Raw genomic sequence first — 52,348 nt, 5'->3', positions numbered from 1 at the left:
CGTCTCTTCTGTAGACCTTGTTCCTTCCGTCGTTACCATACAGCATAATTTTACACTCATCAGAAAAGAGAACTTTGCTCCACTGTAGGTATGACCAATTTAGGTGCTCACGTGCAAAGTTAAGGCGCGCTCTTCGATGGTCTGCAGTTAATTTCGGCCCATTTGCTGGTTTATGCGGTACCAGTCCACGATCCTTCAACCTTCTTCTAATTGTAGAGTCACTTACAGCCACCCTTCGTACAACACGAAGCCGCTGCTGCAGTTGAAAAGCGTTAAGGCGTCGATTTCTTAAAGAAGTTGTTACAATAAATCGATCATCTCGCTCAGAAGTGACCCGATTCCTGCCAGATCCTGAACGGCGCGTGAACAAACCAGTCTCCCGATAACGTTTATAGACTCTATGAACAGATGACAGGCTTAGATGCAGTCTTGCAGCCACAACACGCTGACTAAGGCCAGAATCCAGCAATGCCACAACTTGGGCGGCTTCTGTGGGCGAAGTATCCATACGTTTTAGAAAAAAAACCTTTTTTCAGACGTCCCAAAGTCACAGTATTGAAATAAAAAACAAAAAGTTTAAGGATAGGCGCCAATTTTTAGTTTTTAAACGCTAAATGTACTCCAACCCTAAACACACATTTGTCTCAAAACAGTGATTCATTTCGTTTATAAGATAAACAAATGAAATTCTAATTTTGAATTTAGAATTTTCGCTTATTACTGTAATTGCCAAACTGCCAGCTATACATTTATGTATTTTTTTTCATCGTATGAATTCTTTTTTGTGTTAAATTCGGACAGAAACAATGAAAACGGAAGTGTTTCGATTTTTTTGATGAGAAGTGTATTAAATATTTTACACCATGCATCTCTTGACTCCTCTCAAACCCTTCTACTAGGATGTCCGCCTCCATTCCCGTAGATAAGTAAGTAAGTAAAGTAAGTAAGTAAGTAAAATCTTTATTTCCTCTACAAATTATAAAACACATGGATACATAATTACATACAAAAATACAATATTTGTAGAGGCTGGAGCCTAAACTAGGATACCCTGTGTTTTAGGACTCCAGGCCTCCACCCCCAAAAAGTCATGGTCAAGAAAAAATAACAAAATATAAAAAAAAAAATTAAGAAAAATTAAGTTAAGTTTTTTTTTTAAATTGTTAGACTAAATCATAAAATATTTCTTAAAAAGAAAATATCAAATTTATAAATGCTTGTATGTGTATGTGTGTGTGTGGTCCTTCGTAGTTCTTGAAACACATATGCTCCGAAACTTGTTCTTTTTTTTTTCATAAATGTGACAGTGGTAACAATATTTGTTTTTTATGCCTAAGAATAAGCATTTCTTGGTCTCTTTTCCAATAATGCAGGCCTAAAAAAATTAAATTTTATAAATAATGCTTACAAACAGAATTTACTGGATAAACAAAAGATATTAGTAACAAACTTTATAGCTGTTATACTTACAAAATATCTGTATTTTCAGAAACAAACTTACCATGCCTGATGGAGAGCTATAATCATGGCCATATGATCGTTTAGGCCAGCCTCCATCCACATACACTGTTATGTATGGAATACCATTTGCATCTACATTATTTTTTTGCATAGCAATAGCCTTTTCTCTTTCTCCATTTTTTTGGATCTCCTCAGTTAGTTCATCTTTCCAAACTTCACCTAATAATTTTTCTGTCTCTCGGAATTTGGAAGCTGATATTGTAGGTATATCCATCAAGTTGGTGATGTGTGCAGCCTGTGCATAATAGCTTCCAGCTGTTAATGTCCCCCAAACAAACGCTTTGTTAAGATTTTCATCTTTTTCATTGCAGTATCTAAATTGTTTCTCACACATACTGCATTGGAAAGTAAACATACTGTTGAAACCATTTCTAAACTCCTCAACAAAGACTATGCTGCTACCACCACATTGCGAACGGTGTCTCTCAAGTTTGAAAGCCCACATAAGGACATGTGGTAGATCAACAAACCTGTTACCAGACAGACTACCCAAACTATCTGGTGCATATTCCACAGTTAACTCGTGGCTTTTAACAGTGGGATCAATCAGTGGCCAATTTACCTCCAAAGGTTTTGATCGGGGGGGCTCTTTCTCAGTTCTTTGCTGAGTGTCAGTAAAATTTGCTTCCACAAGATTTTTTTTTTTACTTCCACTGTAGGTTTTGAGAGTATTATTTGCTCTAAAATTAATAGAGTGAAAGTTACAAAAGAGAAAATGTTAAAAATACTTATAAAATATAAAAATAAAGTTAAGTTTTTCCCTTACACAGATTTGTTTGAAGGCACGTCGTTTTCGTCATTTAGTTTTTTTTTCTTGCACCATACGTCGCTACGGCTGTAAAAGTAACGAAGAGATGTACAATTTTCAAAAATCTAAGGTCGTGCGTTACGTAAAGCACGGTCACGACGCGTGCTCCAAGCGCTCGTATCTTATTCAGCACAATACAAGCACAAGCACTTCATTGTACTGCACAAGTGATCACTGCATTGCACTTACCTTTTTATTTCTCCATGATAACGTTTCATTTGTGCTTGGCTTCGTTTTCGATTTTTCCGGGGGCCAGAATACTGGTGGTTTAAGTAGTCTTTGCGACTAGTTTGAGGTTCCATATTTTAATCCGCCCGGCCCCACAAGTTTCACAAAACTCGATGAATAAATTATTTAATAAAACAAATAACCAAACTATTACAATATAAATTGGAAGTGGAAAAGAAACGAATGACATGACATGACAGGAACAGGTTAGTTTTTTTTTTGTTTTGGTTTTCCCCGAAGGGTAAGGCAAAGGGAACTATGCCCATACAGCCATGTCTGACGTATTTTTTTCTTGATGATTAATGAAATGATGAAAGGTGATGATGATGAAACCTAAGCCCCCACCCTCGGAGTAGACTCCTACTCCGAACCCCAAACGAATTAACTCAAAAGTCCGCATAAACTTTTGAGTTATGAAGCGGCTTCCCGGCACGAAGCGAAAATAGGCAGATACACTTTGTTTATTGAATACTCCAATATAATAACACTCGCGAATGTCTTCCAACTAACCACAAAACACCACTTCGTATTAATTATTTAGATTACTCAATGAAGAAAGCAACTGTCCCGTTCCCGTTTCCCGCCGAAAAGCCGGAACAGGTTAGGTTATGGTCGCATTCAGAATCGAAAAAGATTCATTTCGACGTATAACCTTACCGATTCATAATGAGCGGGTTGTTCGATCATCTGGCAGCAGAAATACTGTTATTATAAAACGTTCGGGTGAACGTAATTTATGAACGCTTCTTTAACGAAGGGAGAGGGCAAGTGACACACCGTTTCACACACGAGCAAGAGCGGCAACGTCGCATTTTCAGCGAACTGACAACGTAGCTACGCACACTAATGGATATTCCGAAGCGTATGACACTGTAACCGTTCACTAATACATTAACAAATTTTAAACAAATATTGATCTCGTTTTTACGATGATTTAACAGTATTTTCTGTTGAAAAGCAATTTCACGCAAATATATACAAAAATAAATGCAAACGAAATAAGTTTCAATGTAAAATTAAGTGGCGTGTGCCCATATTTGAATAAATAAACTAGTATGGAAATCGAACCACCTTAATAGAGGGTGCTGATTTCAGATTACTATAATATTTTGGTCATAGGTCATACCCCTTTTCTGTTCACTGTCGTTTTACTCTTTGGTTTAGCGTACGTCAAAACATTGAAGTGACGTGACGTTTACAAATTTTATGTTGCTGTCGTAAATTTGCGAAAAAATCGCCACGCAGCATGGGAGATGCACCAACTTTGGACACTGAGTCCAATAAACCTAGCCCTGGAAGCGAGGAACAGCCGGAACTGGTATGTTGCTTTCTTGGTGACAGTTTTGACCATGAGATCATCGACGTTCATTTCGCATTTTCCGACAGGACCGGCGTCCCTTTGGTGGGCTGGAGTTCCAGGTTTCGGAGGTAGTAGGCAGACTAGAGGCTGGAGTGAACGCACAGGATGCTGGGGATGAGGAGAAGAGGCGGGAACCGCGCAAGATCAGCGCAGGGTTTTTCGAGCCGGAAGAAACTTCCATGGATGACATTCTAAAGATTTTGGAGGACCTGGTGTTGAAGACTGACCCTAGTTGCGAGAGCGTGGAGCCGCCGCTTTTGCCTACTGACTCTGTGACGCGGGCGGCGATCCTGTCTCATAGTATTGCGGCCCTATTCGGGCGGCTGGAGAGAAGTCATGCAGCGCGACTTGGAGCTCACATTGCCAGTGAAACCACCCGCTGGATGGCCCACATGTTCAGGTCAGTGCTAACAAATATACATCAGCAAAGCCTACAGTTTGGGGCATTGTGCTAATCTCTTTATGGCATTGTTATCAGTGTTACCTTGGGTTCTAATTAATTGTGGATAAGATTGCATGTTTTGTAATGGCTAACTATAGCTATAAGTTTTGAATATGCATACTCTCGTCATACCTATATTGAGATATTAATGTGGATTTCAAGTTCAAGTTTATTCAAGTTTATTTATTTCTGAACAATTTTTACATTGTGTCGAAAATTATACAAAAAAAAATAATAACAATATATCCGTACTTAATAAAATAATATGAACGAGAACAGTAAAAAATAATAATAATAAAAACAATCAAATAAAGTTAATAAAGTGATATCAACAGCACTGATTAAAAACTACAAGAAAATACGAAAAGTAAGCGACTAAAAGTGCCTATAATTTAAAAGTTATAACAAGAAGACGTAAATCGCATGCATCGTTTATTTATCATTCAAATATTCATCAATGGTATAATAGCGCTTATTAAGCAAAAGGCATCTCAACTTGGTCTTAAATTCATTGAACTTCGTAATCGTTTTTAGGCCCATTGGCAGTTTATTATACAGGGTGTTAGTGACATCGTAACGAAAACTTTGAGGGATAATTCAGGCCATGATTCTAAGTTGATATCAAGTGGAATTTTCCGTCGCAAAAGTATGGAACGGAAAATAATTTAAATAAGCTCTAAAATTTTCATGACTTCTCCGACAGGAAATTCCACTTGATATCGACTCAGAATCATGGTCTGAATCATCCCCTTCAGTATTCGTTACAGTATCACTAACACCCATACCTACTTGTATGGCTACTGTATGTACTTGTATGGGGTGTAAGTGACATCGTAACGAATACTGAGAGGGATGATTCGGCTGATTATTCTGAGTTAATATCAAGTGGAATTTTCCATCGCAAAAGTATAGAATTGAAAATAATTTAAAAAAACTAAAAAAATAACATGAATTTTGCGACGGAAAATTCCACTTGATATTAACTCAGAATCATGGTCTGAATCATCCCTCTGAGTATTCGTTACGATGTCACTAACACCCTGTATAGTTTAACTCCCTGGTAGTGAGCACTATGTCGGACAACATTCAATCGTGGATTATTTTTTTGTTGTAAGTCCTTCCTTCGCGTACTTAATCTTTGATTTCATTATATTGAACACCTTTAACTAATAAAGGGATGGGTAACCCAATGAACATGACACTATTATGATGCAATGTATGTTTTTCTGTCTAGCCCAATTGGAATAATTCTAGTTGCAAGCTTATGTTATTAACTGATAAGAGAACTCCAATACCCAATAGAATAGTGAATTTACCTATTGGTTTCTTTATATTCAGCAATCTAATATAACTTATAGTAATAGTTTAAAAGAGTTTATGTCTTTTCCACAATTATATAGACTGTCTAATAGGAAAATGGAGGGTTGGAAAGAGAAGGGGGAGGCCTTCGCCCAGCAGTGGGATATCAAATAGGCTACAGAAAAAAAAAAGAAAATGCTGGTAACCTGTAACCTTAGGGTTGAACAAGAAGACAAATCTCATTTAAATTATAGTACCCATTTCTATTATAAAAGTTATTAGGTACATGCATAATAGCAAGCAACATTTTCTCCTCTTTAAAAGAAAACAAAAACATTCACACAATCACAAAATGATTGCCCATAAAACACTTTTGAATTGTAAGAAAAACATTTGAATCGCTGTGGTACATTTTAATGTGCAATTTTACATGTTTTGTACCAATGAGTGACCGATTTACATCCTCTTGTTTGCCGATAAGAGAAATCTTATGGAATATTTACTAGTATTGCCTATCAGTGACCTATTTTTGGCGTTCAAAAATGTAATCTGCAGTTATATACCTATGCTTTTTGTGAGTGTTGCTCAATCTTTATGTTATGGTTATATTACATAACAACATAACATAGCATCCCACCTGCATCAGGCAGAGGCAGAGGTGTATGTACTCCTCGCCAGTTATGTTTAAGACCCACATACCATAATACATCAACATTGTTTTACAGGATGCTGGGACATCGTAATAAATACTGAGGTGGATGATTCAGACCATGATTCTGAGTTAATATCAAGTGGAGTTTTCCGTCGCGAAAGTGTGAAATAACCGAAAAAAGACTAAAACTTCCATGAATTTTCCGACAGGAAATTCCACTTGATATCAACTCAGAATTATGGTTTGAATCATCCCCCTCGGCATTTGTTACGATGTCACTAACACCCTGTATATGATGCTACATTATTCACAGGAATGTTTTGTAGGCAACTTTGCGATTATTATTTTTAATAAAAAAAAAAAAATTAATAAGAAGGTACTATGTAGTCGGGTAAAAGAAGCTGCAAGTAGACATTCTGTAAAAAAAAATCAAAATATTGTTATACAATTTAGTAATTTGGCTGTCTGATATATTAATACCATCATATCATATTTCCATAAGGTTCATCATATCCATCTTAGGACTTCGTATCAACAGTGGCTGCAAGTTGTCTTTGATTACTTGTGGCTCTGCCCACCCCATTTGGGAATACGGGCGTGAGTTTATGTATGTATGTGTATGTATATCATATTTCCCATCATATTTAAGGGGTGGTTGTCCCATACATGACTGAATGCAAGCAGCTGACTGCATTCTATTTTGTCTATGCTTTTTTTGACACCCATAAGCACAGTATAGAATATATGTATCATGTTTTTCTAAATAATTACAAGAAAAGAAGTTACATTAGATAGATAGATAAAATACTTTGTTGAGCACAATAGACATAAAATATAAGACAACATATACAGAATAGCACAACAGGCGGCCTTATTGCTTATTTTTAAGTCTGTAGATTTGTCTGAGGGTTTAAAACCTCCTTGGTACACTATTATGGGTACAAAATGTAATAGTATGTTTTCTTGCAGGTTGTCAGACTACAATGCATACTACCACCAGGAGCAGCTGGAGGGACTCGTCCGCGTCACTCGCATGCTGCTGCACCACAGATACCCTCGATACTTGGAGGATGGAGGTAAGAACTACTGATCCATCCTAAGACACGTCCATTTTTTTATTCTTATTTTTAATGAGGCTTTGAACACCTTGAGTAATCATGCCAGGCTCATAGGTGCTTTCGTGTACCTATCTTCTTGCAGCTTCTTTTCCCCAGCTATACAGGTTGTGAGAAGCTGCAGTAGTTTTAGGCGGATGAGACGTTTGTTATGTAAAAATTGACGATTCAAAGTGTAACTGTGTTACCTACTGAATAAAGATATTTTTGAATTTGAATTTATCCCTTAGGCAAAGGATTGGTTAACCAGATAGTATAAACTAAAAGCCTTACTTGTTAGTGGCTCTGCCAACCAGCAATTGACTTCTCCGTTGCCAAGGGAAATCACACCCTGAGAGCGAAAAACCCTTGTTCTCACGTCTAACCTTCTGCAAATAAATACCATACGCCAATAGGCTAGTTTCTAACTAGTCAAATCAGTTGCTTTTTACTAAACGTCAAAACACGAAATTACTCTTCTCCTTCTATCGTGTGGTTGTGAGGTGGATTACCAACCCCATCAACCCCGGTGTCAGGGTTACTATTGAGCCCCCAAAGGCCCCTGACATAGCTCTAAAATAAAGACAGATTTAAAACTGACGAAATACATTTTCTTTTTTCTGTTCAACTTATTTATGAATTTTAATCGTAATAATAAGTCCGACATTTTGTCACATTTTTCTATGACGTCACAGTGTGCTTTTACATACAAATTCTTTAGTAATTTCGTGTTTAGACGTTTAGTAAAAAGTAACTGATTTGACTAGTTAGTTGTCTACTGATAACTTTTTATTGTTTATTGTTGACATAAAGTTCGTCTAATGTGTAGAAGTATTGTCATGCGTGCAAAATTTATTCTTTACCCTCGGTTCAAAAGTACCTATGCTTAATTTAAAATAGACAAACGCGGTCAACGCCTGTCTCCTTTGTTATTTTCTTAAGGCCATTCACTCGCTTAAATTATCAATCAATCTATTTCATCTAAGACTATAAAAATCATTGTCAGTATGTTATGACAATGAGTCATATCAAAACAAATTAATGAAAAATCTTTGTTTCATTGTACATTGACTGATAACAGAAATGCATCCTTTAAATGATTCATAAACAATCAATCCCGATCAATATTATTATCGTGTACTTAAAACAATGTACCCTAATTGGAACTGGCATATTTCTTATCTTTTAATTATAATTCTCTAACGCTGGTTTTCCCGCCAATTCGACCGCGCGGATCTTAACAACTCAAAAGTATGTAAATAAAAACTTGTCAACACATAGGTATTCAATATAAATTATGAAATTCTGATTACTAAATAAAGACAGATCGAAAACTAACGAAAAACATTTTCTTTTTTCCTATTTATTTATTTATGAATTTTAATCAAGATAAACGTAATAATAAGTCCGACATTGGCCCCGATTCCTGCAGACACCGCCTAATTTTATTTTAAGTTATATCCGTCATTTTCATATCCGTCGAAAAGGAAAGGGACGGATGATTCACAGCTCTTAATTTTAGGAAGAATGAGTAAATGAATGAGTCGGGTTATTGACTGATGTAAAATTTTTAGACGGTTGGTTTAGATTCGTGCTTAAAATTGACGTGTGTTCCATAAATTTTATGCTTGTCGATTACCCGTCCCTTTTCTTTTCGGCGGATAAGAAAATGACAGATATAACTTAAAATAAAATTAGATGGTATTTACAGGAATTAGCACCATTTTATCAGCGTTTTATTAGTGCTTTTTGATACAAATTCCATAGTCATTTCGCGTTTTGACATATAGTAAAAAGTACCTGACTTGACTACTTGGAAACTAGCCTATTGACTCGACCATAATAATGGTGGTATTTACATTATGATAGGACGAAGAGTTACCGTTCTATACGTAGTATTAATTAAATTTATTTTTTAGAATGTGTAGTTTTTTGTGCCGAGGATTTCCTTCCACATTCTTTTCCCTGGATATACAGACTGAGTGAAGCTGCAGTAGTTTTAGGAGGATGAGACGTTCGTTTTTTTTTTAAAATACGATTTAATAATAACTATGTTACATAACATAAACTGCTTATATGTATACGTTCCACTGCTGGGCCTCCCTCCCTCCCCCTCGTCAACCGGAGGGGGTATGGAGCATACTCCACCACGCTGCTCCACTGCGGGTTGGTGGAGGTGTTTTTACGGCTAATAGCCGGGACCAACGGCTTAACGTGCCCTCCGAAGCATCTCATCTTACTTTTTCGGACAATCAGGTGATTCAAGCCTGAAAAGTCCTTACCAAACAAAGGACAGTCTCACAAAGTGATTTCGACAATGTCCCCATCGGGAATCGAACCCGGACCTCCAGATCGTGAGCCTAACGCTCTAACCACTAGACCACGGAGGCTGTTACTATAATAACTGTGTTACCTAATGGATAAAGATATTTTTGAATTTGAATTCTTTATTGTGTTCCTCAAACCTTACAAGGTCTTTATTGTTTCAGCTTTAGCGTTCACAAACCGTCTGCCGTGCGTGTACAGCTGCGTGGCCAGTCCGTTGGGCATCGTACAGCACCTGTGCCGGCAGCTCGGGCTGCCGCTCGCCTGCGTGCGGCCCGTCCCAGCACGAGCACCTGGTTAGTGTCCCCTTTAAGTCCCTAGTCATTAGTACACTATGACCGAGCCAACTCTAGTCAATTCTGTCACCTACATGATATTGCTATTCGTCTACATTAGAGTTTCCAACAAACTCTACTATTTTCTGTCACATATATGACTTTGATATCCGTTGACATTAGAGTTCCAACAAACTAGTTATAAACTCGTTTCAACAAATATGTTATAAATAATTATAGTTTCACAGATTTCGCATGCAAAAATGACTAATATCCATTGATATTAGATTTCCTATAAACTCTATTGCGTCACATACATATCATTACTATCTGTTGATATTAGAGGTAGATTTCCAACAAACTGTTCTATTCTGTCACATACGGTCCCGAGTACTAATATGTATCCACTTTGAAACCATGTCACATTAACTTTTTTGACAAATTAAACCATACGTCTCATTAAATGTCAAATATGATAGTGCGACAGGGTTCTAAAGTGCTCATGACTGTACATGATAAGGATATCCATTAACTTTAGGCCCTAGAAACTCTCAAGGGTGGATCCAGGTGTGTCATGACACCTCCCCTCCCTACCCCTCATGACACCCCCCGACTGTAATTTTACCAAATTCTCTACGGAGATAGGCTGTCTGCGACCGCCGCAGCATTTAAAGCTGAATGAGCTCTTGCAAACTCTGCTTTATTCTGTCTTTGGATGAGTCCCAATTTAGTATAATGGTGCGGCACCCTCTTGACCGAATTCAATACAAAGGTCAACAAGACAACCACGTAAGAACTAAATTCATCAACAGTAAACATGATTGTAAACCAAGATTGTTTCCAACGAGTTTCACAGTAAAAACGTATTGTGTTATTTCACGCTGCATACTGCGTGACTGATAAGTTCTGTAGTACTTTATTATGTACTCTGTGGCGGTGCAATGCTATTTATGATGTTGTTAGCGTGCGACCTAGTTAGGAGCGTTGTTTTTGTTTTGACTATAATTAATTAGCATTGTTTTGTTTAATACGTAGCTCGGATAATGAGAAACATAGTATTTAGGTTATAAACTTTAATGTTAATACATACATACATAAACAGCCTATATACGTCCCACTGCTGGGCACAGGCCTCCCCTCAATCAACCGGAGGTGGTATGGAGCATAGTCCACCACGCTGCTCCACGGCGGGCTGGTCGAGGTGTTCTTACGGCCAATAGCCGAGACCAACGGCTTAACGTACCCTCCGAAGCACGGAATCATCTTACTTTTTCGGACGATCAGGTGATTCAAGCCTGCAAAGTCCTTACCAAACAAAGGACAGTCTCACAAAGTGATTTCGACAATGTCCCCATCGGGAATCGAACCTGGGACCTCCGGATCGTGAGCCCAACGTTCAACCACTGGACCACGGAGGTCGTTAATAACGCTTTATTACCTTTATACTCCACCACGCTGCTCTGGTCTCCCTGATAGGCCGACGCGATGTAACTGGAAAAGTTTAAGAGTTGCCGGGTTCGAAACCCGACTCAGACCCTTAAACCACTCGATTCAACTTTATGATTTCTTGTTTGGATCATAGATAATTGATATCACGTGGTTTCCAGGATTGGTGCCCGGTTAATAGCAATAGGCTGGCCCTTTCAATCATGGAACTTAATCAGCTGGTGAGGAGTAGGTGTAAAGTACACCTCTGCCTACCCCTTCAGGGATACGGGCGTGATGTTGTGTTTATTTATTTATTTGTTTGTACACAATAAAACAGACACAAGAAACATACAAAGAAAACAGATAGTACAGGCAAGCTTATCTCTAAACAAAGAGATTTCTTCCAGCTGACCTACGTGACAAGAGAGACTTTCAACGTATAATATTATATAGATAGACATACATACGCGTACAAAATATTTAGAAATTACTTAATTACTTATACTAATATAAAACAAAATATTAACCTAAACCTACAAACCACATTTAAATAAATTATATATTATATAATATATATTTCATAAATATATTATATTAAATATATGTGTTATGCGTTCATAGCGAGAATTGACTTTACTATAAGTTTTTTTTTGTCCAGGCCGAGGCATGGACATAGAAGCTCTGGAGCGCCTGTGCGAGGAAGATGTAGCAGCTAACCGTATTCCGCTACTAGTGCTGGGCGAGGTGGGGGCCCCACCGTTGGGCTGCGGGTCCCCCCTCGCGGAACTAGGGGCCGTGTGCAACAAGCGAGGCCTGCATTTGCATGTGAGGGGCCACGCGTTGGCGCTCCCCGCTGCTTTGGGCAGGGATCAGGTATTTTGATATTTGTTGATATTGCACACATACACACACTTGACACTTGTGTGTCGTAGATTTTACCTAAATAAACTTTATTATTATTATTACTTATTCAGTAGGTAACATAGTTACACTTTCAGTCGTCATTTTTCACATAACGAACGTCTCATCCGCCTAAAACTACTGCAGCTTCTCACAACCTGTATAGCCCGGGAAAAGAAGCTGCAAGAAAAACTCGGCACGGGGCCCTAGACGTTCTTAAAAAAAATACAATACAATTATGTTGTTATACAATTTAGTAATTGGGCTGCCTAATAACAGTTCTCAGACAAATTCCATGCATTCATATCTTCTAGATAATCACTAATCTTATAATACTCTGTTTTTACAAAGTTTCTGTTTAATTACTGTCTTAAAACTGTTCAAAGGTAAATTCTGAATGTCAATAGGAACCTTAAATTATATTTACGGTCACTGTAACTGTAAGTGTCACTAAATGTCAAATATGTTAATGCGAAAGAGTCCTAAAGTGGGTACATTATATTGCTCATGACTGTACTCGTGACCGTACAAGAAATGGTTTAATAAAATGTATTTGTTTCAGACGTTCAGTATAGCGGACTCCGTAACCCTGACACCAGGGCCGTGGTTTGGTGTACCCGGACTGCCAACTGTCGTATCCTTTTAAAATTTAGCTTCACGCCTGTATCCCCGAAGGAGTAGGCATAGGTTTGCGGCACGCTGGGTGGTGAGGATATGGTATCCCGACGTGCCGGCAGAGTAGGGGAATGATTGGTGATGACGATGATAAAGTAGAAGCAAGCAGCAAGCAGGAATATATACAGTTTATTAAAAACACTTCACAAACAGGATAGGAATATACATAGTTCACAATATACACACTTCACAAAAGAATCAAGACTTAGGAATTAGAGGGCACGGCCCTAAACAGTATAATATACTTGTTGTTTTATTCATTAAAACGGATCGGGGATGCAATGAGTCAAAAGAGAGTAAAATGAAAGGAAATGCGAATGGAATGGAATGAGAATTTCGTAATTTAAAATGATGATGGTCAGAACAAAAGGCCAGTATGTGCAGAGTTTGTACTCTGCTACAGGTTTATAGTAATACACCCACTTCTCTCCAGCTATGTTTACGTCCCATGTGATAGGGGGCGAGCTTAATGCCATTAATCGGGCACTTATCCTGGAAACCACATGGTATCAATTACCTATGATCCAAAACATGAATTCAAAGTCATAAAGTCGACTTCATTGGTTTAGAGCCCGAGCCAAAATATTCATAAAGAAATAACAATATTCATGTATTCATAATATTCATTATTTAGTCATAAATTGATGTGATTTGATTTGATATTTTCACGAAACTTCAAAACGAAATTTTTTTATGGAATTCGTGTTTAAATGTTGCCCTGTGACGTCATCATTAAAATTATTATTATTATTAGCCTGTATGATCCCACTGCTGAGCAAAGGCCCCCGAAACGATGGCGTGATGATCTCGACGGTTATCGAAAAGACTGGATAGAGCTCGCACAGAACCGGGATACTTGGAAAGACATGGGGGAGGCCTTTGCTCATCATTAAAATAATAAAATAAAATGATTTTAACATAAAAATACTTTCCTTAGCAGTACTTCAGACATTTTACAAGATACCAGAACCTATCACAGTTAACGACCAAGCCAAAGGAGTAAACGCTGTAAGTATATACATATAAAAAAACCTGTTCTTTCGCCGTAGGTTCTCTTATTTTATTTATTTATTTATACAATACAAAACTCTTTATTGCACTTAAATCACATTAAAATACATTAGGTATTATAATTAGATTGGCAGTATAACAGGCTATTTTTTATTATTATTGCTAAGGTATAGGAAATGAATTAAATAAAAAGTGTAGCGGGATAGACAGTGCAAAATAAAAAAATAAAAAGCAAAACATTAAATAAAATAAAAGTTACATAAGGAATTAGACTGTATTGTATATCTTTTTAACTTGTAAAATTTCGTCATTGTGCATTAAATAAGTTTTTATGGTATTTATTATTAAAGAAACATTTGTTATAACTATGGTCCAGGCGGGCAGCCGCGAGGGCGCGCTGGCCGCGCTGGCGGGGCTGGCGGGCGGCGGCGCGCGGCTGCCGGCGCTGCCGCTGTGGACGTGCATCAAGGCGTGCGGCGCGCGCCGCCTGTGCTCGCGCCTGCACCACGCCTTCCGCTCCGCGCGCACCGCCTACGCCACCGTGGCCAACGCGCAGCTGAGGCTCTTGGTGAGTGAGGTCCCTTTGTTCTCCGGCACAGCACATAATGGCGGCAAATCCACAATAAGTCACATTAAAAATAAAAAATCCGCCATATAACTATTTCAACCAATATTTGTTTTTGTTCTTTTTATGTTTCCGTTATTTCATTATGTATAAGTTTATGCTTCGTTTCATTCTTTCTGAAGCATTATAAATATATATAGTCATAGTCACATAATTTGGCGCCCAAGATGTCATGGAGCTTCCTCTCATTTTTTTCCAATAAATTAATATTGTGCAGTGTCAAGTGTGTTTTATTCAAGTGTTAGTAGCGACAAGGGCCTTGGATTTAATCAAGCGGAAGACGATCAGGTGGAAGACATTTTTTTTTTGACGTGACTTATTGTAGATTTGCCGTAGATGGCATTAACTACTTGGCCGGACAAATGGGAAGCGCTGAAGGCTCTCACCCGGTACAACGTTTAAGACAACAGGCCTGAGGGTGCCCAGTTGGGCGCGAACCTCGGCTCAGGGCGTCATCTGAGGAAAAATATTTGATGGTGGAAGACAATAGGCTAGTTTCCAACTAGTCAAATCAGTAAATTTTTACTAAACGTCAAAGCACAAAATTACTATGGAATTTGTATGCACAATGTGACGTCATAGAAAAACGTGACAAAATGTCGCATTTATTATTACATTTTTCTTTATTAAGATTTATTAATAAGTTAAATAGAAAAAATAAAACGTTTTTCGTCACCTTATCTGTCTTTATTTAGTCATTTGAATTTCATAATTTATCATGACCTAGCATACTGCCCAATTGCAAAAAATGGTGACCTGACCACAATATATCGGCATGGGCTCTTCGATAATGTAATAAGTTGTCACGTTCTTATCACGCGAATCAAATAGGTTGTACTTACTAGGGTAAATAAAACGGTATATAGAAATAAAACCAAGTTTATTGACATTAAATCCCTAGCAAGTACATAGATCGGATCTCTGGGTCGCAGGTAATTTGATACTGGCTGAGCACCCTTGGTGCAGTAGGAAAACTACCACTTCCCTGTAACTCTTCCCACGACGACACGGGGTACACCGGCGCGCGCAGCAGGGCAGCAGAAACGGTGGGGTAAGTACAGGACCGAAAGTGGATCCAGCGGGTTGTAGAACCCGAAAGGTGAAGCGGTAGAGGTAAGTACAGGACCGGTAGTGGGTCCTGCGGTTGTAGAACTCGAAGGGTGAACCCTGGAACCCGGAATTAGTCATTTCAAGAATTGTCCGAATTCCCCGTCTGACTGCCACATGCCGATTCCTTAGCTTGATTGAAGATGGGAAGTGGATAGCAAGCAAGCTTAGCAATCTAAGATGTGGCTGTCAGCAAATTACACACAATAAAAGTGAATTTAGCAAAATAAATTTAGAAAAAGAACAAAGAACAAGATAAATTTATGGTAGGTAGTTGTTTTTAAAAAACTATCTAACAAAATAGTAAAATTGAATATTTTAAGCTGAATAATTTTAATAGTAACGATATTAAACGTATTTTGTACATTATTATTGTTCCATTTAAGAATTATTTAAACAAGGAAAGTACTTAGGTACAAAGATAACTTTACGTTGGTTAAGTAGAATTAATTTAGAAAAATTGACAATTTAAATGTTGTTTTGAACATAAAAGATTGCTAATTATGATATAAAATAAGCACTAAAGCGTGAAAATACATTTACCCGATGATTATGAAAAATGACAGTCATGCAATGAACAAAGAAAGCATGTACTAGTCTACGTTGATATTTAAACTAATAAAAATAGTAATTGCTACACTTACCCAATTAATGGGGATAACACAATACTATAAATTATTATATCGTAGACAAAATTAGTAAAAAAAAGTACCTATTTAAAAAATATACGAGTAATCGAGGTGTTCTCGCTACAAAGGCAGAAGGATTGTGTCGAACATCCGATCGGAAGAGTAGCGGCTCGGCTGTGGAATGTAGGTACGGCTACCTACGCAATGTGATAATTATTAAAGTCGTACAATATTAACGGAATTATTTTGTAAATAGCTATGTTTTGTTAAATTAATTAGTATAAGTTTATTTATGTAATAATATTTTAGTTTTAAGCAGTAGTTTTTAAGTGTTTTCAATGATAACTTTTTGATAGTTCCTAACAGAAAAACAAGAGCAATTACACTCAGTAGTAAAACGCGGCAGGCGTTACATACCCCCCTTTTTTGGGTAGGATTTTCGCTAAGAAAATCCGCTGACTAAAATGTAAGCTAGTCTGTCCTTCTTACTATTGACCATTCTAAAAATTACGTGGTACACATTCATTTCAACCCTTCCATTCACCCCCCTACTTTCTTTCATCCCTTTCACACACAAACAGTTATCTTATTTAGTTTTAAGTGACTGCGTCCTTTCCAAAAAGAGTACTAGACTTTTAACCGCAGCTTAGTACTCACACGTAATCAATAGGAGATTTAAGGTAACCGTTTTTTTTTTTCTTTTTATAGTATAATTTTCTTATCTTCGGGGTAGGGCCGAAGATAAAATAATTAGAATGTCCTAGGGGTAGGGCCTGGAGATTCAATATTTTTTTTTGTAAAAAGGAAAAATTAGAAATACTATATATAAGTAAATATATTTAAGACGGTAGGTAGTTTTAGTAAGTAAGACATTGTTTTAGGCTAGTTTTGGATTTTTTAGTATGAGTTTTGGTAGTTTTAGTAAGTGTAGTTTTTGTTTTTTGTTTTTTTTTTTTTATAAAGTAGTATTTAAGGTATTTTTAGAGAATATTAGAAGATATTAGAAGACGCATGCCATGCTCAAGATTTAAGTTTTTGGCAGGCCTAAGGCGTTAGATGGTATTACACATCAATCTCTTGACTGACTCTTACAGTCTGCTCGAGAATTAGTAAGCAGCTGGGGGATTCTATGTTTTTCTCTCACTTCCATCCCAGCAAGGAAGTTTTGTAAATATAGAAAGTTTTATTTTAGTTAGGTAAAAGTTTAGATATAATTATTTAGAATAGTTTGTAAGTTTAATATCCTTGACATGCCATGTACCTCTTCATAAAGGAGTTCATCTTTCTGAAGTGATAAATATTTGATTGGACGAGACATCTCTATTACTTTATGTTTTAATTGTAATTAGTTTAATTGAATAGTTATTTTTTGAGTAAGTGTTGCAAGTACCTGAAGTCTTAATAACTAAAACACAGGAAACGGCAGAAGGAAAATAACAAGAAAACAAATGCTACTATCAAAAGTACACAACAATTAAAACACAGGGATAGACAGAGGTTGGCAGTGCAAAATCAAATATTTCCTTCTGTGCGATGTGGTAGGTTCGATTTTGAGTTTTTAATTGTATGCAATCACCTTGAAAGAGAATTAGTTAGGTATTCCCACAAAGCAACCACAGCACACAAAAGTTGCAGTTACAATTCACTTAAAGCTAGACAAAATAATCAGACCAACACCAAAGATGACCAAAAATGCTAAAACCAGCAAAAAGGATACTCAGCTCAGTATTTCCTTAGTTGGGCGCCATTGTCACGTTCTTATCACGCGAATCAAATAGGTTGTACTTACTAGGGTAAATAAAACGGTATATAGAAATAAAACCAAGTTTATTGACATTAAATCCCTAGCAAGTACATAGATCGGATCTCTGGGTCGCAGGTAATTTGATACTGGCTGAGCACCCTTGGTGCAGTAGGAAAACTACCACTTCCCTGTAACTCTTCCCACGACGACACGGGGTACACCGGCGCGCGCAGCAGGGCAGCAGAAACGGTGGGGTAAGTACAGGACCGAAAGTGGATCCAGCGGGTTGTAGAACCCGAAAGGTGAAGCGGTAGAGGTAAGTACAGGACCGGTAGTGGGTCCTGCGGTTGTAGAACTCGAAGGGTGAACCCTGGAACCCGGAATTAGTCATTTCAAGAATTGTCCGAATTCCCCGTCTGACTGCCACATGCCGATTCCTTAGCTTGATTGAAGATGGGAAGTGGATAGCAAGCAAGCTTAGCAATCTAAGATGTGGCTGTCAGCAAATTACACACAATAAAAGTGAATTTAGCAAAATAAATTTAGAAAAAGAACAAAGAACAAGATAAATTTATGGTAGGTAGTTGTTTTTAAAAAACTATCTAACAAAATAGTAAAATTGAATATTTTAAGCTGAATAATTTTAATAGTAACGATATTAAACGTATTTTGTACATTATTATTGTTCCATTTAAGAATTATTTAAACAAGGAAAGTACTTAGGTACAAAGATAACTTTACGTTGGTTAAGTAGAATTAATTTAGAAAAATTGACAATTTAAATGTTGTTTTGAACATAAAAGATTGCTAATTATGATATAAAATAAGCACTAAAGCGTGAAAATACATTTACCCGATGATTATGAAAAATGACAGTCATGCAATGAACAAAGAAAGCATGTACTAGTCTACGTTGATATTTAAACTAATAAAAATAGTAATTGCTACACTTACCCAATTAATGGGGATAACACAATACTATAAATTATTATATCGTAGACAAAATTAGTAAAAAAAAGTACCTATTTAAAAAATATACGAGTAATCGAGGTGTTCTCGCTACAAAGGCAGAAGGATTGTGTCGAACATCCGATCGGAAGAGTAGCGGCTCGGCTGTGGAATGTAGGTACGGCTACCTACGCAATGTGATAATTATTAAAGTCGTACAATATTAACGGAATTATTTTGTAAATAGCTATGTTTTGTTAAATTAATTAGTATAAGTTTATTTATGTAATAATATTTTAGTTTTAAGCAGTAGTTTTTAAGTGTTTTCAATGATAACTTTTTGATAGTTCCTAACAGAAAAACAAGAGCAATTACACTCAGTAGTAAAACGCGGCAGGCGTTACAAAGTTTTATTTAATAATTTTATATTATGTATTCTTATCGTTTCAGAGCGAAAGACCTGGAGGCGACGAACCACCGACAGTAGACATAGTGGTAAGTATTCCTTGTCCACTGCCGTCTTTACAGTATCTTCATTTTCACGTACATAACATAAATAGCTTCCAAAAATCTCCATGTTGGGTCTCAATGTCAGGCCTCCCCACAGTCATCCGGAGGAGTATAGAGCATACTCCACCACGCTGCTCTCCTGCAGGTTGATGGAAGTGTTTTTTACGGTTAATAGTCGAAACCAACGGCTTAACGTGCCCTCCGAAACAAGGAATCATCTCACTTTTTTATACGATCAGGTGATTCATACCTGCAATATTCTTACCAAACAAAGCACCGTCTCACAAAGTTAACCCCATCGGGAATCAAACCCGGACCTCCAGTTCGTGAGCCCAACGTTCTAACCACTAGACCATGGCAGATGTTCACGTGTCTTACGAGAATGTTTTCTACAGGACGCGATAAGTCAAGCGTCGGCGTGTGTAGCGTTCCAATTCGCGCCCCCCGGTGTGGAGAAGCCGCCGCCTTACTACGACAAGCTCAACTCTTGGTTTGGACAAGTGTTGCAGAGAGAGGCTGATATGGTAAGCGCATCTATCTAAGCTTCATTTCGTCTTTTTTCCATATAGAAAATATAATTCCTCCGATATTTCGACACTGTTGCAAGTGCCATGATCACGGGATGACTGATGAGATTGAAGTGGAGTAGGTAGATCCATAATTTTCTACGGGACATTCCGATATCAAAAACAAACAAGCGGCAAAGAAAGAGGGTAGACAGATATATCTGCCCGTAGAAAATTATGGATCTACCTACTCCACTCCAATCTCATCAGTCATCCCGTGATCATGGCACTTGCAACAGTGTCGAAATATCGAGAGTCTCATATCCCCATTTAAACGCGGTAAGAACCCGTTATTATGTGCTTTAATTATGATAATAACCGTGTAAACTTAAAACAATGTATAATTCCTCCGAGCCTATTCAGGCGAGTAGACTACTGACAATTATGAAAAGTGTAAACTCGCCCGCAGGCCAGTTATTAAGTTGACAGAATGTTATACAGAATAATAATACAGCCACTGTGGTCCTGTGGTTCAAACCCCAATACCGGACTTACACCAATGAGTTACTAATTTAAGTGTATTTTTCACTAACACAGTTGGCTCGACCATTATAGACGGCCATCCAGCTCACCACCTATCACGTTGGCCTAACAGAAAGCTCAGTGAGGTGTGGGTACTTAATTCATCTTGCGATGGATAAACTCGCCCGCAGGCCTGTAATTAAGTTGACGATTTGTCATCTAAACCATCATTTCGGTCTCATCTCCTCTATCGTGTGGGTTGTGAGGTGAATTACCTCATCAACCCTGGTGTCAGGGTTATTATTGAGCCGCCAAAGGCTCCTAAAATGGCTCATGTAATGACTGCTTACTAAGTAAGTACTGGTGATGGTGGTATCACTTCGGTACTGGTAACGCTCTTGTCCATCACCGAATTTGTAGATCAAGCCTAGCACATCATCATACAATCTTACCCCACAGATCAGCATAGAAGTCTGCGAGACGGAATCCCACGGCGTGGTTCTGCGCTACTGCCCCCTAGAAGGTTCCCTTCTAGAAGAGCAGCAGGTTGGAGCGTTCGCCAGCATTATAGAAGCTCAGCTGCACGTCCTAGAAGCTACTGTGGAGCTCCGCGAGCCTTTCCAGAAGATGGTGCAGGAACATCCCACGTTGAGGCTCGTGCACGTGCCGGGGTGGGCGGGTGAGTTAACTACCAATCTGGCATCAGAAACATCATAATGACCACCGCGCGTTTTTCAACTGGGCAACCACGGCTTCTTCTTGACCTTCCAATCCTCAGGAAAATCCTGGAATATCTGGATTCCAGTGTGAAGTTATCCTGCTCCCTTTGATAGCTGTATTTCACCATCCAAGCCGTATCTGGCGACGATCACTCCTGTATGTCGCAGCCGCAGCCCAGACCAAAGAGGTAGAACGCCAATTAGCAAATGGGTCTTCTGTCATAGAATAAGAAATAGTACTATGTATAGAACGACAACTCTCCGCTCCCCACCTACCTAACCTGATGATGAGGGATGAGGTAAGCGAGGTGGGGTGAGGGATGAGGTAAGAGGCTGGCCAGCCTCTGAGTTAGGTTTACCTCATCCTCGCCTCCCCCCACCTCGAACATAGTTTAGTCTTCAACCGTATGGTGTCAGACGTGACACACAAATATGCGCGTGTACGATAACGTCAATGTGTGGAGTCTGTGTAGAACGAAGTTATTTGTATGAAGTATCCGATATGTGCTTCTGTTTTCTGCCTCACTTCTGCGACAAGTGAAATGGGTATAAAACGGTCGTCGTGATTAGCAGAGTAATGGCTTAATCATCATCGTCACCAGCCCATTAACGTCCCCACTGCTGGGGCACGGGCCTTCCCTATGGATGGATAGGGAGATCGGGCCTTAAACCATGCGTCACGCGGGCCCAGTGCGGATTGATGGTTATTAACGACTGCTAATGCAGCCGGGACCAACGGCTTAACGTGCCTTCCGAAGCACGGAGGAGCTCGAGATGAAAACTTTGATTTTTTTGTGGTCACCCATCCTATGACCGGCCTTTGCGATAGTTGCTTAACTTCAACAATCGCAGACCGAGCGCGTTTTTTACCGCTGCGCCACCGAGCTCCTCAATGGCTTAATATAACGTTACAATTGGTATGGTTCCAGGTCTAGGCGGCGTTCGATACGTACCAGTAGGTTGGGAAGACGCGTCAAATGACGAACTCAACTCACTGAACAGACAACTAGTCACGCAGCTGCGGGCCACAGACGGGGCGTTCTCGTGCGGCGACGGCGACGACGGACTTGCTTGTGTCAGGTTGGCTACTAGAACATTCTAGAAAATTTCATGTACTTAGATGAGGAGGTCAATTCACTGAACAGACAATTAGTGACGCAGCTTCAGGCCACAGACGGGGTGTTTTCGTGCGGTGACGGCGACGACGGACTTGCTTGTGTCAGGTTGGCTACTAGAACATTCTAGAACATTCGAGAACACTCTAGAAAATTTCATGTACTTAGATGAGGAGGTCAATTCACAGAATAGACAAAGTGACGAAGTTACGGGCCACAGACGGCATCGATGGCGATGACCGACTTGCTCGTGTAGGGTTGATTACTAGAACATTCTAGAACCTTCTAAAACATTGCATGTGTGCGAATGATGAGCTCAACACACTGATATTGTGTGAAGAAACAACAGAATGCCGCTTCTGCTGCTGTCGTCAATGGCTTAAAAGACGAAGACCAACGTATAATAGCTAGTCACATCGGTTGGTAAACTAATCCTGGGTTAATTTAATCGATGAATTATTCGATTCCAGTTCTTATGTTAAACAGAGATAGCAATAATTCCTTATTTGTTTTCTTCAATTTTTAAATTATCTTTGTATTTCTTTACCCAGGTTCGGCATGGTAACAGCAGACTCGGATGTGGACGAATTACTGGAGCTGGTGCTGTCAGCCGGCAAAGAGGTGGAGGAGAGCTCTCGGGCGCTCACCAACATGACTGAAGTACTCAAGAAAGGTGAGTTTTACTTTCATCTACTTTTAAACATCAGGAATGCAATAAATATTTTATCTTATCTCCGCTACTATGCCCGCTCCCAGCGCCGTCTTAAACTAGGCTGGGGCCCTTTTGGAAAGTAAAGAAGCTAATTGGAAAGTAAAAAACTAAAAAAAACACTTATATTTTTTACTAAGTACCTATGAACCCATAGGTAATCAAATACAGCATAGGTTTTTTGGTTTTTGGAAAATTTGCAGTCATCGATAATATAATGGCGTAGTATATGATATGCCTTGTAAATGTAACCTTCTGATAAGATACCTGATTTGTGAAAAAAGTGTAATGTGCCCGACAAAAATGTTTTGAGAAAAAATGTGTGAGACAAATTGTGGATCCTTCGGAGCCCCCCGAGAATGAGGGCTCTGGGAATGGGCCCCGTGTGCCCTTATGGTGAAGACGGTATTGTCCGCTCCGCTTCTACTGGCTACTGACCGCGTGGCTCGCCCACTCACTCTGTTTGGAAACGTCGCCGTGCTTACCTGCGTTCTCATTGTATTCGCTCGCTATAATATTAGTACCATCACGTTGCAGGCATAGAAGCGGCCCAAGCGGACATCGAGCGCGAGAACGCGGAGCGGCTGTGGCAGGAGGGGCTGCTGCGGCGCGTGCCCGTGGTGGGCCGCGTGGTGGACTGGTGGGCGCCCGCCGCCGTGCCGCCGCCGCCCGGCCGCCGCCTGCATCTGGCGCACGGCACGCTGCAGCCCACCACCGACCTCTACCGGTACGACCCAAGCTCTTCCCTCGTGTGCTGCATAACCCATTAACTGACTGACTCACTGACATAGTTGTTCTCCCATAAGATCGTGTGATCGAGACTTCCCAATGAGTATGGGAACACTTTCAGATCTTAGAAAACTGCTCCGCGTCAGAGAGACACCCTACGGCCTGGCAAAACTATAAAACCTGGATATTTTTATTTTAAAGTCATTGCCATCCTAAATGGCCATTTTTATCTTTATTTTCATACGTTTCCTAAAATCATTAAATTTGGTAAGAATGAAGGTTTTACAGCACAAGTAAAGGAAAAAGTCATTGTAAGTGTTATTCCATCACAAAAAGACAATACATTTTGCAATTACAAACTTATTTGCAGTTGGTAAAACAATTGAGCCCTGTGTCGCTTAATAGAGATTTTTTTTTTGTTTTTGTAATCAACAGATACGTGAAAAATAAGAAAGAGGAGGCTGCGCGAGCGCACTCTCCGTCGCGGCAAGCGCCCGCCGCCGAGCCCGCAACCCCCGCCGCGCCGCAGCCCGCGCCGCACTGACGGTAATGTATGCTGACCATCCACACTTATACATATTACATAACGTACATACGTCCACTGCTAAGCACAGACCTCCCCTCTTTCAACCGGAGGGGGCATACCCCCTAAATGCTCCATAGAGCATACTCATGTCATAAAATCGAAAGTAACTTTCTGTCTCTTTTACACCAATCGCCGCCGGGCCAAATCGCCAGGAAAACTGATACATTATACAGATTGAAACTCGGGAACAGGCATAAGATATTTTATACTTACACTTACGTGAAAAGCTTTTTTTCTATTTTTGAAAAGGTAGCAGAAAGTAGGATATTATGGTCGCATAATTAATAAGCGGGAAGAAAAATGTACGGAACATTTTCGCCCCGCATTCTAAATTTAAATATTCTAACGAGTCAATAAATAAATAGGTTCGCAGCAAAATGTTATTAGTTGTACGGGGGTGTGACGTGGCTGTACGTATTTAAAAAGTAAAATTTAGAACAATAATAATAAAAAAATCGCGCGCCATTCGCTATTATTCGAAATTTAAATATTATTAAAAAAGAAACAATTTCTGCAATTTGTAAGCGTGGTAAAAAGCACTATAATTATATCACTCGGGAGAAAGTACGATTCACTCGGCAACGAAATTACTAGCAGAAAATTTTAAAGTGTAATCTAATCTGGACTATTAATTAAGTCTAGTCTAATTTTCTATATTTTTTAAGATGTATCCCTAGGTGTACGTACAAAACCGTACCTTTCTGATTTTTATTTACGCCTTGTTTCTGCTTTGTCATCATCTTTAATTTAAGACTCCACGATTTGGCCAATTGTATGACTTGTAAGACACGATGTGTGCCTGCCATTTAATTTGTTCCGTGTAAGCTCTTCTTGGTCTTTCCCTTCCTCTGTTTCCTTCTGTCTGCCTTTATATGATCTTCTGTTGTTTTTGATGTGCTTTGTATAATGTACGTTTGCCGTTTGGAATTGTAATAATAATAAGTACTTACCTTTTTCTGTTACATATTTCAAATGCCAATGTTGATCGAAGATGCCAACACATATTGAATGATTATTATTTTCTTTTCAGATGCACACGACCTTCAATTACGCAGTATAAGTAGGTATGATAAACAATTCAAAAGCCATTTGATTTGACCTTAACTAAACAGCTATTGCAATATCATTTTATAGCATACCTAAAATATATATAAAAAAATAGAATATACTTTTAAGCTCGACTGGAAATGTGAAAAATATAGCAAAACATATTCAAAATCAATTTTGGTATTGTCAATTGCCATTGATCGCCTATCGGACGGTTCACGTTGTTAAAAAAATAAGTTGTTTTACATTTCTGGTTGTGCTAATATTCTTGCGATCCTTTCAAATATTATGTTATGTTCTATACCAGTGAAACCGTCACAAAATTACAATATTGTAATTTACACTGCTCTTTATTGCAGCTTTTATATCCTTACATGTGCAATTTAAAAATTAAATGTAATTCTTAGCGCACTAACCCTACACATTTAATATTTTATTGAATTACAAGTTATTGACGCCGATTCCTGTAGACACCACCTAATTTTAAGTTATACCTGTCATTTTCTTATCTGCCGAAAAAGACGGGTAATCGACTGGCATAAAATTAATGTAACACACGTCAAATTTAGGCAGAAATTAAAAAAACCCTTCCAAAATTTTATATTGACCAATAACCCGACAGAATTAAGTTGACAACACACGTCAAACGGGTTGCATATGAGAGAAACGTCTATTTTATTCGCCCGGGTTATTAATTCATTTTAAAATTAACAGTAGTCAATCATCCGTCCCTTTCCTTTTCGGTAGGATGTGTCTGCAGGAATCGGGGCCATTACAAACATATAACCTATCTACAGGTAAATCTTCATTATAAGGTGCTTAGATTTACATTAAGTATTTTTAATATTCCGAAGCAAATAGCAGCTGTTTAATTTTCTTATTAAAATGTAAGTTTTATGTTTCTATTGATCGTGTAAGGTGAACCTAAAATGTTGGCAAAAGTAGCGATAAAATGATGCAATAACTGGAGGAGAAATATTGGTTGTCTAAAATGACGATAAAAACGTTTTTATTTAGTATTGGCTAGGTACATGAACAGTGTTTTTATTACTTTAGTTATTGAAGTGGTTTCACACAGATTAGGAAAATGCGTTCTATGCATTTTCCTATGCTTTTATCCTTTTATGTCACTTAGAACCGTCATTTGCTACAGTGAGATAATGCGACCGCACGCGGCGGAGTCGACGAGGCGGTCGGAGAGCGATCGCAATCCCGCTCTTTATTTCGCTCTAGCAAATGACGGTTTTGAGTGACAGAAATTAATAAAAATTATATTCAAAAATATTTATTATTTATTTGTTCTTATTTAATTGCCTTACATAGTTAGCGCTTTTTATTTTATGTCCCGATTTTGTTTAAAGATTACCAGTGCTATATTATTTACTTAAGTAATAACTCCGAAAACTAAAGGAAATAAAATACTGTTCATAAAGCACAAGTGTTATTGTAAAGTGCCAAGGCCAGTGGTGTGATAAGATGATGGTCGAAATGATAGTTGAATACTGAAACCCTAATTTAAAATATTTACTGAATAGTGAATATTCGTGTCGAATCTGGCCGACGAAATTAATTTTATTTTGACAGTTCTTAAACCAGTTCTATCTCTTTCTTGCGGTAATTATAAGCGAAGGACAGCACCATTTTTAGAGAATAAAGTTTTGTTGTTCAGTTTTTTTTTATAATAATAATTGGCAACACTGAGTTTGATGACGTAGGGCGCACTTGAGGCCGGTATCGATCATATGTATGAAACGCGCGCGCCGCGACGCAGCCACTGTCGTCGTGAACGATTCCATACAAATGTATGCGTTTGATCACATCACACGTCTACAGTATATAAATTATCTTAACCTTAAAAGTAATAGGTACTTCATTTTCTTATATATTGTTTGGGGTTTCCGTATTCAGTAATTGTATCTATTATTTGTAATTTTAAAGCTCATTAATCTATAGAAATGTATTTTAACGTAAATTATCCCAAAAATGCCTTTAAAGTTAAAATAAGTTAGAGTAACATTGAGTAAAATTCGTACAATTAGATTATTGATTAGTGTTCGAGAGATGACGTTTGGGCATTGGACAGGGAAACGAGTATAAACCTTAAAAAGTATGAAAATAATGGTGCTAATTCCTGTAAATACCATCTAATTTTATTTTAAGTTATATCTGTCATTTTCTTATCCGCCGAAAAGGAAAGGGACGGGTAATCGACAAGCATAAAATTTATGGAACACACGTCAATTTTAAGCACAAATCTAAACCAACCGTCTAAAAATTTTACACCCGTCAATAACCCGACATAGTTAAGTAGACAGCACGTCAAACGGATTGCATACCCGCGACGTACCTTTTGATTCGCCCGGGTTATTCATTCATTTACTCATTCTTCCTAAAATTAAGAGTTGTGAATCATCCGTCCCTTTCCTTTTCGACGGATATGAAAATGACGGATATAACTTAAAATAAAATTAGGCGGTGTCTGCAGGAATCGGGGCCATTGTCTATGAAAGCAACAACCAAATACTTCCCTTTCCCAAATTCATTGCCCAAAAATCATTTTAAAAATATATTGGCAAATCCAATTCAATTTCCTAATCCTAATTTTCGTTTCAGTATTGTATATTTAAAGGAATACTAACAATGTATAAAACGTATATTTAGTTGAATTCCTGTAATGGATTTGTATAAAAATAAAATTATTCCACTTAGAAATTGTTAGTGTATTTTGTAATGTTATGGTGCAACATTTCTTTTATTTTAAACAAAATTGCGACGTCGTTTTGTGAAATTGACTAATTCTTTGTTTTGATTATATTGTGATTGATCAATTGCTTCTGTAAAAAACAGGACCTGTCAAATTCTCAGGTTCGGGAAGCGGCCGCTGTGAAAAACGGGATAATGGCAACTAGGTAGTTGCCGTTACCTACCTACGAATCTTATCAGCGAGATCTCTAACCGCTCGCCGTATCTTTAGCTCTTTAAGCTTTAGTTTCCATTTCAATCAACATCTCTTCAATAAGCAAGTTTCCAACTAGTCAAATCAGTTACTTTTTATTAAACGTCAAAACACGAAATTACTATGGAATCTGTATGAAAATGCAACCCGTGACGTCATAGAAAAACGTGACAAAATGTCGCACTTTTCCTGTATTAAAATTACATTTTTGTGTATTAAAATTCATTAATAAGTGAAATATAAAGAAGAAAAAGTTTTTTGTCATCTTTATTTGGTCTTTCTTTCTTTATCTGATGATCTATATTTAGTAATCAGAATTTCATAATTTATCTTTGAACTAGGAAACTACCTAATTTTTTGAAAATTCAGCCAATCACATAATAGGATTTATATCCTGAAACGGACTGAGTCTCCATATCCATCAACCATACTGTTTTATGATTGTTAGCAATTGATCATCTAGAAAGTACTTTTTTGTCAAAAAAATGAGAAGTTTTTATTTCGTCATTATTTTATTATAAGTCATTTATTTTATTACTGTCATTGTGTATGTTGTGTACCTATGTGAAACCGTGATATTGTATTTTGGTACAAAGATTTATGTATATGTGTATAGTTTAATATTATTACTTTTTTAATTACGTCAAATCTAAAATGTTTTGTAATAATTTGAAGAGTAACAGTAGTTTTGTGTTTTATTATTTTTCTCTTGGAAGATTTTTTGTTTGTAAAAGTTATTTAATATGGAATTAAAATCTAATATGTTCCAAAGATACATTGTCAACTTTGCCACAAAATAAATAATTACTTTGTTACATAGGTATGTGTAGGTAATTCATGAATATCATTTATTCCTTTATTAACCAACAGTTTATGTATAAATAAATACATTCACTCAATAGAAATGAATCATACTAAATTAATTTATTGCAAATTTTATTACAACTAATAATGCAGTTGGTAATGTAATTTATTTAAAATAAGCTATTGAATGATTGATTACAAAGTAAAGTTATACAATGTTACTGATTATCATGTTTTATTTATCCCTGGGCCATAGAATAAGGAATAATACTACGTATAGAATGGTGTGACGGTTCAGTGTCAGAAAAGCACTTACCACTTTTAATGGTCTTAAGAGAGGATGTTGTGGCTCACCTTTGTCCCAATGCCACACTAGTTGGACACTAAATGGTGTATGGTACTAACTTTGTACTATACTTACTGTTGAGAATAGTGTGGATATTGATCAGATTAGAACTAATATACCTATATATGTATGTATTTGTGTCAGCCAGGACTAAGTGTTTTTTGTTACCATGTAAGTCTGACCTTAAGCAATGGACCTACCATTATTCTAAACAGTGTTTTCTTACATTGAAAGTTGTAAGAAACAATGCTCTTCTATTCGGCTCTGAACTGAAATAATGGCATCTAATGTATCTTGTGCATTTTTATAATAACTAATAAGTAAGAAAACTTTCTATAAAACTTATATTCTACGCATACACAACATGCACAAACTGCCTCTCATCGGAAAAACAATGTAGAAAACAGATATTACTGTATTAAATCTTCTTAACTGAAATGTAAATGCTTAATCAATGTTCTGAGAATGAGCAAAATGGTCTAGAAATATAACTTTCTTGGATAATTGCAAAACAGCATGACAGTCATACTACTGATAAGAACATAAGGAACAGAAATACAAAACAACAAAATAGGTTTTTTGAGTTTTTATTTACTTACAGTCCTAACCGTCACATCACTTCTTGGAGGCCGCGCCTACTTTGGATTTCTTGGTACCACGCACCTTCTTCATCCTGTTCTTGCGTTCCTTGCGCTGCTTGCGGGTTGGTCGCTTCTTCTCGTACAGACCGTGTCTCGCCAGCCTGTGCTTGGGCTCGAACTTCTTGGCAAGGTCCAAGGTGTCGTAGATCAAAGCGAATCCGGTCGATTTGCCACCGCCGAAGTTTGTCTTGAATCCGAATACGAACACGACATCGGGTGTCACTTTGTACATCTTAGCCAGCTTCTCCCGGATCTCCGTCTTGCTGACGGTGGGTTTGCCTGGATGCAGAACATCGCAGACCATCTGCTTTCGCGCCAACAACCTGGAAACCACACAACGTTGTTAGACATAACCTTCTCACCCACGGCAAGCCACCAACATCTCATGTACATTTTAACGAGATTACACATAAAAACCAATGTTTTGCACATTCACCTGTTGGTCATGAATTTGCGAGTGCGAATTGTCGCGGTTCCTTCACTCATTTTGGCCTATTTTAGAGATTTCGGCGTAAATCACGCACGTGTCCCCAACAAAATTATGGAGAAAAAGAACGTGTCAGTGTTGCCAAACCTAAAATCCAATTTCCCAACTCAACTGTCAAAAATTTCATTTCACGCAAAACTTCAAAATATTTTTCAGATATTTTCATAAAATGCATTATGCACTATTTAAATAATAAATAAATTATAATAGAAAAATGCGTATTTGTAATTAATTACAACAAAGTAAATAATTATAAAAAAGTATTAAATGTCTGTGTTTATTGGCTTTCAAATATTCCAGATTATTTGTAATAAATATGTTTTGCACTAACATGAAATGTAAATAAAGTAAATTATAAATACAAATTCATACACTTTGATATACTTAACATAAACTTTTTGAAACTTACATTATATGTGCTCTTCATTGGTAGATTTGAAAGAGTATGAGGTAAAACAAAACGGGTAAAACTTTTACAATAGCAACACTTTTTTTTTTCTTTCTAATAGCTGCGTTCAAAAGTAGTACTTTCTATATCAATGGGAGCGTTTAGAAAATACTTTCCTAAATAGGTTTTATTAAGTTTGTTACCTTGACCTAGCCACTCCTCGCTTCCCCGTATAAAATGAAGTGGCACATTTATCTCTATAATCACGAATATGCCAATAAACTAAGTCATTAACATTTCCTCATTGTGGCCGATTCGAAAATATTCGTACAGTCGAAGCAAATTAACCTTTTACATCACAATAATACCCATGGGATTTGAAATACCATCCATGATTTATGGTATCTAATTATATATACTACTCGTAGATACTACTCATATTACAAGAACATAATAACCAAAACATAGCTGTTTATTGTCATTAAATAAAAAAAACCTTTAAAATGAGAATATAATTATACTTCTCAGAGATTGTCTTATCTATTTCCTACATCTGCATCTGGTCGCAAACTAGAATAACAGTCTATTTTTATACTACAATACGGCCTAAATAAATATTGTTTCATGCTAGGATGTTTTTATAAACGCCTGACCTTTTAGTTTAGCAAACATCCTATCTGTGTACACATATCAGTTTCTTTTGTAAGGCATTTGACTAAAACGGGCTCTTGGGACGCGGACTTTTTCACGCAAAGCAGTTTCACCAACTACAACGTGACCGCAAAGATTAATGTAAATATTGGAAAGATAGACAAGTGCATACACTTCGAGTTTGCTGATGAGCCAGACCTTTCTAGAGTTTATGGGGTAGATAGTTGTAAAACGTTCTGTAAGACTAGCTATTGAACCTTGTGTCGAAATAGCAATAATCAACTGAAGGCTCACCTATAAGTAGTTTGGTTTAACTTCGAACGCCACTTTCCTATATCGGTCGAAAAATCGTGAGAGTGGATGTTTAAATGAAGCATTCCGCAATTTTAAGAATAAAAATAAACTAAATTTTAGGTAGAAAGCTATAAATTGGTATGCGGACTATTTGTAACTAAGAAACAAATCATAAGTACATCATATTTTTTTGAAAATCTGCCTTTGAAGGGATTGGCCCCTACAAAGGGATGGTGAAATTTTATAAAGGACTTTTCGCAGTTTTCAAGGTAGGAAGCTAAAAATTGTTACTTTAGGAAAAGGGAACCGTGTTACCTCGAATTTAACGCGAGCGAATCCGCGGGTAAAAGCTAGTAGCTCATAAATTTCTTAAAGAGGGGTTAAATAATTACCATTGAATGTTAAATTCGATTAAAATATCTTAATATTTTCTATGAAAAATTCTTCAGACATTCGCTCATTAAATATTAATTTACTTTTCTACCTAACGCCGGTTTTCCTCGCAACATTCTCTCTGTGACGTCACAACTACGTCACGAACCGCCCGCAACAAAACAACCATCTAAATCAGACCCCTGGCAATATAAAGCTCCTCTATCAAAATGTTCCCTTGGTTAAACTGAGAGGGTGGCGTCAAGGGTCTTCGTATCCTGGCTATGAAAACTGCCCTCCCTCTATCGATCGTTACCAGCCTGTATATTGTCTGAAGCTGAAGCGGGTGAACGCCTTGGCTGAAATCTGAAAAAAGAACTTCAAAATACAATTTTACCGACGGCTTTTGCATTATGTAAGTCAATTTTCTATATTACTTTAATTAATAATTTTAGTCATAATAATAAACGTAGTGTTTATTCATTTCTTCGAATTTAATTAAAAAAACACGAGGTGTTATTTGTAAAAATGTATTTCCATAGGTACTCACTGGAAAGGTCAAGGTTCTTTCCCTGTTTTTATGCAGTAGTTCTTAAAATAGATTGCAAGGCCTTTCAATATTTTTATCAGAAGCATAAATACATGAAATTTTTATGTGTAAGGTTAGTATGATTTATGTGTATCACAATTAGTTAGTAGTTTTAGATTAGTAAGAAATCTTTGGGTGACTTGGATATTCTTAATTCACGCTCACATTTCGTATTGGGGTAGGTAGAGCAAGTCAGTAAACAGCTGGCCGCTTGTGTTGGCCGCATGTTATGTAAGTTCTAAGATGCATTATGAAATTATGATGAAGTACCTATTGCCATAGAAAATATCGTTACTTACAGGTATTCCATTCTACCAGTTAGTGAGTTACTATTTTCCACAAGGGTATCTTTATTTTTACATGAAAAAAGTTTTTATTTTCCTGCTTTTTTGTTAATATTTAATTTATATTTTAGACTATTCCTCAAAAAAATACTTTATACTCATCAATTGATAATGTATAGAATTAGTAATTAAGTATAAACAAAATGAAAGAAAGAAAATATTTATTCGGCAAAAAATACATAATTACATACAATACAATATAGGTACTTACAAACAATTTGCACAATAAATTTACACGACACTGTGATATTTACTGCACTTTATACTTAGTCTAATGTAAAGGTAATATTACCAAAAAAGCAGAAAAATAAAACCTTTTTTTTTATCACACCTTATGTACCTACAATTTAACATTTGGGTGGATGTAGTTAGTCCACGTTACATTCATTTCGTGGGACGCATTCACGCGAAGATTTAGGTGATGAAGTGGGAAAGTTCTACCTAAGGTTGCCTGACAGAAATTGCTGTTTAGCAACCATGCATACTTTGTGCAATAAAGAATTCTACTATCTATCTACTCAACTTGTATCCACCCACTGCTGGGTATAGACCTCCTCTCTTTCACGCCATCCTTTCCGGTCCTGTGCAAGTCTCATCCATTGCTTTCCGGCGTACCTCACAATGTCATCCGACCACCGGGCTGGTGGTCTGCTATAAAGAATTATTGATTAAAAATTCAATCAGCGATAAAATATACTTACTACTTTTGCGTACTATGCCTATTACTTTTGAAAGATAGAATAGGATAATTTGCTCAAATGATACTATTATATATTATACCTAATACCTACAGGCGGCAACCTTACCACCAACCCCACGTGGAGAAGCATTTAATATGCCCTTCATCCGTATCTTCGTATTATCACATTAGACATAGTGAAGACCTCGTCAGCGCATGTTTGAAAATTCAAGAAACCTTGTCACACTAATTTTAATTCCCGTAAAAAATTGAAACTACTTTACCCGGATTGCAAATAGCATTTTTATTACGAGATTTTATTGACGACTCACTAGGGTCGAATAATTCTTTCAAATATTTTATAATCCTCTCAGACGACGCCCTGAGCCGAGGTTCGCGCCCAATTGGGCACCCTCAGGCCTGTTGTCTTAAACGTTGTAGGTACCGGGTGAAAGCCTTCAGCGCTCCCCATTTGTCCGGCCAAGTAGTTAATGCCACCGTGGCAAATTTACAATAAGTCACGTCAAAAAGAAGAGATTTTATTGAAGGAAATCACAATATAATGAACATCTGACAGATAATATGTATAATATAACCACGAATATCTAATAGATATAACCTTAGGTACGTAATAGACATTAATTATTAAATACCTACTTATATAATAAACATCTACCTATTTGTATGCCTACTAACAGGCTGAATACCTACAGAAGTTAAATAATTTTATGTAACATCTTATTGAACACAGGTGTCATAAATAAATAAATATTTTTTTTTGATAATATGATTTTTAGAGTTCCGAAGGAACCTCAAAAGAATAAACGGAATCCTTATTGTATAATTTTGTTATCTGTCAGTCTGTCTGTCAAGCAAGACCCTTTTTCTCGGGAACGCGTGGACGTCTAATACTTATGTCGACGGTCCCTTGAAGCTGTAAAAAAAAATCGCACCAAAGATACGGCCTTTTTTAGCCTTATTTTCATACATATCGTAGGGGAATCAAAACCTATGTGTATAGGGTACTTTCCACAGAATTAGAATCGTGAAATTTGGTAAGAAGGAAGGTCTTAGTACGTCTCTCCGACGAGGCCAAGTCCTGCAGCGATGTATACGCTGTTTGTAAAGAAAGAAAATTAACTTTTCACTAACACAGTTGGCTCGAGCATTGTAAACGGCGATACAGCTCACCACCTATTAAGTTGGTCTAACAGAAAGCACGGTGAGATGTGGGTACTTAGTTCATCTTGCGATGGATGTACCTCTGACTACCCCAATTGCGATATTCTTATGTTGTTAAAAGAAAAATAGTATCTCTTTATATCAGTCCATTATGTTAAAGGATCAATGAATATTCGCTATTACATCAAATTACTTACTTACCTACCTAAATAAATTACTTTAAGTAATTGATCGTACAACTTACCGCGTCCACCCTATTTGTATATTTTAGGCTAGTAACTGCATACTTACATGTACTTATACATAAACTAATGCCTATTTCTCACTGGGCTAAACAGTGACTATGGAATTTCATTTGCTTGGATCCTGACACACTTCTCTTGCTTCCTCCACATTCATCAGTCGTTTCATACACGCACGCCGGTTTAGAGTAGACTGTACTGAACTGTTCCTGAGGATATCTCCAATTACTATACCTACTTACCTACAGCTACTAAGGTGGCGGTACATATCGTGGTAAATTAAGCAATTCATCTAAGAAAGCAATATTGCAATTTGAGATTTGCGCATATAAAAGTAAGTGCACAATTCAAATAAATGTCAAATAGCAATATTACTTTCTTAGATGAATTGCTTCGATGTGGCCATTTTTTACCCCCCCAGGTCGTCAGGATCAGACGTTCTGACGTCGATATTTTTCAAAGCCACAGAGAGCCTTGTCCCTAACAGACTATAATCAAACAACCTTCTAAGTATTCGAAGACAAAACTGTTGGTGCGGCCTTATAAATAAATAATAGGTGCAATAACGCCCGATAATTTTGATCGGTTCATCATCCCCCTAGAATTATCCCGTTTTCACAGGGTCCGCTTACCTAACCCGAAGATTTGAGAGGGCCGGTTTTTTACAGAAGCGACTGCCGGTCTAACCTTCTAACTCGCGAAGGGAAAACTAGCCCAATACAGGTTAGGTAACATACCTGGGAAAATACATTTCTCGGGAATTTGGGTTTCCTCACGATGTTTTCCTTCACCGCTGAGGACGTGATAATCATTTATGATCCAAACGTGAATTCGAAAACAAATTCGACAATCATTGGTTTAGACATGTGCTGGATTCGAACCTGCGACCTCAAAGTGAGAGGTAAGCGTTCTACCAACTGGGCTACCACGGTTCTCACGGTTAATTTTGATGGCTTAGGTACTTACAATAATTAAATTGTCATTACAATCGTTAGGTTATTACTAAGTTTATAATGAGTAGAATAAACCTTAGTTTATCGAGGGTCAGGCGATATAATTGCTATTAAAATGAATTATATAGTTGTAACAATTTGTTGAAAAACAAATGTGTTATCGGAACGATATATTGTGATCCAGAGGTTTAGCCAAGATTTCGTTTATGAAAAGAATTAATAAAAAATGCAATTACTTCATTCAAAATATTTAGTGTGTTGAACTGTACAACAACAGATTCCGTGGTCGAGTGGTTAGAACTTTAGGCTCACGATCTGGAGGTTCGGGTTCGATTCCCGGTGGAGTACACATAAACATACATAAACTCACGCCCGTAATCCCTAATGGGGTGGGCAGAGCCACAAGTAATCAAAGACAACTCCCGGTGGAGTGGTTGTCGATATCACTTTGTGAGGCTGTCCTTTGTTAGGTAAGACTTAAATCGTATGGCGTCAGATGTCACACACACAGATGCCGTGTACGATAACGTCAATGTGTAGTGTCTGTGTAAAACGATGTATGTATGAAGTGTCCGAGGTATACCTACACCTAGCTACACAGAGATTATTGCTCCTTTCATTCTATTCAACGCTTTTATTGAATTCTTGGAATATAGAGTGGTACTAAAGGAGCGCGTTAATGAACCCATCGCCAGACATGTATTTAGGGGAGAACTTTATAACCTAACCTTTAGGCAGATACCCAGAGTACGGTCACGAGGAGCTCGGTGGCGCAGCGGTAAACGCGCTCGGTCTGCGATTGTTGAAGTTAAGCAACTTTCGCAGAGGCCGGTCATAGGATGGGTGACCACAAAAAAAAAAGTTTTCATCTCGAGCTCCTCCGTGCTTCGAAAGGCACGTTAAGCCGTTGGTCCCGGCTGCATTAGTAGTCGTTAATAACCATCAATCCGCACTGGGCCCGCGTGATCTGAGCGCTCCCTATCCATCCATAGGGAAGGCCCGTGCCCCAGCAGTTACGTTAATGGGCTGATGATGATGATGACGGTCACAACTACTACTTCAACTTCAACTTTATGGTTGTATGGCGTCATAGAGTAGAGACAACCATTACTTACTGCCAATGTCAGAGTACTAATATGTATACACTTTGGTCACATTAACTTTTTGACAAATTAAACCGACAGTCTCATTTAATGTCAAATATGATAGTGCGACTGAGTTCTAAAGTGGGTAGGTACGTGATATTACTCATGACTGTACAAGAAAGAACAATTTAAAAAAGAAAAGCAGCCAATGGTGCTAATTCCTGCAGATGCCATCTAATTTTATTTTAAGTTATACCTGTCATTTTCTTATCCGTTAAAAAAGAAAGGGACGGGTATACGACAGGCATAAAATTTACGGAATACACGTCAATTTTAAGCAGTAATTTAAAACAACCGGCTAAAAATTTTACATCGGCCAATAACCCGACAGAATTAAGTAGACAGCACGTCAAACGGATTGCGTACCAGCGAGATGCTTATTTTATTCGCACGGGTTATTCATTCATTTTAAAATTAACTTGTTGATCCGTCCCTTTCCTTTTCGGCGGATAAGAAAATGACGGGTATAACTTTTTTTTTTGGTTTTCCCCGAAGGGTAAGGCAAAGGGAACTATGCCCATACAGCCATGTCTGACGTATTTTTTTTCTTGATGATTGACGGGTATAACTTAAAATAAAATTAGGAGGTGTCTGCAAGAATCGGGGCCAGTATCCTTACTACTTAAAGAGTTTTTACAACCCACCCACTTTGGGAACATTCCCGGGAACTGCACATCACTGGTTAAGGCGAGTAAGAACGATTTTTGTATTGAAAGATAAGCCGCGCAAATCAAAACGTCTTGCAATTATCTTACGTAGTGGACGCCAAGGTGTTCTATTTAATTCGGTCGTGTTGTAAGGTATCGATTGTAGAAATAGGAACTATTGCGTGGCTTGGCCCTTTCACTCGCTCTTCGTAACTTTGTAATGCTTATTCCTAGATACATCTCTGTCTAACTCATTTCATTTAAAGACGACATCACAATACGGCTTTATGTTAGGTACTACCAGCAAACTTTATAGAAGTTTGCGAAATAAAACCGGTTTATGGCTTTCTATATTTCCTTTGAAGGTTACCTCAAATCATTAATTACTAGTTCACGACATGACACGCCTAAGCAAGGTCAAAGTTCAATTGTGAATTATAATACGAGGCGTTAGTGGCATTGCAACGAATACTGAGGGTGTTAATCTCTCCAAAGAGGTAGAGGTGGCACATTATTATTAAGTTACATTACGTAATAAAAGTTGTTGGGATACTTTCCATAGGTTCATCCCTTGAGACTATCGAATGACGGTCACGTCGGGTAGTCTTAAGAAGTTATACGATTTCCTACATCACCGTCGTTTCTCATTACAGATGCAACTCAGCAACTGCCAAGTCGCGACTTCCCGATAATTGAGTAAGCGTTGTGGCGCTCGCTTGCGCCACTTGCCGCCAACACGCGTGTATGGGTGACGTCACACGCCCCCCCACCCTACTGATCAACATCTTGATGGTATCCGGGCAAAACAAGCCTAACACTCTCAAGCTGAACAGCGTGGCCCGGGAGTCCAGCAGATACTCCGCGCGAGACCCCAGGTTAAGACCTTAAGCAACCAGAAACCCAACCAACACTGCCAGTATTAGAAGCCTAAGGTATTATTTTTAAAATATGGAGCAAGAATTCGAACAAAACGTCCGACTAAGAAACAATAGAACGCCCAAAAATAAAGAACTCGACAACGCTGTAAGGGAGTCGCTCCTTTCTGACTCCACTTCTGGTATCGTCAAAGGCGAAGATGATGACGTCACTAGCATCGAGTCGTCCTCCTTCTCAAGTATTGATATGGGGGATAAAAGAGAAAGAGCTCTAACTGTGGTTTCGAAGGACGATCTCCAGCGCAAAAACAGCGCTAAAGATAAAACCGATCAATCGAAAGAAAACCATGTCACCATTACGGAGAATCCAGGCGAAGAAAAAATAAACCTAATTGAAGCTAAAGATGTAAATGGCACTGTAAAAGAAGACGACGATGATGATGATGATGAAAAAGTATCAATCCCAGACGGAGGTTGGGGATGGGTTGTTGTTTTGTCGTCATTCATCATATCCATGATTGCCGACGGCATAAGTTTTTCTTTTGGACTGCTGTATATCGAATTCCTGGACGAATTTCAGGCCAGCAAGTCTACTACTGCTTGGATTGGCAGCTTGTTTATTGCTGTACCACTACTGTCCGGCCCAGTGATGAGTGCATTGGTGGATAGATATGGATGTCGAAGCATGACTATTTTAGGAGGAATAATTTCAACTATTGGATTTGTGCTTGCATCGATCTCAACTACTTTGGAAATGATGATGATTACTTTTGGAGTTATCGCTGGGTTGGGACTTGGTTTAGTCTACGTTACCGCTGTGGTGTCGATTGCGTATTGGTTCGAGAAGAAAAGAAATTTAGCTGTAGGCTTAGGGGCCTGCGGAACTGGTGTTGGAACATTTGTCTACGCTCCTATGACTCAATATTTCATCGAAGAATACGGATGGAGAGGAGCCATACTGTTGCTATCTGGGACGCTGTTGAACCTGTGCGTGTGTGGATGCGTGATGAGAGACCCCGAGTGGTGGACATTGGAACAAAAGAAAAGTAGAGACGAGGAAAAGTCAAAGAAGGATGAGGAGAAGTCCAAAAAATCGAGTACATTATCAATAAATGCGTATGCGTTTGATTTCGATGCTCCTACAAAGGGGAAGAGTATGAAAGGTTTGATAGAGAGAGGGCTCCCAGCAGAAAAGGTTATAAGAACTGAGGCTGCTAGCATCAAGCGTCATCAATTCCTATTGTCATCCACTAATAAGGAATCGACAAAGTCTAGATGCGAATCCATGGTTGACATTCCTACCTATCTCACTTTTAACGATAAAGTAAGTTGAAACTCGTATTTTAATTCTTTTTATAATCACAATAGAAATTAAATCTCTTTATTTCATTTCTGATCTAATTTCGTTAAATGAACTAGTAATATCTCAGTTAATGACCCACAGCAGTCTTACAAAGATAAACACAACACACCTAGACTTAAAGCAAATATCTGCTTTACAAGTGTTTGCTCAGCCGGAGATTTAACACGTGCATTATCAGCTGTATCACATAATTGACAAACAAATTATGACATTAATATCCTTCTGCTTTTACCACTTCATCGTGAACATTGGCAACCAATTTTGGAAACTGACGTCGGTTTAGTAGGCACGATAATTATTCATTCGCGACTCCTGATGAGAGGTTATAAAAGTCCACATCAAAGCAATCGATCCAAAAAAGCATCAGCTCCCTAGCATTATCCCGTTTTATCTGCGAAGGGAAAACCAGCCCAATACATGTTAGGTCACATACCTTCGAAAATGCATTTCTCGGGAAAGTGGGCTTCCTCACGATATTTTCCTTCACCTCTGAGCACGTGATAATAATTTTATGATCCAAAAATGAATTCATAAACAAATTCGACAATCATTGGTTTAGGCCTATGCTGGTTTAGAACCTGCGACCTCAAAGTGAGAGGCAAGCGTTCTACCAACTGTGCTACCACGGCTCTTCCATCTAAAAATATTGCTATTTTACCCCGTGTCCACATCGTTATTAACAATCATACCAATTTTTCAGATATCAATGAGAATGCTGGATAAACTAGTCAAGAACACCAGTAAAGATTACAACATGGAGGTCCGGTACCCATCCTTTGCCATCAATCGGACCAGATTTAAGAGCACCCCTACATCCCCAGAGATGAGTCCTCAAGAAGACAACAGTCCTCCAGCAGTTGCCTATGTAAAGCAGACATTACATCGCACACATTCTGACAAATATGATTTCAAGAAGGAAAAGTCTTTTGAAGAGTATCAGCTGAAGAATCCTAGACAAGCTGTGATCAGACAGTCGAAGTCAGAAGACAGCAAGGAGCTGATCAAACAGGACAGTAAGGAAAACCGAAGAGATTGGCTTAAGAAGCAACTGTCAGTGAATCACCACTATTTGAAAGATCTAAAAATGCCAATTAATTCCATAAGCCACAGAAATGCAATGCTGAATATAAACCGGTATAGGTTGAAAGCGTCATCTTGTCCAGATATATTTAAGAACTCGATGATCACCATCAAGGAAGATGAAGAGGTAAGTTCCCATCCTCGTATTTGCTTAGAGAACATCAAAAGCGAAAATAAATAAGAAAAACAAAAGCATCTTATCGCTATGTCACAATTTCACGTTAGAATTTTGACAGTCTTAGGTATCAAATGAAATCTTAAGCTCACGACTATATTCCAATTGGGGTAGTCAGAGATACATCTTAATATTTAGACTTGAACTTATGGCCAAAGTCAACCAAGGGATTGTGTTGATAGCAAAGGAAAGGGCTGGTACGTCGCCACTATACAACACCAAACATGCTGCCTTCTGGCGACTTGTGTCTCAGCCCACCCCAATTAACATGAATGGTGTGGTGTTGGTCATATATAGATATACCTAAGTTGCTATTAGAAATTCAATACAGTTATTACCAAGAAATATTGATACTTGAAGTTCTTTGAAGAAGCCTTTCAAGTCCTTTCAAAGTGAATGTGAAGGAGTGAGTCACAATTTCTCTGAATTGCATGAGCTAGTGCTGTAAGACACGTGCCAAATCAACACATAAACACAGGGCATGACGCCTGTATCCCCGAAGAGGTAGGCAGAGGTGTTTAAACTAATATACACCCACTCTTCGCCAGTTATGTTTAAGTCCCATGTAATAGAGGTACTATTGCCATTAACCGGGAACAAATCCTGGAAACCACGAGAAGTCAATTATTTATGATTCACCCATGAATTCGAACTCACAGTCGAATTAAGTGGTTCAGAGCCAAAGCCGGCATTCGAAACCGTCACCCCACGATAAGCCACACGATCTCCGAACAGGTTTGTCAGTATGGTTTTGTAATGAAGATTGCTCATTTTCCTCACCTTCATCACTTTCCAGAAATGGTATGACGACTGCGTGAGCTGTCTCTCGGACATGTTTAACGTGGAGCTGTTCAAGAAGCCGACCTTCAACCTGCTGTGCCTCGGCACCATCATTCTGTTCATCTGGTTCATCGTCCCCTACTTCTACCTGGCTGAACACATGATCCATAAGGGTTACAATGAAGACGACGGAGCTCTTGTTTTGAGCTTGATTGGGATCACTAACACTATTGGGATGGTGAGTTTTTTTTGCAAACTGTGTTTTTATGTACTTAACTGATTCCATTTGAATTCCTATTCGTTAGGAAAAGAGTGGAAAATTGCAAAAAAAAAAATATAAGTATGGACTTTTTTTGAAAGCACATTAAGCCGTTGGTCCCGGTTACTACACACTGCGAGTAAGTAGTCGTTACATGAGTCATCAGAGCTTCGGCGGCTCAGTAGTAACCCTGACACCAGGGTTGATGGGGTTGGTAATCCACTTGACAACCTACACGATAGAAGACGAAGCGTTCTCAGTGTAACTTGTCATCATCATTAATTTAAGAGCCACGCTCTTGTCGGTGCATTCTCCATTCTTGTCTATCAATTCTTTCACTTCCTTATAAGACACGACGTTCGCCTTCTCTTTAACCTGTTCAATGCGCACCTAAGGGATATTGTTTATTTTTTGTGTTATGTAGTGTAAAGGAAACATCACAAGGTAAGTCATAAAAGCAGTCTCGCCAGAAATAGAATATTATCCAGATTCCAAATGTCTCGGGCGCTCTCGGCCAGCCGGCCGTGCCAAATACCCGAAGCTGTGTCAAATTGCCTACTCAACTGTCATCGTGACGGTAATTTATTGTGGTTATTGAATAGTAATGCTGAGTAGTATGAGGCAGATGCATAATCGGTACCAGCCCGTGTATCTCGTGACTTCGTTGTTTTTCATATCAGGGCCTCTATGAGCAGGAAAAGGCTTAATTGTAGGTAGTATACAAGACAAGTTCTATAAACACTGACCTTCCTTAGGTATCCTTTGGAAATTTTCCATGTTATAGTGTAGAATAGGTACAATTTAGGGACGGCACTGAAAAGTATCGGCGCCCGAAGGACGTAATATACGATCCCTAGCCATAGAAGCGGTCAATCAGCTCACGACAACAAACACTTCAGAACCCCGATACCCGAGTTTCCCTCATTCAGCGCTTGTTCGGCTACGTAGTTAAGGCCATTTACGATAAATCTAAAATAAGTCACGTAAAAAAGTACAAAGGTTCAAAGAACCTCAGTTCGTTGCCAGAGATAATAGAGACCTGGGGGGCTAAAACGCCACATCGAAGCAATTCATCTATAAAAGCAATATTGCTATTTGACATTTGTTTGCGTTGCGCGCTTACTTTTGTAAGCGCAAATGTCAAATTGCAATATTTCATTTTTTCTTTTTTTTTAAATTGATTCCATGTGGCCTTTTTAACCTCCCTGATTGAATTCGACTCTTGAAAATTTTACATTATAAAAAGATACATACAAACTCACGCCCTTAATCCCTAATGGGTCTCTAATAATAATCGTGTCTTTCAGGTGGGCCTCGGCTGGATCGGCGACTTCCCTTCGGTGTCCATCGGCAACCTGTACGCTGTGTGCCTGGTGCTCTGTGGAGCGTCAGTTGCCTCCATCCCCTTCGCCGTCTACAACTACTGGCTCCTCTTGGCTGTTGCTGCTGCTTTCGGTACGATTAAATTTACTTATTTTTTTAAATACAGGGTCAGTTTATTAGCCGACTTGAAAGAAAAGGAAGTTAGCTGAAAATCAGCGTCACGGTCCAGCTACAGCTAGGCTGTGATATTTGCATTGAACTTTATCTAACGGTCTTTGGGTTAAAGGTCTTCTGTTCGCCGCGTCGTTCACCTTCACTCCAAGTCTGTTGGTGAAGCTGGTGTCCTTGGACGACTTTACTGCTGCTTATGGCTTGGTGCTGCTGGCTCAGGGGATCGGTCATCTCATTGGTCCGCCTTTGTCTGGTAAGTAAAGCAACACAATTAATAATTTTATTATTATATTAATAATTTTAATATTTTTGGGTTTCCTCACGATGTTTTCCTTCCACATTCCCGAGCAATGCATTTTCGAAGGTATGTGACCTAACCTTGGGCTGGTTTTCCCTTCGCGGGTTGGAAGGTCAGACAGGCAGTCGCTTGTATAAAAAAACCGGACCTGTCAAATCTTCAGAGGACTAGAAATAATAATTTGAAAAAGAAAAAGCAGCCAGCGTCCTTAATATTGAAGAGTTTTTACAAATTCCCACTTTGGAAACATTCCCTAACAAACTTCGCCGCCTTATAGTGTCTGTATCTCACTAGGACACCACCACACTTCCACGGTCATGCCAGTGCAAAATGAATGTAGGTATTACATACAGTTTTATAAATGGTGTATCACACCTGGCTTTACGACAGAGTTGCCTGCAACCGAATCGCGAATAATTTCCCGTTGATGGCGCAACCATGGTATCTTACTGACATAGTGTCCTTAGTAATAATTGACTTACTGTTTCCGTCCAACAGACGGAAAATTAAGGAGCGACTGAAAAACAGCGTCTGTTGCTTCGGAAATAGACACAATGCTGAGTTCGTGTCCTATTACAGTACATTATGTACTGAGTTTTAAAAATTGTTTTATGATATTTTGTTGTTTCTACTCTGTTTGTAACAATTTGTTGAATAAACATTTTCTCTCTCTCTGTCTCTCTGTTTCTTTGGGTGGTGTGGAGGGAGGTGTGGCTATTTGGTTCATCTTGCGCGATCGCAATCAAAGAGCAAAAGTTCAGTCACTGAGCCCAGCGAATTATTTGTAAACAGTGGTGAAATTATGAACCATTTGTTGACATAATTATAAAAATGTTTTTGTTCTATTACAGAAACGACATAACCAGGAGGTCTTAAGTGCAACCAGTTAATTTAATTTATTACTTTGCAAGAAACTGATTGGACTTTTGTAGCTTATCGTACCTCTGACTACCCCAATCGAGAATGTATCAAAACTGTTCCATTTCAGGTCTAATCTACGACGTGACGTTCTCGTGGGAGCTGTCATTCTACTTGGCCGGCGGTTGGATTGTCGTGGCCGGGCTACTCATTGCATTCATCCAACCAGCTCTCAACTACTACGCCAGGAGGAGAGAGGACGCTGATAACAGAAGCGAGTCTAGCTTGGCTTAGGTCTTATAAGACTTAAGCACACCTCAGACACATCATACAAAACACCTTGTTTTATACAGACACTACACATTGGCGTTATCGTACACGCGCATCTGTGTGTGTGACGTCTGACGCCCTTACGATTGACGACTAAAGTAAGTCCGAAGGGGCACGGGGGAAGGGGGGTTCAGGTAAACCTAACTCAGCCGCTGGTTGCTGTTCTATACATAAACTGCCTATATACGTCCCACTGCTGGGCACAGGCCTCCCCTCAATCAACCGGAGGGGGTATGGAGCATACTCCACCACGCTGCTCCACTGCGGGTTGGTGGAGGTGTTTTTACGGCTAATAGCCGGGACCAACGGCTTAACGTGCCCTCCGAAGCACGGAATCATCTTACTTTTTCGGACAATCAGGTGATTCAAGCCTGAAAAGTCCTTACCAAACAAAGGACAGTCTCACAAAGTGATTTCGACAATGTCCCCATCGGGAATCGAACCCGGACCTCCAGATCGTGAGCCTAACGCTCTAACCACTAGACCACGGAGGCTGCTATACGTAGTATTATTCCTTATTTTATGACCTAAGTCTCCTTCCTAAGACCTCAATTTCAATTCACCACTTGCTTATCCGCTAAAGTAACGAATGCCATCTGAACAAGTCCCAAAAAAGGTTTTGTATATAACCAAAATGAAAACCAATGTTTCGGTAAATCAGACAAGATTTATTGGTCATTAAATCTAAAATATAATTTCCTTATGAACATCTCGATACCGCGTTTTAATTCGGTACAGCGCCATCTAGCGATCGTCTTACGGACTAATTATATGATAATAAGTTTAACCTTTTACAAACTTAAACACCATCCGAGGAAAGTGTACAACAAGAGCTGTATCCACCAACTCATCTACAAAATGAATGTCGTATCCGACAACGGCGATCTCATTCTCTTCTCTTATGCGCTCGAATGTGACTGGCAATGCTATACTTTGTTTTGAACACCCGGTCACATTGGAGGCAGAATAGTCCATCCGAGTTGAAAGTGTAGCTATGGATGGGTTTGGGATGATCCTTGCGTGTTTGGCGTTTTTCGTCGAGCTCTTTCAGACGATTTTGCTCGAAGTTGGCTACCCCTGTTTTGACACAAGAAAATTAATATATGCAGTTATACAAAGATTGTCTCACCAATCCCCTACACACCTAGTCACTGTGGTCCTGTGGCTCACCGGTTTGCTTCTCAAAATGGAGAGCGCCGGTTCAAACTCCTGCAACGGACTTGCACCATTGGTGCTAATTCCTGTAAATACTATCTAATTTTATTTTTAGTTATATCTGTCATTTTCTTATCCACCGAAAAGGAAAGGGACGGGTAATCGACAAGCATAAAATTTATGGAACACACGTTAATTTTAAGCACAAATCTAAAACAACCGTCTAAAAATTTAACATTGCCCAGTAACCCGACAGAATTAAGTTGACAGCACACGTCAAACGGTTTGCATACCAGCGAGATACCTTTTTGATTCGCCCGGGTTACTCATTCATTTACTCATTCTTCCTAAAATTAAGAGCTGTCAATCATCCGTCCCTTTCATTTTCGGCGGAGAAGAAAATGACAGGTAACTTAAAGTAAAATTAGGAGGTGTCTGCAGGAATCAGGGCCAATAAGTCATTAATTAATTTTAAGTGCAGTTTTCATTAACACAGTTGGCTCGACCATTATAGACGGCGATAGGGCTCACCACCTATCACGTTGGTCTAACAGAAAGCTCGGTGAGGCTTGGGTTCTTTCGGGACCTTTCACTACCCTAATTGGGATGTTATGAGCTTATGTTATGTATGTTGGTTGCCGAACCTAACCTGGTTGCGGAACATAGCTGCAGGCAGTCGAATCCTGAATATTTTCTCAGCGGTGACGCAAGAATAGTTTCCTCGTGAGACAGGGCCTTTCCTGAAACCCTGATACCTATAACCGTCGTATGTTTAGGGACCAGCCATGTCTATTATGAATTACTGCATCGAAGGAATTGTAGCTTGTAAAACATACCTGAAGAAATAAATACCAAAATAGGTATAAACTAAAGTACATAATGCAGTTGACACCTGTCTGTCTGGTTACTCAACCAACAAGACACTAGGTGAGATAGCATAATTATACATAATTATACAACTGCGTACATTTTCTTGGCGCAATTGTGTTCAATGCAACTATAAAATAAAATGTTTAGTTTTGAGCCTTTTCCTCTGGACTAAGTAGGTACCTATTGGAGTCTTCTCAGATATCGCGCTGAGTCAGTTGTTAGCTATCGACGATAAGGGATTGTACACACACAATACGGTTCGGTCTTTTGACAACCAACGGGCGTACCTTCGATGAACATGTTCAAAGTTTAAGTAGCTGATAAATTCGTAGTTCCTATTAAAGGTTTTAAGTTGCAGTTCCAAAAACAGAACAAAAGTACTTACTTTTAAAAATCGAATTGGCTCGGAAAATGATATGCCAAATTTTTGATGCGATATTTCGTAAAACTGCGGCAAATTAAAAAAAAATATTGGTAAAAGAATTAGTATTAGAATTGACACAATGAAAATACCTACTAAGCGAGACAATATTAGTTCAATTATGTTTACTTACCTTATGCATTTTATTTTAAGGTACTTAGAGAAATTGTTAGTCAATGGAACTTAAGCTGTCCACATAAAGAGCCGGTACCGCCAGCGTTGCGGCAAAATTTTGTGTGAATGCGTTCATACAAACTCAGACCACACTCTGGACAATCCATACAAAAATACCTTTCTTAGATACCGCGTAATGAGGGACATTCCTGGCGATTTCCCGCCCCCCCCCCCCCTGCCCCAAAAAAAACCAGATGGCGCTGTACAGATTTGCCGTCGTTTAACGTTCTAATTTCGTGGATAACAGACATAATGCATCTTTTATCTTTGTGTTCGAGTATATCATAACCCTTTTTTACACTCAACCACAACACATCTTACACAAATATCTAGCTACAATTATTTTTATATAATGTTTTACCATTACATTATATTTTTGAATAATTATGTACCCGAGTAATAAGAAAATAGGTAATTATCCCGTTAAATCTGTACAACGCCATCTATATTGTTTTTGGGGGGCTTAGACTGGAAAGTCCGTCATTGCGAGGGAGACAGACAGAACACGCGCTCCTCCTTACTCTTTAGCGGCTTACGGCCATTTAGATTCAAACAAGACCCAAAGGGGGTGAGGTAAATTTTGCACGGCGCCCGATACGAATTGGTGCGGGCTGAGGATTACCGTTCTATTGTAAGCCGCAACGCCTCTGGTACCGTTTCTATATGCTTAAAGCTTTAGTTTTATTTATTATTATAGTTCTAATGCGTTATAACATTCCATATTACATACATAATATTTAGATATAAGCCCAAACAAGTGATTAGGCACGATTTGATGCATTCTATACTATTAAACGCGTTTTGAAGATGAGTCATGGATAAATAAAATAAAATATTAAAGAGGTTGAATGAAGATGTCGATATGCGTTAACTATTAGAAATACCTAAATACATTAAGTCAGGTCAAAAATCAGGAAAGTGGTGCTGACATTACATTACTTAGGATCAAGTAATCCGAAATAACGACCTTTTTTGGAATAATCAGCGACAGTTACTTTTGGATTGCTAAAATAGTACCTAATAAACTAGATACTACTTATAATTCTGTTTCGGCTATGCCGAAAATGCCAGACCGAGCGTATGTAGCCTAACCTTTATGTACTTCAGAGACATTTAATTTTCGATAGTCCATTTAAAGTAATTGTGACCAATTTACATCAATTTGGACAGCAATTCGGCTAACACCGTCTCAATTTCTTAAGCGTTTAAATACAATGTTCATTTACAACTATTGTTTTAATAGTTTGTTGTATTTAAACGAGATATACGAACAAATATATAAGTTTGACTATACAAATACCTATAATAAGGTTTTATTTTTTTCAGTAGAGTAGATAGAGCTGGAGGGAGTACCTACTTAAGTATTTAAATTCTTATTCTAATGACGTATTATTTCCATAAATAAATAAAATTAGTACTTTTAGGTTTTTTGCTAGAGGTAATATTGTGTTATGACATCTTGTTGTTTACCGTGTTTGGTTCCATTTATTTAAATGGCATTTATTTCAATAACAAAATCGACAAACAATCCTTTCTTCTTGAGGAATCGAACAAATGGCGTTCAACGTTGCATTAACTTTAGACTGATTAAAACCTCCACTTTAAGCTAAAATACCTACTTGCAATAAAATTTCATAATAACTACTTTTAAATGTATTTTTAAACTTTTAGCCACAGTCTACTAATTATTTAAGATTTTAGAAGTATAATTCATATTATATTACAATTTTAGAGTAAGTTTTGAAGCGGGAAATATACTTTTAAAAGTTCTAAGTGAATGAAACTATGAATTTCAAATACTTATTGAAGTTAGGTTGCCTTTAGTGCCACAGAAAAGTTATTAAATATTCTTACCAATATGAGTTAATAGTGATTTTAGGGGGAAAGCACAATAGTGCGATGTGGCGTCGTCGCAACGGAAAAGTTACATCGCAATGAGGGAATTTTCAGGCCAAGTTCCACAAAAAAAGAAGGCGCTGTTTACCTTTTTTCTCATTGTTTGGGTACATACTTAATTATTGAAAAATATAGTGTTATGGTAGAGGCATAAATATAATTGTTGCTTGATATTTATTTCAGATATGTACGGTCACGAGCAATAGTTTACACTTTGGTACCATGTCACATTAACTTTTTTGACAAATTGAACTGTAAGTCTCACTAAATGTCGAATATGTTAGTGCGACAGAGTCCTAAAGTGGGTACATTATATTGCTCATGACTGTATAGTATAGAATTATGTTGCTACCTATATTGCTTCTCTATATTTTGATCAGTATAATAGTGGTTGGAAGATGTGTTGTGACTGGGTATAAGTATTAACAGGATATAAGATATTATGTCTGGAATTTTTGAAATTAGAAGGTAAGTACTTAACGAAGACAAAGTTTACGCAATTTTTATATATTTTTTTTTGGGAACGTGTGCGGCCTGCAAAGTCCTTCATTTGCACCAAGTTAATACGTTGCGACATCGCACCACACTTATTGTGTCTTAGCCTTTATATTACAAATAAAATAAAATCCCTGCATAAATACTTAGAGGAAAGTATGCACAATGTTAAGAAAAAAAATAAAGAATAGTTTTTAATCTATTTACATGGCACAATGTATTGATATTTTAAAAATGTCTTTCGTACTTATGACTAGTAAGATATAAAGTTTAAAATTTGACTTAATTTATATAAAAAAATATATTTAAATGTATAAGAACATTTAATGCGACGAATTTAGCATTTAATACGCCTATTAAAATTGTGTAACCAATTTATTGTTAAAGTATAACCTACAATGTTGATAAAATATTAATAAAAGTTATTTAACATCTACATACCTACTTTTTTTTTATAGTAATCGATCCTCGATTACTCTAGCCATAGAGGCAGCCAATCAGCTCGCGACATCAAACACATCAGGACCCCGATACCGATCCTGCCGGCGTGGTCGACGATTTCCCTCAATCAGCGCTTATCGCTATCGACCCGCTAGGGTCCATTAGTTAAACGTTGTAGCGGGTGAGAGCCTTCAGCGCTCCCCATTAGTCCGGCCAAGTAATTAATTCCATTTGCGGCAAATCTACAATAAGACACGTCAAAAAAAAATATCACAGCGCTTGTACTCTGGCCGTCTGTGGACCCTGAAGGTATTACAGACGAGAGATGTATCTCTGTCATTTAAATATGTATTACAACATTCGTCACAACAATCTCCTGGTATCTTCTTATCTGATAGTATGAAGATAATTGTCTTGTTTAATTAAAATCTCGACTTACGCAACTCCCATAGTAACTACGTTATCATTTGTCATGCTTATCTATTTTTCTGTCATCTACGTCGAGTCGTTACCCACTGGACACCTCAAGGCGGGTATAAAAATCGAGGCAGACCGCGTAAAAGATGGTGTGACGACCTCAATGCTTATCGGAGGTCGAAAAGAGTGGAAGAATCAAGGGGAGGTATTTTCCCAGCAGTGGTAATATCTATGCTTTTTTTTTGACGTGAATTATTGTAGATTTGCCGCAGATGGCATTAACTACTAAGCCGGACAAATGGGGAGCGCTGAAGGCTCTCACCCGGTATAACGTTTAAGACAACAGGCTGCCTGAGGGTGCCCAGTTGGGCGGGAACCTCGGCTCAGCGCGTCGTCTGTGAGGAAAAATATTTGAAAGAATTAATCGACCCTGGTGGGTCGATAACGATAAGCGCTGATTGAAGGAAATCGTCGACCATGCCGGCGGGGTCGGTATCGGGGAGAATATCTACTATGTATTTCCCAATCGCACTGTTCTCATTTCTTATTCTTCTTCTCTTGTGTGGGTTATGTCGCCAATGACCAACCTCATCAACCATGGCGTCAGGGTTACTATTGAGCTGCCAAAGGTCGCTGACATACTTAACAAAACAATAAGCTTTACCGAGTTTTATTAGACTATCAACATGAACATTGTGAGAAACTGAATATCTAGGATTTAGATAGGAACTGC

General features: G+C 38.2%; 4 protein-coding genes across 4 annotated transcripts; 2 read left to right on the top strand and 2 right to left on the bottom strand.

The window, feature by feature from the left end:
- Nucleotides 1-1,192: 1,192 nt before the first annotated feature.
- LOC126369253 (uncharacterized) lies at nt 1,193-3,632 on the bottom strand. The gene is made up of 4 exons (XM_050013598.1): nt 2,519-3,632; nt 2,288-2,356; nt 1,502-2,201; nt 1,193-1,375 (listed from the first exon to the last, which is right to left on the bottom strand). Exons 1-4 carry the CDS (start codon nt 2,629-2,631, stop codon nt 1,208-1,210), a joined length of 1,050 nt encoding a protein of 349 aa, XP_049869555.1. The 5' UTR covers nt 2,632-3,632; the 3' UTR covers nt 1,193-1,207.
- Nucleotides 3,633-3,722: 90 nt separating this feature from the next.
- On the top strand, nt 3,723-29,500 carry LOC126369214 (pyridoxal-dependent decarboxylase domain-containing protein 1). Its single transcript, XM_050013525.1, has 16 exons — nt 3,723-3,875; nt 3,944-4,317; nt 7,280-7,386; nt 9,894-10,025; nt 12,091-12,305; nt 12,895-12,966; nt 13,956-14,015; nt 14,395-14,586; nt 19,522-19,566; nt 19,977-20,105; nt 21,069-21,288; nt 22,258-22,408; nt 22,995-23,116; nt 23,690-23,879; nt 24,317-24,427; nt 25,498-29,500. Exons 1-15 carry the CDS (start codon nt 3,804-3,806, stop codon nt 24,423-24,425), a joined length of 2,190 nt encoding a protein of 729 aa, XP_049869482.1. The 5' UTR covers nt 3,723-3,803; the 3' UTR covers nt 24,426-24,427; nt 25,498-29,500.
- Nucleotides 29,501-30,191: 691 nt separating this feature from the next.
- Nucleotides 30,192-30,845, bottom strand: LOC126369282 (40S ribosomal protein S24). The gene is made up of 2 exons (XM_050013641.1): nt 30,698-30,845; nt 30,192-30,584 (listed from the first exon to the last, which is right to left on the bottom strand). Exons 1-2 carry the CDS (start codon nt 30,745-30,747, stop codon nt 30,236-30,238), a joined length of 399 nt encoding a protein of 132 aa, XP_049869598.1. The 5' UTR covers nt 30,748-30,845; the 3' UTR covers nt 30,192-30,235.
- Nucleotides 30,846-32,797: 1,952 nt separating this feature from the next.
- LOC126369206 (monocarboxylate transporter 14-like) lies at nt 32,798-46,449 on the top strand. The gene is made up of 7 exons (XM_050013513.1): nt 32,798-32,868; nt 38,888-40,433; nt 41,173-41,679; nt 42,524-42,745; nt 44,074-44,221; nt 44,376-44,513; nt 45,547-46,449. Exons 2-7 carry the CDS (start codon nt 39,183-39,185, stop codon nt 45,708-45,710), a joined length of 2,430 nt encoding a protein of 809 aa, XP_049869470.1. The 5' UTR covers nt 32,798-32,868; nt 38,888-39,182; the 3' UTR covers nt 45,711-46,449.
- Nucleotides 46,450-52,348: the final 5,899 nt, after the last annotated feature.

The sequence above is a fragment of the Pectinophora gossypiella genome, chromosome 8 (assembly GCF_024362695.1).
Source record: "Pectinophora gossypiella chromosome 8, ilPecGoss1.1, whole genome shotgun sequence".
NCBI lineage: Eukaryota > Metazoa > Arthropoda > Insecta > Lepidoptera > Gelechiidae > Pectinophora > Pectinophora gossypiella.
Note: the sequence above shows the minus strand (reverse complement) of the source record. Positions and strands in the feature narration are given on the sequence as shown.

Bases quoted from the DNA above. Each gene is read 5' to 3' on its own strand.
- LOC126369253 (XM_050013598.1), bottom strand. From the start codon at position 2,631: ATGGAACCTCAAACTAGTCGCAAAGACTACTTAAACCACCAGTATTCT. The intron at 2,202-2,287 runs GTAAGGGAAAAA...TATTAATTTTAG, and splicing joins GTGCCTTCAAACAAATCTGT to AGCAAATAATACTCTCAAAA. The intron at 1,376-1,501 runs GTAAGTTTGTTT...TAATTTTTTTAG, and splicing joins ATAGCTCTCCATCAGGCATG to GCCTGCATTATTGGAAAAGA.
- LOC126369214 (XM_050013525.1), top strand. From the start codon at position 3,804: ATGGGAGATGCACCAACTTTGGACACTGAGTCCAATAAACCTAGCCCT. The intron at 4,318-7,279 runs GTCAGTGCTAAC...GTTTTCTTGCAG, and splicing joins TGGATGGCCCACATGTTCAG to GTTGTCAGACTACAATGCAT. The intron at 19,567-19,976 runs GTAAGTATTCCT...TGTTTTCTACAG, and splicing joins CACCGACAGTAGACATAGTG to GACGCGATAAGTCAAGCGTC.
- LOC126369282 (XM_050013641.1), bottom strand. From the start codon at position 30,747: ATGAGTGAAGGAACCGCGACAATTCGCACTCGCAAATTCATGACCAAC. The intron at 30,585-30,697 runs GTGAATGTGCAA...TGTGGTTTCCAG, and splicing joins CGCAAATTCATGACCAACAG to GTTGTTGGCGCGAAAGCAGA.
- LOC126369206 (XM_050013513.1), top strand. From the start codon at position 39,183: ATGGAGCAAGAATTCGAACAAAACGTCCGACTAAGAAACAATAGAACG. The intron at 41,680-42,523 runs GTAAGTTCCCAT...ATCACTTTCCAG, and splicing joins CCATCAAGGAAGATGAAGAG to AAATGGTATGACGACTGCGT. The intron at 44,222-44,375 runs GTACGATTAAAT...TTTGGGTTAAAG, and splicing joins GGCTGTTGCTGCTGCTTTCG to GTCTTCTGTTCGCCGCGTCG.